At 39.7% G+C, this 72,089-nt stretch overlaps 5 non-coding genes across 5 annotated transcripts; 2 read left to right on the top strand and 3 right to left on the bottom strand.

Annotated features, from left to right (window-relative positions):
* The first annotated feature begins 9,759 nt into the window (after positions 1-9,759).
* LOC148571720 (small nucleolar RNA R71) lies at positions 9,760-9,867 on the top strand. Its single transcript, XR_015908782.1, has one exon. It is a non-coding gene; the product is annotated as a small nucleolar RNA R71 (small nucleolar RNA).
* A 30,883-nt stretch (positions 9,868-40,750) lies between these two features.
* On the bottom strand, positions 40,751-40,858 carry LOC148571719 (small nucleolar RNA R71). Its single transcript, XR_015908654.1, has one exon. It is a non-coding gene; the product is annotated as a small nucleolar RNA R71 (small nucleolar RNA).
* Positions 40,859-47,527: 6,669 nt separating this feature from the next.
* LOC148571718 (small nucleolar RNA R71) lies at positions 47,528-47,631 on the bottom strand. Its single transcript, XR_015908042.1, has one exon. It is a non-coding gene; the product is annotated as a small nucleolar RNA R71 (small nucleolar RNA).
* A 15,531-nt stretch (positions 47,632-63,162) lies between these two features.
* Positions 63,163-63,266, top strand: LOC148571717 (small nucleolar RNA R71). Its single transcript, XR_015909016.1, has one exon. It is a non-coding gene; the product is annotated as a small nucleolar RNA R71 (small nucleolar RNA).
* Positions 63,267-67,590: 4,324 nt separating this feature from the next.
* Positions 67,591-67,694, bottom strand: LOC148571716 (small nucleolar RNA R71). The gene has a single exon (XR_015908700.1). It is a non-coding gene; the product is annotated as a small nucleolar RNA R71 (small nucleolar RNA).
* Between the last annotated feature and the right edge of the window lie 4,395 nt (positions 67,695-72,089).

The raw sequence follows: 72,089 nt of genomic DNA, 5'->3' as shown, positions 1-72,089 counted from the left end.
CTGACGCGTACGCGTGATTTGGCCCTTTCCAAGGCGACGCGTGTGAGTGACTGACGCGTACGCGTGATTTGAAGATTTGCACAGCGATGCGTGCACGTGACCGACGCGTCCGCCTGACTCGCGAAAAAGACCATCGACGCGTACGTGTGACTGACGCGTACGCGTGACATGCGCCACGTGCAGAAAACGCAGAAAAATGTTGGGGGCGATTTCTGGGCTGTTTTGACCCAATTTCCAGCCCAGAAAACACAGATTAGAAGCTGCAAAATGGACAAAACAAGTGGTCCCCACCATCAACTGAAGACTTGTTAATTAATTCAAATTTAAATTCAAATATTATTTTTAGGAAAAGATATTATTTTAGTTTTAGATAATATATTTTAAATTATTAGGATTAGATATAAAAGGGATTCTAACAGGGTGGTTCCAACACAACATTATTCCATTCCAATTTACAATCCTAGTTTTCTACTCTGAACCATGAGCAACTAAACCTCCACTGTGAAGGTTAGGAGCTCTGTCTATTTGTATGGATTGATTTTATTGCTTTTTCTATTTTAATTCATGTATGGATTTATAATTTAAGAATTGTTTTCGCTCTTTATCTTATGAATTTGGGTGGAACGGAAGTATGACCCTCTTTCTATTTGAGTTCTTGTATAACTTGGAAAAGCTCTTCACTTGAACAACAGCTTGAAAACATATTCTCCTAAATTTTAATTATCTGGATTTAACGGGATACGTGACATATAATCCTTTTACTTTTTTGGGTAATTAGAGTTTTTGTGGCATATAAACTGGAATTTGATCATGCAACTTCTAATTGGAATTAATTGACCAAGGAATTGGCAGTTAATGAATTTTAGAGGAGACTAGAAAGGTCTAAGGAATTAGGGTCTAGTCACATATAGTTTGCTATAAATTAAATCCTACATGATTAAAATAGTTAGTAAGAAAAGTTAATCCGGAAAATAGATAACTCTGAAACCTTAACTGTTTTCTCCATATTTTCTTCCCAACTCGTTTACTTGCCTTCCTTCAATATTCTTTATATTGTTTAATGTCTTTTATATTGCCCAAACATTACTTTTTGTTTGCCTAACTAAGTTTATCACTCAATTATTGTTGCTTGATCCATCAATCCTCGTGGGATCGACCCTCACTCACCTGAGGTATTACTTGGTACGACCCGGTGCACTTGCCAGTTAGTTTGTGGATTGTAAATTCCGCACCATTGATCCTTGGGCTATTTCTATCGGAATCATGGCATCAGCTCCAAACACTAACTTGAAAGGTGTTTCATTGGTCGAGCTTTGCTAGGTTGTATTGTACCCCTAGAGTATCTCTGGTATTAGCTCGGCCCAATGTGCTTTGGCTAGAGTTAATTTTTTCTTTAATGCCTACAAAATGACCTTGTTAGCTGCTTCGGCGAGCCCATTGGTTTGAGGGTGCTCGACCGATGAAAAATGATGCTTGATATTTAAGTTTTGTAAATAAGATGCTATTTTCTTGTTAGTAAATTATCTACCGTTATCAGTAACTATGTCCATAGGTAATCCATATCGGCATATGATAAATTTCAAATTAAATTGTGTACCTTGTCTGCTGTCATTCTAGCAAGCGGCTGAGCTTCTATCCTTTTTGTAAAATAGTCAACTGCTACAAGTAGAAATTTTACCTGGCCTTGTGCTTTTGGGAAAGGATCGAGTATGTCGAGCCCCCATCTGTGGAATGGACATCCGACCTCAAATGTGTGCAACATCTCGGCTGGGTTATGTATTACCGGGGCGCATCTTTGATAGTTTTCGCATCGTTTGGCCTTCGCCATGCAATCTTTCTTTAAGGTAAGCCAATAATAGCTTGCTCTAAGTAACTTTGCTGCTAAGCTCCCACCTCCTATGTGCGTGCCGCAAATGCCTTCATGTGCTTCCGACATTGCCAAGGTGACGTCTTCGTCTCCTAAGCACTTCAAGAGAGGTCGGAAAAATCCTCTCCTGTAAAGGTCATCTCCGATCATGGTGAAGAAACTTGCTTTCTTTCTAAAAAGCTTTGGATTCCCTTCTTGCTGACTGGGAACATATACTTTATTGATTGTTCGGTTAAGACCCCTTCTTTATCTTTTAGAACGATCCCGGCTCCCCCGCCGTCCTCGTTGGAAGCCCCATCGACGTATAACTCCCATTTGGGATAAATCTCCACTGCCGAGGTGAATTCTGCAATGAATTAGTCGGCTAAATCATGAGATTTTAGTGAGCCTCAAGCTTGGTAGTCAATATCGTGCTCGGACAGTTCGACAATCCATTTAGTTAATCTTCCTGCAAGATTGAGCTTTAATAGAACTTGTCGTAGCGGATGATTGGTCCGTACTATAATTTTGTAGCTTTGGAAATAGTGCCTGAGTCATCGCGCTATAATTACTAGAGCATAAGCTAAACTTTTTAATAGTTGGGTACCGTGTTTCTGCGTTCTATAAAATTTTGCTAACAAAATAGACTGGTCGTTGCTCCCGACCTGTTTCTGTAACAAGGATAAATGAAATGGAGTTGGCAGAAACTGAAAGATATAGGTAGAGTGGGTTACTATATATTGGTTTTGTTAATATTGGAGGTGATGATAGGATTTGCTTGAACTCGATGAAGGCCACCTCACATTTGTCCGACCACTCAAATTTGTTTGATTTCCGTAGTGTGTTGAAGAAATGGATTGATCTTGCCGCCATTGTTGGCAGGAACCTTGATAAAGCCGCCAGCCTTCCAGTAAGCTGCTGTACTTCTTTGATTGTTGTCGGCAATTTCATCTCAATGATTGCTTTGCACTTATCGGGATTCACTTCGATGCTCCTATAGGTTAGCATGAACCCTAAGAACTTTCCCTATGGTTAATAAGGGAATGTGTTACGTTTCTACTTTGATAAAATATTAGGAATTTGGGTACCTACTCATGTGAGACCAGAAAAATTGAAAATCCATGTGCATTGATATGTTATGTTTACTTTTATATAAAAAAAAAAGAGAGAAAGAGAAGAGAAAGTAAATAAAAAAAACCAAAAATATTTAGTTAAATAAATAAATAAATAAGGGGACAAAATTACCCCAATATTAAGCTAATGAAAGATCAATGCATAGGTGATACAAGTGAAGAAGAGTTGATGCATGAGTATTGGTGCACGGAATTGTGATCACACTTTTCACAACTCCGGTACAACTAACCAGTAAGTGCACTGGGTCGTCCAAGTAATACCTTACGTGAGTAAGGGTTGATCCCATGGAGATTGTCGGCTTGATGCAAGCTATGGTCATCCTGTAAATCTTAGTCAGGCGGATTCAAATGGTTATGAGGTTTGATAATTAAAAGATAAATAAAACATAAAATAAAATAAAGATACTTATGTAGTTCATTGGTGGGAATTTCAGATAAGCGTTTGGAGATGCTTTGTTGCTTCTGAACCTCTGCGTTCCTAATGTCTTCTTCCAATCATGCATGCTCCCTTCCATGGCAAGCTGTATGATCCTCTCAGATGAAAAATACCAGGTACAGTTTTTGCACGGCTAATCAACTGTCGGATTTCTCGTCTCGGATGAAAAATACCAGGTACAGCTACCGCACGGCTAATCATCTGTCGGTTCTCACTAGCGTCGGAATAGGATCTCTCAATCCTTTTGCACACTGTCACTGCGCCCAACATTCACGAGTTTGAAGCTCGTCACAGTCATCCCTTCCCATATCCTACTCGAAAGACCATAGACAAGGTTTAGACTTTCCGGATCTCAGGAATGCTGCCAATTGGTTCTAGCCTAAACCACGAAGATCCTAATCTCACGGACTCGGTCCGTGGATTAGAGACCCAAGAGAATATATTCCAGCTGTCGTCCGTTGACTACGTTGAACATCATGTAGACCGCTTGTGGTTGTCAGGCACGTGGATCTTGGCTAAGCGAGTAACGAAGATAGCGGGTGATTGTCACGGGTCACCCTTTTATTCTGACTTAACTGAATTAAGTACGAGAGTATATCTTGGAGAAGAAATAGGCATGAATTGAAAGAGAAACAATAGTACTTGCATTAATTCATGAAAACAGCAGAGCTCCGCACCTTAATCTATGAGGTGTAGAAACTCCGCCGTAGAAAATACATAAGAGAAAAAGGTCTAGGCATGGCCAAATGGCCAGCCTCTAAAACGTAACATAAAATTCCAAAAGTGATCAAAAGATCTCAAAGTATGCGAATACAATAGTAAAAAGTGCTATTTATACTAAACTAATTACTAGGGATTTCAGAAAATAAGTAACTAAGTGCAGATAGTGCAGAAATTCACTTCTGGGGCCCACTTGGTGTGTGCTTGGGCTGAGCATTGAGATTTACACGTGCATAGGCCATTTGTTGAGTTAAACACCAGCTTGGATGACAGTTTGGGCGTTTAACTCCAGTTTTAGTGGCAGTTCTGGCGTTTTACGCCAGAAAAGGGTCTCTGGTGGGAATTTAGACGTCAGTTTGGGCCATCAAATCTCAGGCAAAGTATGGACTATTAAACATTGCTGGAAAGCCCAAGATGTCTACTTTCCAACGCAATTGAGAGCGTGCCAATTGGGCTTCTATAGCTCTAGAAAAATCACTTTGAGTGCAAGAGGGTCAGAATCCAACAGCATCTGCAGTCCTTTCTCAGCCTCTGAATCAGATTTTTGTTCAGGTCCCTCAATTTCAGCCAGAAAATACCTGAAATTACAGAAAAACACACAAACTCATATTAAAGTCCAGAAATGTGATTTTTACATAAAAATTAATAAAAATTAATGAAAAGTAACTAAAAATGCTAAAAACTATGTAAAAATAATGCCAAAAAGGGTATAAATTATCCGCTCATCACAACACCAAACTTAAATTGTTGCTTGTCCCCAAGCAACTAAAAACAAAATAGGATTAAAAGAAGAGAAAATATAATAAATTTCAAAAATATCAATGAAGATTAGTTCCAATTAGATGAGCGAGGCTAGTAGCTTTTTGCTTCTGAACAGTTTTGGCATCTCACTTTATCCTTTGAAGTTCGGAACGATTGGCATCCATAGGAACTCAGAATTCAGATAGTGTTATTGATTCTCCTAGTTTAGTATGTTCATTCTTGAACACAGCTACTTTATGAGTCTTGGCCGTGACCCTAAGCATTTTGTTTTCCAATATTACCACCAGATACATAAATGCCACAAACACATAACTGGGTGAACCTTTTCAGATTGTGACTCAGCTTTGTTAGAGTCCCCAGTTAGAGGTGCCCAGAGTTCTTAAGCACACTCTTTTTGCTTTGGACCATGACTTTAACCGCTCAGTCTCAAGCTTTTCACTTAACACATTCATGCCACAAGCACATGGTTAAGAATAGCTTGATTTAGCCGCTTAGGCCAGGATTTTATTCCTTTGGGCCCTCCTATCCATTAATGCTCAAAGACTTGGATCCTTTTTTACCCTTGCCTTTTGGTTTAAAGGGTTATTGGCTTTTTCTGCTTGCTTTTTCTTTTTCTTTCTTTTTTCTTTATTTTTCGCCTTTTTTTTCTGCAAGCTTTGCTTTTCACTGCTTTTTATTGCTTCAAGAATCAATTTTTTGATTTTTTAGATTATCAATAATATTTCTCTTTTTTCTTTATTCTTTCAAGAGCCAACAATTTTAACATTCATAACTTCACTATAAAAAATATGCACTGTTCAAGCATTCATTAAGAAAACAAAAAGTATTGCCACCACATCAAAATAATTAAACTATTTTCAAGATAGAATTCGAAATTCATGTACTTCTTTTTCTTTTTCAGAATTTTTTTTTTTCAATTAAGAAAGGTGAAGGATTCATAGAACATTCATAGCTTTAAGACATAGACACTAAACATTAATGATAATGTAATGAAGACACAAACATAGTCAAAACATAAAGCATAAAAATCGAAAACAGAGAAATAAGAACAAGAAAATTAAAGAACGGGTCCACCTTAGTGACGGCCGCTAGCTCTTCCTCTTGAAGATCCTATGGAGTGCTTTAGCTCCTCAATATCTCTTCCTTGCCTTTGTTGCTCCTCTCTCATGGCCTTTTGGTCCTCTCTGATTTCATGGAGGACAATGGAGTGCTCTTGGTGCTCCATCTTTAGTTGCTCCATGTTGGAACTCAAATCTCCTAAAGAGGTGTTGAGTTGCTCCCAATAGTTGTGTGGAGGGAAATGCATCCCTTGTGGCATCTTAGGGATTTCTTGATGAGGAATCTCCTCATGCTCTTGTTGAGGTCCATGAGTGAGATCTCTTGTTTGCTCCATCCTCTTTTAAGTGATGAGTTTGTCCTCTTCAATGAGGATGTCTTTCTCTATGACAATTTCTGCTGAATTGCATAGGTTACAGATGAGATGAGGGAAGGCTAACCTTGCCAAAGTGGAGGGCTTGTCCGCCACCTTGTATAGTTCTAGAGGTATGATCTCATGAACTTCTACTTCCTCTCCCTTCATGATACTATGGATCATGATAGCCCGGTCCACTGTAACTTCAGACCGGTTGCTAGTAGGAATGATAGAGCGTTGGATGAACTCCAACCATCCCTTAGCCATGGGTTTGAGGTCAAGCCTTCTCAGTTGAACCGGCTTGCCTTTGGAGTCTCTCTTCTGTTGAGCTCCTTCCACATAGATGTCCATGAGGACTTGGTCCAACCTTTGATCAAAGTTGACCCTTCTAGTGAAAGGATGAGGATCTCCTTGCATTATTGGCAAGTTGAATGCCAACCTCACAGTTTCCGGACTAAAATCCAAGTATTTCCCCCGAACCATTGTGAGCCAATTCTTTGGGTTCGAGTTCATATTTTGATCATGGTTCTTAGTGATCCATGCATTAGCCTAGAACTCTTGAACCATTAAGATTCTGACTTGTTGGATGGGGTTGGTGAGAGCTTCCCAACCTCTTCTCCGAACCTCACGTCGGATCTCCGGATATTCACTCTTTTTGAGCATGAAGGGGACTTCGGGGATCACCCTTTTCTTGGCCACAACTTCATAGAAGTGATCTTGATGGACTTTCGAGATGAATCCCTCCATCTCCCATGACTCGGAGGTGGAAGCAACTGCCTTCCCTTTCCTCTTTCTAGAGGTTTCTCAAGCCTTAGGTGCCATTAATGGTTATGAAAAAACAAAAAGCAGAGCTTTTTTCCACACCAAACTTAAAAGGTTTGCTCGTCCTCAAGCAAAAGAAGAAAGAAAAGAGTAGAATAAAAAGAAATGGAGGAGATAGAGGGGTGTGTTGAATTCGGCCAAGGGGGTTTTAAGTGTTTATGATGTGTGAAATTGAAGATGGTAAGGAGGGGTATTTATAGGGTAAGAGAGGGAGGAAATTTGTGTAAGAGGGGGTTGGGTTTGGGAGGGAAATGTTTTGAATTTGAATGGTGAGGTAGGTGGGGTTTTATGATGGATTTTTGGGGAATAGTAGATAGATGTGAGTGGTGAAGAGATTATGGGGAAAAGGGTAGGACTTGATAGGTGAATGGTATTTGGGGAAGGGTGTTATGGAGAGGTGTGAAGAGGAGAGAGAGTGAGTTAGGTAGGTGGGGATCCTGTGGGGTCTACAGATCCTGAGGTGTCAAGGAATTCTGCTCCCTGCACCTTTCTGGCATTTAAACGCCCTCTATGTGTCATTTCTGGCATTTAACGCCATCTCTGCTACCTTTCCTGGCGTTAAACGCCAGACTGATGCCCCTTTCTGGTGTTTAACGCCAGCCAGACACCCTTTTCTGGCGTTAAACGCCAGTCTGTCTGCCAATTTTGGCGTTTAACACCAACTAGACACCAGACACCCTTTTCTAGCATTAAACGCCAGTCTGTCTGCCAATTCTGGTGTTTAACACCCAGAATTGTGCCAGACTGGGCGTTAAACGCCCATTTTGCTATCCTTACTGGCTGTCCTCCAGGGTGTGCTATTTTTGATGCTATTTTTTATTCCGCTTTAATTCTGTAGCTGTTTTTATGACTTCACATGATCATGAACCTAAAGAAAACATAAAATAACAATGGAAAATGAAATGAGAAAGTAATTAACATAGCTAAATAAGATTGGGTTGCCTCCCAATAAGCGCTTCTTTAATGTCAATAGCTTGACAGTGAGCTCTTAGAGAGCTTCACAAACACTCAGAGCATGATGGTGGCCTCCCAAAACAAACTTAGAGTTTGAATATGGGGGCTCTGCTTGACTCTGTATTGAGAGAAGCTTTTCATGCTTCCTCTCCATGGTTACAGAAGAAGATCCTTAAGCTTTAAACATAAGATAGTCCTCATTCAATTGAAGGACTAACTCTCTTCTGTCCACATCAATCACAACCCTTGCTGTGGCCAGGAAGGGTCTTCCAAGGATAATGGATTCATCCTCATCCTTTCTAGTGTCTAGGATTATGAAGTTAGCAGGGATGTACAGACCTTCAACCTTCACTAAGACATCCTCTACAAGTCCATAAGCCTGTTTTATTGATTTGTCTGCTATCTCTAGTGAGATTCTTGCAGCTTGTACCTCAAAGATCCCTATTTTCTCCATTATAGAGAGTGGCATGAGGTTTATTCCTGACCCCAGGTCACACAGAGCCTTCTCAAAGGTCATGGTGCCTATGGTACAAGGTATTAAGAACTTTCCGGGATCCGGTTTCTTCTGAGGTAATTTCTGCTGAACCAAGGCATTCAGTTTATTGATGAGTAATGGAGGTTTATCCTCCCAAGTCTCATTACCAAATAACTTAGCATTCAGCTTCATGATTGCTCCTAGATACTGAGCAACTTGCTCTTCAACAATATCTTCATCTTCTTTAGAGGAAGAATACTTATTAGAGTTCATGAATGGCAACAGTAAGTTCAGTGGAATCTCTATGGTCTCTGTATGAGTCTCAGATTTCTTTGGTTCCTCAATAGGGACCTCATTAATGGTTAGTGGATGTCCAGCAAGGTCTCTTTCATTGGAAATCACTGCCTTTTTACTCTCTCCAGGTTCGGCCACTTTGGATATGGTTATGGCCTTGCACTCTCTTTTGGGATTCTCTTCTGTATTGCTTGAGAGAGTACTAGGAGGAGTTTCAGTAACGCTTTTACTCAGCTGATCCACTTCTGCCTCTAAATTTCTGATGGAGGACCTTGTTTTAGTCATGAAACTGAGAGTGGTCTTAGATAGATCAGAGACTATGGTTGCTAAGTCAAAGAGGCTCTGCTTAGAATTCTCTGTCTGTTGCTCAGAAAATGATGGAAAAGGCTTGCTATTGCTAAACCTATTTCTCCCACCATTATTATTACTGAAGCCTTGTTGAGGCTTCTGTTGATCCTTCCATGAGAAATTAGGGTGATTCCTCCATGAAGGATTATAAGTGTTTCCATAGAATTCTCCCATGTAATTCACCTCTTCCATTGCAGGATTCTCAGGGTCATAAGCTTCTCCTTCAGAGGAGGCTTCTTTAGTACTGCCGGATGCAGCTTGCATTCCAGTCAGATTCTGAGAAATCATATTGACTTACTGTGTCAATATTTCATTCTGAGCCAATATTGTATTCAGATTATCAATCTCAAGAACTCCTTTCTTCTGAGTCATCCCATTATTCACAAGATTTCTTTTAGAAGTATATATGAACTGGTTATTTACAACCATTTCAATGAGTTTCTGGGCTTCTGCAGGTATTTTCTTCAGATGAAGAGATCCACCAGCAGAGTGGTCTAATGACATCTTGGACAATTCAGACAGACCATCATAGAATATACATAAGATGCTCCATTCTTAAAGCATGTCAGAAGGACACCTTCTGATCAATTGCTTGTATCTTTCCCAAGCTTCATAGAGGGATTCACCTTCCTTTTGCCTGAAGGTTTGGATTTTCACTCTAAGCTTGCTCAACTTTTGAGGTGGAAAAAAATTGGCCAAGAAGGCATTGACCAACTTTTCCCAAGAGTTCAGGCTCTCTTTAGGTTGTGAGTGCAACCATATCCTAGCTCTGTCTCTTACAGCAAAGGGGAAAAGCATAAGTCTGTAGACCTCGGGATTAACCCCATTGGTCTTAACAGTGTCACAGATTTGCAAGAATTCAGCTAAGAACTGATGAGGATCTTCCAATGGAAGTCCATGAAACTTGCAATTCTGATGTATTAGAGAACCTAATTGAGGCTTAAGCTCAAAGTTGTTTGCTCCAATTGCAGGAATTGAGATGCTTCTTCCATAGAAATTGGAAGTTCGTGCAGTAAAGTCACCAAGCACTTTCCTAGCATCTCCCCCATTATTGTTGGGTTCGGCTGCCATGTCTTTTTCTTTTTCGAAATTTTCTATAAGGTCCACTCCAGAGTGTTTTGCTTTAGCTTCTCTTAGCTTCCTCTTCAGAGTCCTTTCAGGTTCAGGATCAGCTTCAACAAGAATGTCTTTATCCTTGTTCCTGCTCATATGAAAAAGAAGAGAACAGAAAAGAAAAGAAAAGAAATTCTCTATGTCACAATATAGAGATTCCTTTATGTGAGTAGAAGAATGGAAGAATAGAATAATGAGGTAGAGAGGGAATAAGAGAAATTCGAACACAGAGAGAGGGAGAGGGTTCAAATTATGAGTAGAAGAGAAGTGTTAGTAAATAAATAAAATAAATAGAAAGAGATGAGAGAGAGAGAGTATTCGAATATTAATTAAAATAAAAGAAAAATATTTTTGTTTTTATTTTAATTATTAGTTAGTATTCGAAATTTAAGAAAAGAAATAAAATAAAATTTGAATTTAAAACAATTAGTTAATTAAAAAGAATTTTGAAAAAAGTGGTTAGTGATTTTCAAAAATTAGAAGTGGAAAAGTAGTTAGGTGGTTTTGAAAAAGATAAGAAATAGTAAACTTTTTAAAATTAAAACAAACAAGTCAAGTGTTTAATTGAAAAAGATTTGAAAATAAATTTTGAAAAGATAAGAAGTTAGAAAAAGATTTTGAAATTAAGTTTTGAAAAAGATATGATTGAAATTTATTTTGAAAAAGATTTGAAAAAGAAATTTAAAAAGATTTTATTTTGAAAATTAAAGTTGATGACTTGACTAACAAGAAACTTAAAAAGATATGATTCTAGAATTTAAAGATTGAACCTTTCTTAACAGGAAAGTAACAAACTTGAAATTTTTTTAAATCAAAACATTAATTGTTAGTAAAGTTTTCAAAAATTATGAAATAAAAATAAGAAAAAGATTTTGAAAATTTCTTTAAGAAATTCAAAAATATTAAGAAAAATGAAAAAGATTTGATTTTTTTGAAAATGATTTGAAAAGATAAAATATTTTAAATTGAATTTTTGACTTGACTAACAAGAAACAACTAAATTTTATAAATTTTTGACTAAATCAACCCAAAATTTTGAAATTTATGAGTAAAATATGGGAAAGATATTATTTTTGATTTTTGAATTAATGAAGAAAGAGAAAAACAACAAAATGAAACAAAACATAAAAATTTAAGATCAAAACAAATAATGCATGTAAGAACACTTTGAATGTCAAGATGAATACCAAGAACACTTTGAAGATCATGATGAACATCAAAAACATATTTTTGAAAATTTTTAAGGAAAGAAACACATGCAAGATACCAAACTTAGAAATTTTTAATGTTTAGACACTATGAATTCGAAAATGCATATGAAAAACAAGAAAAGACACAAAACAAGAAAAACACAAGATTAAACAAGGAAAATCATCAAGAACAACTTGAAGATCAAAGAAGAACATAGTGCATGAATTTTTGAAAATTTTAAGAAAATTAAAAAAAATGCAGTTGACACCAAACTTAAAATTTGACACAAGACTCAAACAAGAAACATAAATTTTTTTTGGTTTTTATGATTTTATTAATTTTTTTGTATATTTTTCGAAATTATTTTGGAAAAAGAAAATAAAGAAGTTCAAAATTTTTTAATAAGAATTCCAGGATTCGTGCAATGTTAGTCTAAAGCTTCGGTCCAAAAGAATTAGACATGGCCAAATGGCCAGCCAAGCTTTAGCATAACAAATATAGACATGTCTTTTCTACAATGGAAAGTGGAAACCTCGGTCCAAAAGTTTAGACGTTGCTTAACAGCCAGCCAGGCTTCAACATATCTCATGAAGCTCTAGAATTCATTCTTAAAAATTTTCGAATTTTTCGAAAACTAATTTTTTTTTGTTTTTTCGAAAATAAAAATAAAAAGCTTAAACATAAAATAAAATCACCCAATCTAAGCAACAGGATGAACCGTCAGTTGTCCAAACTCGAACAATCCCCGGCAACGGTGCCAAAAACTTGGTGCACGGAATTGTGATCACACTTTTCACAACTCCGGTACAACTAACCAGCAAGTGCACTGGGTCGTCCAAGTAATACCTTACATGAGTAAGGGTCGATCCCACGGAGATTGTCGGCTTGAAGTAAGCTATGGTCATCCTGTAAATCTTAGTCAGGCAGATTCAAATGGTTATGAGGTTTTGATAATTAAAAGATAAATAAAATATAAAATAAAATAAAGATACTTATGTAGTTCATTGGTGGAAATTTCAGATAAGCATTTGGAGATGCTTTGTTACTTCTGAACCTCTGCTTTCCTACTGTCTTCTTCCAATCATGCATGCTCCCTTCCATGGCAAGCTGTATGATTATCTCAGATGAAAAATACCAGGTACGGCTTCTGCACGGCTAATCAACTGTTGGATTTCTCGTCTCGGATGAAAAATACCAGGTACAGCTACCGCACGGCTAATCATCTGTCGGTTCTCACTAGCGTCAGAATAGGATCTCTCTATCCTTTTGAACACTATCACTGTGCCCAACATTCGCGAGTTTGAAGTTCGTCACAGTCATCCCTTCCCAGATCCTACTCGGAATACCACAGACAAGGTTTAGACTTTCCGGATCTCAGGAATGCTGCCAATTGGTTCTAGTCTATACCACGAAGATCCTAATCTCATGGACTCGGTCAGTAGATTAGAGACCCAAGAGAATATACTCCGGCTGTCGTCTAATGACTACGTTGAACATCATGTAGACCGCATGTGGTTGTCAAGCACGTGGATCTTGGCTAAGCGAGTAACGAAGATAGCGGGTTATTGTCACGGGTCACCCCTTCATTCTGACTTAACTGAATTAAGTACGAGAGTATATCTTGGAGAAGAAGTTGGTGTGAATTGAAAGAGAAACAATAGTACTTGCATTAATTCATGAAGAACAGCAGAGTTCCGCACCTTAATTTATGAGGTATAAAACTTCACTGTAGAAAATGCATAAGAGAAAAAGGTTTAGGCATGGCCGAATGGCCAGCCTCTAAAACGTAACATAAAATTCCAAAAGTGATCAAAAGATCTCAAGGTATGCGAATACAATATTAAAATTTAAAAAGTTCTATTTATGCTAAACTAGTTACTAGGGATTACAGAAATTAAGTAACTAAGTGCAGATAGTGCAGAAATCCACTTCCGGAGCCCACTTGGTGTGTGCTTGGGCTGAGCATTGAGCTTTACACGTGCATAGGCCGTTTCTAGAGTTAAACGCCAGCTTGGATGCCAGTTTGGGCGTTTAACTCCAGTTTTGGTGCTAGCTCTGGCGTTTTACGCCAGAAAAGGCTCTCTGGCCGGCGTTTAGACGCCAGTTTGGGCCATCAAATCTCGGGCAAAGTATGGATCATTATAAATTTCTGGAAAGCCCAAGATGTCTACTTTCCAACGCAATTGAGAGCGCACCAATTGGGCTTTTGTAGCTCCATAAAATTCACTTCGAGTGCAAGAGGGTCAGAATCCAATAGCATCTGCAGTCCTTTCTCAGCCTTTGAATAAGATTTTTGCTCAGGTTCCTCAATTTCAGCCAGAAAATACCTGAAATTACAGAAAAACACACAAACTCTTATTAAAGTCCATAAATGTGATTTTTACATAAAAACTAATAAAAATATAATAAAAAATAACTAAAACATGCTAAACACTATGTAAAAACAATGCCAAAAAGGGTATAAATTATCCGCTCATCAAGTATGTAATGCAAAAGTGGAAATTTTGGGTAGCTAGGAATGAGTTTAGAAGTATATAGATTGTGTGTATAGGTGAGAGCTTAGTTTAGACAAAGATTCAATTTATAGCTCACTTAGCCATATATATACCCTCACCTTTACCTTAGCCCCATTACAACCTTGAAAAGACCTCATGATATTTGCATTGGTACATTAAATACTTGTTGATTGGTTAGGTGAAGAAAAAAGTTTAGAAAGCATGACTAGAGAAGACTAGAGTGAATTAACCCATACACCTGAGTGATTAGAGTGCACATACACTATCAGTGAGGGTTCAATGCTTGATTCTATGTTCCCTGCTTTCATGAGCTGTCTTTTTACAAGTCTACTTTCCTTTACTGTATGATTTTAATTAGTGATATCTGATTTATGTTTGTCTTAAAGAACTTGTTTACTTTTAACCAAGTATGCAGAATCATCTTAGCATATAGTTGCATTCATATATAGGTTGCATCTCATGATTCTTACTTTCCCCATTCATTTATTTTATCTCCTTGAGCTTAGCATGAGGACATGCTAATGTTTAAGTGTGTGGAGTTTGATAAACCACTATTTTATGGTTTATCTTGTGCTGATTTGAGTGGCTTTTATCAAGTCTTTATACACTTAATCATATTGTTTGCATGATTTTATAATTCCTTCCTAGTTTTGTTCTATGATTGAAAACTTGCTTCCTAAGCCTTTAATTTGTGTATTTTAATTCCCCTTTATACCATTCGATGCCGTGATCCGTGTGTTAAGTGTTTCAGGCTTTATAGGGCTGGAATGGCTTAGAGGGTGGAGAGGAAGCTTGCAAAAATGGAAGGAACACAAGAAACTAAGGAGATAACCAACGAGCATCGACGCGCACGCATAGCTCACGCGTGCGGGTGATTTGGAAATTTGCACAGTGATGCGTGCGCGTACCTAACGCATACGCGTGAATTGGAGTTTTCACAAAGACGCGTGCGCATGCCTGACGCGTACGCGTGACAAGGAAAATGCCAAACGACGCGCACGCGTGACGGACGCGTACGCGTGACATGCGCGATCTGCAGAAGTTGCAGAAAAATACTGGGGTCAATTTTGGGCCGAGTTTGGACCCAGTTTCCAGCCCAGAAACATAGACTAGAGTCAGAGAATAGCAGAGACTCAAGACACATTCTCATACGCATAGTTTTAGTTTAGTTTTTGAATCTGAGAGAGAAATTACTCTTTCTCTAGGTTTTCTTTTACATTCTTAGATTTGTAATTTTATGCTTTGGCTTTGGATATTGAGAAGAGTCATTACCTCCGTTGAAGTTGCTATTCTAGTTTGCTTTTTTTTCCCCTTACTCTTCCATATCCTTAATTTTTTTTCAGAATTACAATTGGATTTTTTTAGAAGGTATTAATGCAAGGAACCATTTTTACTTTTAATTAATTCTTAGTTATTGTTTATCATGTCTTTCTTTTATTCCCTTTTTAATTCTGTGAAAGTTATATTCATGTTAATGGAGTAGTTTCCTAACTTGATTGGGAGTTGATTAAGAGGAGAACCTTGAGTTGGAATACTCAAGTGTTAATCTTAACTGGGAGTTATTAGTTGACTCTCTAGTCTCTGACTCTAATGCTTTCTTAGGAAAGGGTTAGGACTTGAGTGATAGAGTTGGTTAGTTAGTTACTTGACTTTCCCTTATTAAGTAAGGGATGACCAAGTAGAACAACAACCTTTTATTATTACACTTGGGAAAATTCAACAAGGATAGAACTTCCAATTAATCTTCTCCCAGTCAAGGCTTTTATTTGAATTATATAATCTCTCTCGTTAATTTCCATTGCTTAAATTTACTATTATTTATTTTTCTTTTTCTCAAACTAAAAAATTTCTTGGAAAACCTCTGACCAATAAGCCGCACTCTTTTGTCAACTCGTTGGGAGACGACCTGGGATTTCTACTCCCAGTATTTTGTTCTTAGTTTTGTGACAACTCTTTTCTAAATTGGTGAGCGGATTTTTGCTTGTTAAGAGCTGTACTCGCAACGTATTTCTCATATTAATTTCTTAATCGGCTAATTTTTGCACGCACCAATTTTTGGCGCCGTTGCCGGGGAGTTGCAACAGTGTGCTAATTCATTGGTTGGAATTTATTTATTTGCATTTTATTTTATTTTTTATTAGCATGAGCTGTATATTTCATTTGATCCTGAAATTGAAAGAACTATTTCACATATTAGGCGAGCTCGGTGTAGGCTAGTGATAAACCCCGATTTTGTGGTTTATCTTGTGCTTATTTTAGGGGATTTTATCACCTTTTTCCACATTTATTCTATGAAATAGTATGGTTTTGTAATTCTCCCTTTAATTATGCTTAAGTGTAAAAACATGCTTTTTAGGCCCTTAAATTGGTGATTTTAATTCACTTTAATTCCATTCGATGCCTTGATATGTTTGTTGAGTGATTTCAGGTTCATAAGGCAAGTATTGGATGGAAGAAATGAGAGGAAAAGCATACAAAGTGGAGAATGCATGAGGAAACAAGAATTGGGAATGCATCGATGGGCGCGCAAGCGTACAAGGCGTGTGCACGCAGAAGTGACTTCGCATAAGGCAAGTATTGGTGATTTTAATCGACCCGCACGCGCACATGGCGCGTACGCGTCGATACTCGCAGGTGACCCACTTAAAGGCAAAATGCTGGGGGCGATTTCTGAGCTGCCCAGGCCCAAATCCAACTTGTTTCTAAGAGTATTTCATGAAAAATTGAAGTCCAAGCAAGGAGGGAGCAATTGTTTGTAGTGTAGCATCATGTAGGTTAGTTTCTAGAGAGAGAAGCTCCCTCTTCTCACTAGAATTAGGTTAGTATTAGGTTAATTTCTTGTAGATCTTGTTTCAACTTCATGTTTTCATCTTGTTTCCTTTATGATTTCTTGCTTCTACACTTTTATTCTCTTATTTTGTGATGTTAATTTTACTTTTATGCTTCTTTTATGTTCATGGACTCATGTTGGATTTGGATCTGTTTAATGCAATTTAATGTTTGATGTTCTTTTAATTGTTGATTTGAGTTATGATTTACTTTCCTTGCAATTGATAGTTGTTAGATTTTACTATTTCTTGTACATTTACCATGCTTTCCTTTTGTACCCACCAAGTGTTTGATAAAATACTTGGTTGGACTTTAGAGTAGACTTTGAGCATTTTTTTCTTGGAAAGAGTAATTAGGTAATCTTGAGTCATGAAAACCCAATTTAGATTGGTGATCTAGAGTTGTTAGTTAATATTAATTCCATTGACTCTAATCTCTTGCTAATTTAATTAGTGAGTTGATTGGGACATTTGGATTGAGATTAGCTAGTCTTGTTTGACTTTCTCTCATGGAAGATAACTTACACCTTCTTCCAATGTTGGAGATGACGAAATAAGATAAATTCTTGTTAATCATTGTTATTAGTGACTAGGATAGAAAGTCTATGATCTCAATCCTTGCCATGAATGCCTCTCTCTTTATTACTTGCTTTCTCTTATTTACTTGTCTTCTTTAAATACTTGCTCGATTTACTTTTCTTGTCATTTAATTAATTTCTTGCCCTTTTATAAATCAAAACCCTTGCCCCGTTATAGCCAATAATTGACCACTTCATTGTAATCTTGTGAGACGACCCGGAGTCTAAATACTTCGGTTATTTCTTATTTGGGGTTTGTTATTTGTGACAACCAAATTTTTTATTAGGAGGATTGTTTGTTGCAGTAGAACTATACTTGCAACGAGAATTCATTCATTTGAGGAAATTCTATACCATCAAAGAAAATCTCGCTCAATCAGCTAGCCTCTGAGGGTGGTGAAGTGGTTACTACCAATTCACCAGTCTTATCTGAAGGCGAATCTGAAGCGCCTTCTGAGGAAGAAACAAGCTCCTTTTCTACTGACTCGGTGGATTTACGTACAGGTAACATGGCGGAGCCCAGGAGGATTACTCACTAGGAAGTTGGAGCCCCAGACTTTACACTGCAACCGTATCAAGCGCGTCACGTAAATCTGGCTGCAGATTTTGAACTGAAAACTACGCTAATCAACTTAATGCCCAAGTTTCATGGCTTACCTGCTCAGGATCCTATAAAGCACCTCAGGGATTTTCAGACAGCCTATTCTACTATTAGGCGTCATGGTGCAGATGAAAACTCTATTCTGCTAACCGTCTTCCCATTTTCTCTTGAGGGAAAGGCGAGGGAATGGTACTACACTCAACCTAAAGCAGTTGTTACCAACTGGGATACGCTCAGAAGAGAATTCTTGGAAAAATACTTTCCGGCTAAAGTTACAGACAGACTGAGGAAGGAGATCTCCTGCATTATCCAAGGCGAGTCAGAAACCCTTTATGAGTATTGGGAGCGCTTCAAGAATCTTCTAGACGTGTGCCCCCACCACATGATTGACAGGTTGGTGTTGATTAGCTACTTCACACAAGGTATGAAGCCTCGGGATAAGACTACATTGGATGGTGCAAGTAATGGTTCTCTGAAAAAGTACAAGACCGCAGATGATGTATGGCAACTGATCAGCGACTTAGCTGAGTCCACTCAGAATCACAAGCATAGGAACAGCCACCCCAAGGCTATTGCAGAGGTTTCCTCTGGCAGTGAGACTACTGCTCTCACACAGAGTCTGTGTGAGATGACCAACCTACTGAAGTAGATACATCTAAGTCAAAAACAATCTCAACCTCCCTCACCACAACATAGTCAACAAGTGGTTCCTCAGAGAATGTGCAGGATATGTGCATGTTATAGTCATTTTACTGATGAGTGTCCGCAGTTCCAACAAGAGGACAACACCTTGGCAGCTACTCACAATTTCTATGACTGCCCAAACCAAGGATACTATTAACAAGGTGGCAACTATAACCAAGGTGGGAACCATAACTAGGGTTGGCAAGACAACTCCAACCAGGGGTGGAGGGATAACTCCAGCCAAGGATGGAGGGACAACTATAACAGAGGAGGCAGAGACAACCAGAGAAATCAGAGGTGGAATAATAATAACAATCAGCAGAACTGCTATCAGCAGAACCAGAACCAGTCTTACAGAGTACCACACCTATAGCAGTCCCAAGCACCTCAGAACAATCAATAGCAGACTCCTCAGATTACTTATCCCCCTTCGTCTTCTAATGACGAATTGCTTCAGTCTATTGAGAAAAGACAAAAGGCCATGGAGAACATACTTAGCTCCACCTTAAATGGTCTGACCTCTGCTGTACAAGCTCTTGCCTCATAGATTGGATCTATGAACACTACCAACAACCAGCCTTCAAGCTCCAGTGGAATTCCTTCTCAACCCTTGTCCTACCCCAAGGGTGGCATCAATGCCATCACTTTGAGGTCCGGAATCATACTGTAAGAGAGGAATCAGGAGGAGCCAAGCCCACAAGAACATGCCCCAGTTGAGGATATGGTTGAAGTGGAGGATGTTGAAGAGGAAAATGAAGTACAAGACATGGTTGAAGAAAGAGCAACTCAACTAGGGAATGGCGCACCAGAAGAGGCTAAAGCTACCAGAGACGCCATCCCTATCCCATTTCCACACCTTGTAGGGAAGTCCAGAAAGTAGATGGAACTTGACGCAAAAATGGTAGAAATCTTCAAAAAAGTTGAGGTAACTATTCTCCTTTTTGAGGTTATTCAGCAAGTACCTAAATATGCGAAGTTTCTAAAGGATTTGTTCATGCATAAGGATAAGATTAATTAGTTAGAAACTATTCCTTTAGGTAGTTCTATATCTACTTTAATGGGGGATATACCTGAAAAATGTCGTGATCCAGGGCCATGCATAGTTAACTGTACCATTGGGGGGTAATATTTTCTGACTGCATGTGTGACTTAGGAGCATGCGTGAGTATTATGCCATTGCCTATATATGATGCTTTGAGGCTCCCTCCCTTAAAAAGGTCAGCAGCTCGTTTTGTGTTAGCAAATAAAAGCATTATTATAGTGGTTGGAATTGCTAAGGACGTGCTGGTGAGCATTAAGGGGCTCACATTTCCCATTCACTTCTATATCTTGGAGATGCCCCAAAATGACTCAGGAAGACCGTCATCCATCCTGCTCGGAAGACCATTCCTGAAGACCTCAAAGTTCAAGTTGGATGCATTCTCAGGAACTTATTCTTTTGAGATAGATGGCCGAGCAGTAAGCTTCAACCTGAATGAAGCTATGAAGCACCCTCTGGAAGACCATTCCATCTTCCAGCGCGACATCATTGATGAGACCGTAGCAGCAGTCCACCAAGAAGAAGTAGAAAAGATGCACATGGAGCAAGGTCCAAGTGTGGGGAAACCCTTTGAGCACAATGAGGACACTTTGCAATCATCACATGCTCCAGAAGATCTAGAACCCAGTTAGGAGCAGAAATTGGAATTGAAGCCCCTTCCACCCCACCTCAAGTATGCTTACCTTGAAGATAATCAGAAGCTCCCAATTATCATTGCAAAAGACCTCACATCCCAATAAGAGGAGCAGTTGCTTACTGTGCTGAGAAGGCACAAGAAAGCAATTGGGTGGAGCTTAGCGGATATAGTAGGCATAAGCCCTCAAGTTTGTGAGCACAGGATACTTTTAGAAGAGGGAGCAAGGCCTGTCTGTCAACCCCAAAGAAGACTGAATCCCACCATCTTGGAGGTTGTCAAGAAGGAAGTGACCAGACTGCTGGAAGCTGATATCATTTACCCCATCTCAGATAGTGAATGGGTCAGCCCAGTACAAGTGGTTCCCAAGAAGTCTGGAGTCACTACCGTGAAGAATGAGTATGGAGAGCTCAGAGCAACTAGAGTACACAATTCTTGGAGGGTGTGCATTGATTACAGGCACCTCAACCAGGCCACTCGTAAGGATCACTACCCCCTGCTATTCATTGATCAAATGCTGGATCGCCTGTCAGGTAAATTGCATTACTGCTTTTTAGATGGTTACACAGGCTATTTTCATATTCATATAGCTCCTGAAGATCAGGAAAAGACTACTTTTACATGTTCCTTTGGGACATCTGCTTATAAAAGAATGCCTTTTGGCTTATGCAATGCACCAGCTACTTTCCAAAGGTGCATGATGAGTCTTTTCTCTGATCCTATTGAGAGCTGTATGGAAGTTTTTATGGATAATTTTAGCGTATACGGTGATTCCTTTAGCCTTTGATTGGATAGTTTATCTAAAGTATTAGACAGGTGTGTTAGTTCAAACCTTGTTTTAAATTTTGAAAAGTGTCATTTTATGGTCAAACAAGGTATTATTCTAGGACGTGTTGTCTCTAATACTGGTATTTTTGTAGATCCAGCAAAGGTAAATGTCATTTCTAGTTTACCTTACCCCTCCTCCGTGAGGAAAGTCCGTTCGTTCCTTGGCCATGCAGGTTTCTACCGGAGATTCATCAAGGACTTCAGTAAGGTAGCATTACCTTTATCTAGACTGCTGCAGAAGGATGTGGAGTTCGAGCTGAGTGAGGATTGTATGGAAGCGTTTGATAAGCTGAAGATCGCCTTGACTCAAGCTCCAATTGTGAGAAGACCAGACTGGAGCCAGCCCTTTGAGATTATGTGTGATGCCTCCAATCATGCTGTAGGAGCGGCGCTGGCCCAGCGCGCATGTAAGGATCATTTTGTAATTGCATATGCTTTAAAGACCCTAAACGCTGCTCAATCTAATTACACTACCACTGAAAAAGAGCTTCTGGCTATTGTTTTTGCTCTGGATAAATTCCGAGCCTATTTACTTGGTACTAAGGTGGTAGTGTACTCAGACCATGCAACTCTAAAATATTTATTAGCTAAAAAAGAGTCCAAACCAAGGCTAATACGTTGGATACTGCTGCTGCAAGAATTTGATTTAGAAATTAAGGATAGGAGTGGTTCTCAGAATTTAGTGGCATACCACTTGAGTCTCCTTGAGCACATTAAGGATGACTCCACTCCTATCAATGATGCTTTTCCATTTGATAGCTTGAATGCAGTATCTGAAGTAGTTCCTTGGTATGCACCTGTAGCTAATTATCTAGTTAGCCATACTTTCCCTCCTAATTTTACTAAGCATCAAAGAGACAAGCTGAAAAGCGAGTCCAAATTTTATATATGGGATGACCCATATTTATGGAGGTATGGTACTGACCAGATAATTAGAAGGTGTGTGCCCCAATCAGAATTCCAGTCCATTTTAGAGGCATGCCACTCCTCTGAGAGTAGTGGACATTTTGGCCCTCAAAGAACAGCTAGAAAAATTTTAGACTATGGATTCTGGTGGCCTACTCTTTTTAAAGATGCTACTGCCTTCTGTAAATCTTGTTCTCCATGCCAGAGGTTTGGTAATATATCCAAGAGGGATGAGATGCCCCAACAAATTATGTTGTTCTGTGAGATTTTTGATGTTTGGGGCATTGACTTCATGGGTCCGTTTCCAAACTCTAGCGATTTCTTATATATATTGTTAGCTGTAGATTATATTTCTAAATGGGTGGAAGCAATTCCTACCCGTACTGATGATGCTAACACTATTGTCTCTTTTGTTAGAAACCATATTATCTGTCGCTTTGGATCACCACGAGCAATCGTGAGCGATCAAGCCACCCATTTCTGTAACAGGAGATTGACCGCTCTACTGAAGAGGCATGGTGTTATTCACAAGGTAGCTACTACTTACCATCCACAGACTAATGGACAAGTAGAGGTGTCTAAGAGAAAGATAAAGCATATCCTGGAGAAGATAGTCAAGCCTCATAGGAAGGACTGGAGCATCAGGCTATAAGATGCACTTTGGGCATATCGAACAGCATACAAGACACCCATTGGGATGAGTCCCTTCCGCTTAGTGTACAGAAAGGCTTGCCACCTCCTAGTGGAGATGGAACATAAGGCTTTCTGGGCTGTGAGGGAGTGCAACATGGGATTTGGGAAAGCTGGCGTTGAAAGGAAGCTGCAACTAGCAGAACTGGAGACCCTTCGACTCGAAGCTTATGACAACTCCAGATTATACAAAGAAAAGATAAAGGTTGTGCATGACAAGCACATCAAGAGAAGAGAGTTCAGACCTAGAGATCTGGTCCTCCTTTACAACTCCAGGTTGAGACTCATGCCAGGCAAGCTGAGATCCAGATGGGAAGGTCCCTACAGAGTAGAGAAGGCAGATCCCTACGGAATCTTTCACCTGAGTCACCTTTCAAGCTCCAAATTTATCAAGGTCAATGGACAACACTTAAAGCTATATCATGGTGAGAAGATGAAGAAAAAAAAGGAGCTGGAGATATTGGAAGATCCACCAACAAGAGTAGATTGAGCTTGTGGACTGTCCAACTTAAGGACGTTAAAGCAAAGTGCTAGGTGGGAGACAACCCACCATGGTATGATCGTTCTTTTCTCTCTTCTTAGTTTCATTTAGTAACTCTTCTCATGCTTTCTGCATATAGTCTGCATTTGCATCTGCATATTGCATAAGCATAAAAAAAAGAGAGAAAAAGAAGAGAAAGTGGCAGAAAGTTGCGTGGAAGCAATGCAGAAAGTGTGCCAATCACACAAGCATCACCACGCGCACGTGTCCCTCACGCGTGCACGTCATTTGAATATTTGGCACCTCATGCATACGTGTCAATGACGCCCACGCGTGACCTATGAAAATCGACGTAAAAAGGTGTCAGGCCAAAAATTGTGATGGCCTGGTGCGGGAACTGTGCCCAAGGCACTAAGTCACTCACGCGTACGCGTCCCAGATGCGTGCGCGTCATTTTCAAATTCTGAACACCCACGCATACGCGTCAATGACGCGCATGAGTCGTATGCCATTTTGGCACACACCTCGAAACGAACAGAGAGTAGTGCGTGCGCAAGGCTGCCTTCGCGCGAGTAGCACAAACACGGTCACGCGTACCCGTGACTGACGCCTACGCGTCGCCTCCCCATTTGCGTGACCCACGCATACGCGTGGAGTACGTGTGCGCGTCACTCGCGCAACACCACCAGATCCCTGTGCCGCCACTTTTCTTATCTTTTCTTTTCCAATCCTAATTACTTTCTTCTTTCTTCTTTCTTCCTCTTCTTTCTTCTTTATTTTCCATTCTTTTTCTCCTTCTTCTTTCTTTACTCTTTTCTTCTTTTTCCCCCTTCCATCATATTTTCTTCACCTCACATTCTCCATTACCTCTCTTTATCACCTTCTTCTCAAGGTTCTTTCTTTCTATTTTCTTTCTTCTCTTCTTATTATCTATTTATTTTTTGCATTATGTTACTTGGTGTTAGAAATCTAATTGGGTGATTGTTTTCTTCCATAATTGCTTGTGGATTATTAAGGAGTTGTTTGACAATTATCACTAATTATTTTTGGGTTGCTTGCATGTTCAAATTTAATACTTTTAATAACATATTTACCATACATACTAAGTGTTTGTGAAAAAGCCCGTATGGCATTGTGCATTTTTAATTATTCTATCCTTCTACTCTAATTCCTATTTTTCACAAAACCCTTTCAATATCTTATTAATTGAATATAATTGTCAATACAAACGTGATTGTTAGTTTGTTACGAGTGATAATACATTTTAGCTATTGATTCTTGTTCTATGCTACTCATGCTTTTGCCGGCATGCTAATGAACATCTTGCATCTACTTGCCATAATATGCACTTGCTATATTTCCAATGATGAACTGATCACATGTAGTCGCGACCATGTGTTAACGACATCCTTCTTTACCTTGGCATTGATTATCACTTGTACTGTCCCCCTCCTTGCTTTAACCCTTGGCTTTACATGTTACTTTCCTTTTCCCTTTTCAGGATCGCCACCAAGAAGGGTAAAGAGAAAGCTGTCCCCAAACCACCGGCAAGGAGAGGAACAAAAAGAGCGCTAGCTGCGGAGCCATCTCCAACATCAGTAAAGCCCTCAGCAAAGCGAGTCAAGAGGATCACCAGGGTCAATAAAACTGAGAAAGCTTTTCCAGCAAGGGACACTGCGCGGTTCACTAACCACTACTGTGAGCAGATGTTCCCCATCCTGGCTGAGCGAAATTACAACAACGAGAATGGTGCACGAAATCACAATCACACTTTCGCAATTCCGCACAACTAACCAGAAAGTGCACTGGATCGTCCAAGTAATACCTTACGTGAGTAAGGGTCGATCCCACGGAGATTGTCGGCTTGAAGCAAGCTATGGTTATCTTGTAACTCTCAGTCAGGATATCAATAATTCTCGGATTTAATTGTAAAAAGTAGAAAAACATGAAATAAATACTTGTTATGCAGTAATGGAGAATAAGTTGAGGTTTTGGAGACGCTCTGTCCCCTGAATCTCTGCTTTCCTACTATCTTCTTCTTCACACACGCAAGGCTCCTTCCATGGCAAGCTTTATGTTGGGCATCACCGTTGTCAATGGCTACTTCCCGTCCTCTCAGTGAAAATGTTCCAAATGCGCTGTCACCGCACGGCTAATCATCTGTCGGTTCTCGATCATGTTGGAATAGGATCCATTGATCCTTTTGCGTCTGTCACACGCCCAACACTCGTGAGTTTGAAGCTCGTCACAGTCATCCCTTCCCAGATCCTACTCGGAATACCACAGACAAGGTTTAGACTTTCCGGACCTCAGGAATGGCCGCCAATAATTCTAGCCTATACCACGAAGGTTCTAATCTTAGATTAGAAACCCAAGAGATACACATTCAAGCTTGATTGCATGTAGAATGGAAGTGGTTGTCAAGAACACGTTCATAGGTGAGAATGATGATGAGTGTCACGGATCATCACATTCATCAGGTTGAAGTGCGAATGAATATCTTAGAATAGAAGCAAGCGTGATAGAATGGAAAATAGTAGTAATGGCATTAATTCATTGAAACACAGCAGAGCTCCTCACCCCCAACCATGGGGTTTAGAGACTCATGCCGTAGAGAATACAATATGGAACGTGTAAAGTGTCATGAGGTTTCCAAATACAATAACAAAAGGTCCTATTTATAGAAAACTAGTAGCCTATAGGGTTTACAGAAATGAGTAAATGATGCAGAATCCACTTCCGGGCCCACTTGGTGTGTGCTTGGGCTGAGCATTGAAGCTTTCATATGTAGAGACTTTTCTTGGAGTTAAACGCCAACTTTTGTGCCAGTTTGGGCGTTTAACTCCAGCTTTTATGCCAGTTCTGGCGTTTTGACGCCATAATTTTTATGCTGACTTGGAACGCCAGTTTGGGCCATCAAATCTCGGGTAAAGTATTGACTATGATATATTGCTGGAAAGCCCAGGATGTCTAATTTCCAACGCAATTGAGAGCGCACCAATTGGGCTTCTGTAACTCCAGAAAATCCACTTTGAGTGTAGGGAGGTCAGAATCCAACAGCATCTGCAGTCCTTTTTCAGCCTCTGAATCATATTTTTGCTCAGGTCCCTTGATTTTAGCCAGAAAATACCTGAAATCATAGAAAACACACAAACTCATAGTAAAGTCTAGAAAAGTGAATTTTAAATAAAAACTAATAAAAATATAATAAAAACTAACTAAAATATACTAAAAACATACTAAAAACAATGCCAAAAAGCGTATAAATTATATGCTCATCAGAGAACCTACTCATTCTCCCTACCCACATTGTTGAGTTTGTTAAGCCCTGCATTGAGCGCAGACAATGAGGATTCTTATGGAGATAGCCACGGCAGGTTAACCTTTCATGGGTAGTTGAATTCTACTCCAATTTTCACATGCCAACCCTGCAGTCTGTCTATGTCCGTCAGAAGCACGTCCCTATTTCCAAAGAGGCCATTCAGTGCGCTTTAGATCTCCCCCCTGCCCCAGAAGGATTAGACACATACCAAGAAGCCTCTTTCAAACGCCAAATATACCAATTTGACTGGGACGCCGTCCTCAGAGTTATAGCACAACCTGGCAGCAGATGGATATATGGATACCATCGATCCCGACCTAAGGGCATATTGGCTTCAGCACTTACCTTGGAGGCTCGAGTGTGGGCACAGATTATGTCCCACTACGTCTTTCCGAGCACTCACGAGTCCTCCTTCATTATAGACATGGCTATTCTCCTCTGGTGTACCCTTACCGACCAGCCTCTCAACTTACGAAGACACCTCCGGCACGCCATGGGACACGTACAGATTGCGGACAACCTACCCTTTCCCGCCTTGGTTTCATATCTAGTCTCGACAGCCGGAGTATCCTACAGAGATGGGGACACCAAGACCATACTTCTGCGGGACGATCAGTATGTCCCCAACGGGAAGTACATCAAACCCCAAGCAGCCACTACTAGCCGGATTGCAGACCCGGCCAGAGATATTCCTTCTCCTTCCACATCAGAAGCACCTTCAACAAATCAGCTTCTCCTTCAGATACTTCAGAGATTGGACCGGCTTGACCAGCAAGCATAGAGAATGGAGCGCCATAACAAGCGCTAATTTACATACCTCAAAGAGTTGATTGTTGGCAACCACCCACCTGAAGCCGAACCAGACACTCCGGACTCCACTTTACCTACCAACACTGGAAGCCATGACAATCCCAACTGTGGAAATGCTGTTACCAGCCCCCCTTTGTTCCTAACTGATGGCACCGAGGACGGTGCCAAGCTTTAAGTGTGGGGAGGTCGGTCAGTACCTGACTTCTGGAGGTAAGCTCTCTCTCTTAACACCAACATTTTAGTTTTTGTTTTGTTAAATAGAGTAGATTGCATGATAATAATTATTTGCATGTATGTTTGCTTGGTTAAAGTAATAAATTTCCTTTTAAGACTATATTTTTTAATATTTCACTAATTTAAATTAAAAGATGTGCTAAACTTGTTTGAAGACTGTAATTTGGAACATGAATTATAGCTAAAAGAACACACAACCTGTGAGACTTGAGCTTAATTACATGGTTCCACTATTTAACCATAAAATTTTATTCTTGTGTGTTTTCTTCTCTATAATTGTAATCTATATTTTGTTCCACTCTATATGTCCAATGTTTAATGTATTTATATGCATGCATATGATTGAGTCCATCATTTGTTATTAACTCACTTATCCCAAATAGCCTACCCTTTCAATCACCTTTGTTAGCCACTTTGAGCCTTTTTATCCCCCTTGTTCTATATTTTACCACATCACTAGCCTTAAGCAGAAAAACAAATTAATTACCCCAAATTGAATCTTTGGTTAGCTTAAGATAAAGATTATGTATCAACTAAGTGTAGGGAAACTGTGGGAACATGGGTTAATAAGGGAATGTGTTACGTTTCTACTTTGATAAAATATTAGGAATTTGGGTACCTACTCATGTGAGACCAGAAAAATTGAAAATCCATGTGCATTGATATGTTATGTTTACTTTTATATATAAAAAAAAGAGAGAAAGAGAAGAGAAAGTAAATAAAAAAAAAGTATTCAATTAAATAAATAAATAAATAAGGGGACAAAATTACCCCAATGTTAAGCTAATGAAAGATCAATGCATAGGTGATACAAGTGAAGAAGAGTTGATGCATGAGTATGTAATGCAAAAGTGGGAATTTCGGGTAGCTAGGCATGATTTTAGAAGTATATAGAGTGTGTGTATATGTGAGAGCTTAGGTTAGTCAAATATTCAATTTATAGCTCACTTAGTGATATATATACCCTCACCTTTACCTTAGCCCCATTACAACCTTTAAAAGACCTCATGATGTTTGCATTGGTACATTAAATACTTGTTGATTAGTTAGGTGAAGAACAAAGTTTAGAAAGCATGACTAGAGAAGACTAGAGTGAATTACCCCATACACCTGAGTGATTAGAGTGCACATACACTATCAATGAGGATTCAATGCTTGATTCTATGTTCCCTGCTTTCATGAGCTATCTTTTTACAAGTCTACTTTCCTTTACTGTATGATTTTAATTAGTGATATCTGATTTATGTTTGTCTTGAAGAACTTGTTTACTTTTAACCAAGTATGCAGAATCATCTTAGCATATAGTTGCATTCATATATAGGTTGCATCTCATGAGTCTTACTTTCTCCATTCATTTATTTTATCTCCTTGAGCTTAGCATGAGGACATGCTAATGTTTAATTGTGGGGATTTTATAAACCACTATTTTATGGTTTATCTTGTGCTGATTTAAGTGGTTTTTATCAAGTCTTTACACGCTTAATCATACTGTTTGCATGATTTTACAATTCCTTCCTAGTTTTATTCTATGATTGAAAACTTGCTTCCTAAGCCTTTAGTTTGTGTATTTTAATTCCCCTTTATACCATTCGATACCGTTATCCGTGTGTTAAGTGTTTCAGGCTTTATAGGACAGGAATGGCTTAGAGGATGGAGAGGAAGCTTGCAAAAATGGAAGGAACACAAGAAATTAAGAAGATAACCAGCGAGCATCGATGCGCACACATAGCTCACGCGTGTGCGTACCTAACCCATACGTGTGAATTGGAGTTTTCACAAAGATGCGTGCGCATGCCTGACGCGTACGCGTGATAAGGAAAATGCCAAACGACGCGCACGCGTGACTGACGCGTACGCGTGACATGCGCGATCTGCAGAAGTTGCAGAAAAACGCTGGTCAAGGCTTTTATTTGAATTATATAATCTCTCTCGTTAATTTCCATTGCTTAAATTTACTATTATTTATTTTTCTGTTTCTCAAACTCAAAAATTTCTTGGAAAACCTCTGACTAATAAGCTGCACTCTTTTGTCAACTCGTTGCGAGACGACCTGGGATTTCTACTCCTAGTATTTTGTTCTTAATTTTGTGACAACTCTTTTCTAAATTGGTGAGTGGATTTTGCTGGTTAAGAGCTATACTCGCAACGTATTTCTCATGTTAATTTCTTAATCGGCTAATTTTTGCACGCACCTATTTTTGGCACCATTACCGGGGAGTTGCAATAGTTTGCTAATTCATTGGTTGGAATTTATTTATTTGCATTTTATTTTATTTTATTTTATTACCATGAGCTGTATATTTCATTTGATCCTGAAATTGAAAGAACTATTTCACATATTAGACGAGCTCGGCGTAGGCTAGCCTCTGAGGGTGGTGAAGTGGTTACTACCAATTCACCAGTCTTATCTGAAGGCGAATCTGAAGCACCTTCTGAGGAAGAAATAAGCTCCTTTTCTACTGACTCGGTGGATTTACGTACAGGTAACATGGCGGAGCCCAGGAGGATTACTCTCCAGGAAGTTGGAGCCCCAGACTTTACACTGCAACCGTATCAAGCGCGTCACCCAAATCTGGCTACAGATTTTAAATTGAAGACTGCGCTAATCAACTTAATGCCCAAGTTTCATGGCTTACCTGCTCAGGAGCCTATAAAGCACCTCAGGGATTTTCAGACAGCCTGTTCTACTGTTAGGTGTCATGGTGTAGATGAAAACTCTATTATGCTAACCGCCTTCCCATTTTCTCTTGAGGGAAAGTCGAGGGAATGTTAATACACTCAACCTGAAGCGGTTGTTATAAACTGGGATACGCTCAGGAGAGAATTCTTGGAAAAATACTTTCCGGCTGAAGTTACAGACAGACTGAGGAAGGAGATCTCCTGCATTATCCAAGGCGAGTCAGAAACCCTTTATGAGTATTGGGAGTTCTTCAAGAATTTTCTAGACGCGTGCCCCCACCACATGATTGACAGGTTGGCGTTGATCAGCTACTTCACATAAGGTATGAAGCCTCGGGATAAGACTACATTGGATGGTGCAAGTAATGGTTCTCTGAAAAAGTACAAGACCGCAGATGAAGCATGGCAACTAATCAGTGACTTAGCTGAGTCCACTCAGAATCACAGGCACAGGAACAGTTTCCCCAAGGCTGTTGTAGAGGTTTCCTCTGGCAGTGAGACTACTGCTCTCACACAGAATTTGTGTGAGATGACCAACCTACTGAAGTAGATATATCTAAGTCAACAACAATCTCAACCTCCCTCACCACAACATAGTCAACAACTGGTTCCTCAGAGAGTGTGTGGGATATGTGCATGTTATAGTCATTATACTGATGAGTGTCTATAGCTCCAACAAGAGGACAACACCTTGGCAGCTACTCACAATTTCTATGACCGCTCAAACCAAGGATACTATCAACAAGGCGGCAACTATAACCACGGTGGGAACCATAACCAGGGTTGGCAAGACAACTCCAACCAGGGGTGGAGGGATAACTCCAACCAAGGTTGGAGGGACAACTAGAACAGAGGAGGCAAAGACAACCAGGGGAATCAGAGGTGGAATAATAATAACAATCAGTAGAACCACTATCAGCAGAACCAGAACCAGCTTTACAGAGCACCACACCTAAGGCAGTCCCAAGCACCTCAGAACAATCAACAGCAGACCCCTCAGATTACTTATCCCCCTTCGTCTTCTAATGACGAATTGCTTCAGTCTATTGAGCAAAGACAAAAGGCCATGGAGAACACACTTAGCTCCACCTTAAATGGCCTGACCTCTACTATACAAGCTCTTGCCTCACAGATTGGATCTATGAACACTACCAACAACCAGCGTTCAAGCTTCAGTAGAATTTCTTCTCAACCCTTGCCCAACCCCAAGGATGGCATCAATGTCATCACTTTGAGGTCCGGAACCACACTACAAGTGAGGAATCAGGAGGAGCCGAGCCCACAAGAACACGCCCCAGTTGAGGATATGGTTGAAGTGGAGGATGTTGAAGAGGAAAATGAAGTACAAGACATGGTTGAAGAAAGAGCAACTAAACCAGGGAATGGCGCACCAGAAGAGGCTAAAGCTACCAGAGACGCCATCCCTATCCCATTTCCGCACCTTGCAAGGAAGTCCAGAAAGCAGATGGAACTTGACCCAAAAATGGTAGAAATCTTCAAAAAGGTTGAGGTAATTGTTCCCCTTTTTGAGGTTATTCAGTAAGTACCTAAATATGCGAAGTTTCTAAAGGATTTATGCATGCATAAGGATAAGATTAATGAGTTAGAAACTATTCCTTTAGATAGTTCTATATCTGCTTTGATGGGGGATATACCTGAAAAATGTAGTGATCTAGGGCCATGCATGGTTAACTGTACCATTGGGGGGTATAATATTTTTTGACTGCATGTGTGACTTAGGAGCATGCATGAGTATTATGCCATTGTCTATATATGATGCTTTAAGGCTCCCTCCTTTAAAAAGGTTGGCAGCTCGTTTTGTGTTAGCAGATAAAAGCATTATTACAGTGGTTGAAATTGCTGAAGACGTGCTGGTGAGCATTAAGGGGCTCACATTTCCCATTGACTTCTATATCTTGTAGATGCCCCAAAGTTACTCAGGAAGACCGTCATCCATCCTGCTCGGAAGACCATTCCTGAAGACCTCAAAGTTCAAGTTGGATGCATTCTCAGGAACTTATTCTTTTGAGATAGACGGCTGAGTAGTAAGCTTCAACCTGAATGAAGCTATCAAGCACCCTCTGGAAGACCATTCCATCTTCCAGTGCGACATCATTGATGAGACCGTAGTTGCAGTCCACCAAGAAGAAGTAGAAAAGATGCACATGGAGCAAGGTCCAAGTGTGGGGAAACCCTTTGAGCATAATAAGGACACTTTGCCATCATCACTTGCTCCAGAAGATCTAGCGCCTAGTTAGGAGCAGAAATTAGAATTGAAGCCCCTTCCACCCCACCTCAGGTATGCTTACCTTGAGGATAATCAGAAGCTCCCAGTTATCATTGAAAAATACCTCACATCCCAACAAGAGGAGCAGTTGCTTACTGTGCTGAGAAGGCACAAGAAAGCAATTGGGTGGAGCTTGGCGGACATAGTAGGCATAAGCCCTCAAGTTTGTGAGCACATGATACTTTTAGAAGAGGGAGCAAGGCCTGTCTGTCAACCCCAAAGAAGACTGAATCCCACCATCTTGGAGGTTGTCATGAAGGAAGTGACCAGACTGCTGGAAGCTGATATCATCTACCCCATCTCAGATAATGAATGGGTCAGCCCAGTACAAGTGGTGCCCAAGAAGTCTGGAGTCACTACCGTGAAGAATGAGTATGGAGAGCTCATAGCAACTAGAGTGCAGAATTCTTGGAGGGTGTGCATTGATTACAGGTGCCTCAACTAGGCCACTCGTAAGGATCACTACCCCCTACTATTCATTGATCAAATGCTGGATCGCTTTTCAGGTAAATCGCATTACTTCTTTTTAGATGGTTACACAGGCTATTTTTCAGATTCATATAGCTCCTAAAGATCAGGAAAATACTACTTTTACATGTCCCTTTGGGACATATGATTATAAAAGAATGCCTTTTGGCTTATGCAATGCACCAACTACTTTCCAAAGGTGCATGATGAGTCTTTTCTCTAATCTTATTGAGAGCTATATGGAAGTTTTTATGGATGATTTTAGCATATACGGTGATTCCTTTAGCCTTTGCTTGGATAGTTTATCTAAAGTATTAGACAGGTGTGTTAGTTCAAACCTTATTTTAAATTTTGAAAAGTGTCATTTTATGGTCAAACAAGGTATTGTTCTAGGACATGTTGTCTCTAATACTGGTATTTCTGTAGATCCAGCAAAGGTAGATGTCATTTCTAGTTTACCTTACCCCTCTTCTGTGAAGGAAGTCCGTTCGTTCCTTGGCCATGCAGGTTTCTACCAGAGATTCATCAAGGACTTCAGTAAGGTAGCATTACCTTTATCCAGACTGCTGCAGAAGGATGTAGATATGAAGGCCCAGTTATGAAGGCCGTCTTGTCCTCATCTGATGGGTGCATGAGTATTTGGTTGTAGCCCGAGTACGCGTCCATGAAGCTTAGCATCTAGTAACCGGATGTGTTGTCAACGAGCTTATTGATAAACCGCTATTTTACAGTTTATTTTGTATTGAATTGAGTGGATTTTATCCATTATTCTCACACTTATGCATATAAATCGCATGTTTTACATTTTCCATCCTGATTTTGTGCTATGATTGAAAACATGCTTCTTTGGCCTTAAATTTGCTAATTTTAATCCTCTTTTATTACCATTCGATGTCATGATATGTGTGTTAAGTGATTTCAGGTTTTCCAGGGCAGGAATGGCTTAGAGGATGGAAAAGAAGCATGCAAAAGTGGAAGGAACACAAGAAATTGAGGTTTTGAGAATCTGATAGCGACGCGCACGCGTGGCTGAAGCCTACGCGTGGCAATAAAAAGTCCATCGACGCGTACGCGTGGTTGACGTGTACGCGTGACAGAGCGTCACATGCTGCATTAAACAGAAAACACTGTGGGCGATTTCTGGGCTACTTTGGACCCAGTTTCAGTCCCAAAAATACTGATTAGAGGCTGCAGAGTGGAGCTAGAAAGAGGAGTCAATCATTCACACTTTCATTCCCATTAGTTAGGTTTAGATGTTGTTTTCTAGAGAGAGAGGTTCTCTCGTCTCTCCAGATTTTAAGGTTTTTAGTTTTATTCTTCTCAAATTCAGCTTTCTACCTTGCTTTAATTTAGTTTTCTTCTACTTTTATTTGATCTAGTACCTTAGTTATCTTCTCTTGTTGATTTCTTTCACTTTGTTGCCTTCATGTTATGCACTCTTGCTACTCTTGATCTTTATTAATGCAATTCATATTTTTATGTTATTAATGCTTTCTTTAATTTGTGTTATTAATTTCTTGCAATTGTTGGTCTTAGATTTTACATTCTCTTATTACTTTTCTATGCTTTTATTTTGTGCCTACTAAGTGTTTGATAAAATGCTTGGTTGGATTTTAAATTGGAATTCTATGTTCTTAACTTGGATTGATCAATTAGAGACTTTTGAGTTATCAAAATTCTTTTGTTGATTGGTGATTGAGATTTGCTGGTTGGCTTAGACTTCACTAAATCTAGTCTTTGATTAGGACTTGTGAACTTAAGTTGATTTTACTCACTTGACTTTCCTTCATTGTTAGAGGTTGAGTAAGTGAAAGTAAAAGGCAATTACCATCACAATTGATGATGATAATGAGGATAGAAATTCCAATTCTCAATTCTTGCTAGGACTTTCCTTGGTTGTTAGTTTATTTCCTTGTCATTTACATTCCTTGTTCAACATTTAAAAACCCCAAAAATACTTTTCCATAACCAATAGTAACATACTTCCCTGCAATTCCTTCAGAGACGACCTGAGGTTTAAATACTTCGGTTAATTTTATTGGGTTTGCTTAAGTGACAAACAATTTAAACATTGACCGAGGATAATTTGTTGGTTTAGAACTATACTTGCAACGCGATATTTTTGTGAAAAATCTTTACCGACATTTTTCCTCCGTCAAGCTTTTGGCGTCGTTGCCGGGGAATTGCAAATGTGTGCCTTATTATTGGTTATTGTGAATATTGTGAATATGTTTGCCTTTTGTTTCTTTGTTAGTTGTTTATAGTTTTAGGAGTTTATTTTCAATATTTCTTATTAGTTTTTGTTTTTATTTTTTCTTGTTACTATGAATTCTCACCCCTTTGGCTATGAGTGTGGGTACAATTATGTTGTAGGAAGTAGAGATTACAATGAAGGCTTGCATCAAAAATGGGACAATCAAAGATAGAAGGAGCCACAAGGATTTGATCAACCCTCTTGGCAATAACCTCCTCCAATGTACTATGTGCAACAACCATGCCATGATGCATACTAAGACAATGGTTATGGTGGACCTCTTCGTGACAATCAACAACCACCACCATATACCTATGAACCCCCTTCTCAATATAGCCCTCAACCACTATACTCACAGGCTTCATCCTACCAAACACTTCTATATAACCCTAACCCATATCCACCATACCAACCACCATATGAGCCATATGAACCACACATAGAACCACACCATTCCAACCTCAATACCTCTAAGAACCACCCCTTCCATACTATTACTAAGATACACCACCTCCAATGTGTGCGAGCTTTCAACCACAATATGATCCTAATTATCTTAGCCAAGCGGAACAAGAGCCACAGGATCATTTTAAGGAAGCAATGGGTCGACTTCAAGCAACCATCCATCAAATGGAGCGAGAGGAAAGCCGAAAAGCACACGAAACTCTCATGGCTAACGAATCTCAACTTGAGAACAAGGGATTGAAGTGTGTTGTGCAACAAGTGGAAAAGATAGAGAGTGTTGAACCGCCACATCCTTATCATGATGAACCACCCTCTTATCGTGAACCTTTTCTCCCAAGCAATGCACCCTCATATCCACTCCAGTCTCCAATAGATGACACCCTTGGTGTTCTTCTTCAAGAGCAAAGAGAGATGCAGCGGACAATACTAGAGTTCATAGCTACCTTGACTGAGGTAGTAGATAATTTAGCCTCACTGCATTTCAACACTCAAAGTACTCCCATGACTACATGTGGAGAATTGATGCCAGGGTATTTTGGCCAGTTTCACTGACCTTTTTCTTTACTATTTTAGGATAGTTTCATGTATTTTCTTAGTAAATAAGCAAGTTTTGGATGAATACACAGTTACATCTTGATTCAAGCAAATATTGTGAACTTTACATGATTTCATAAGAATATTGCATGAGTTGAATGATAATATGGATGATGCATGATCTCATGACTTGAAACAAAGCTTTTATGCACCTTATTTGTTTGATTTCAGGACAAAGGAAACAAAGAAGAACCACGTTAGCAGCCACGTTAGCTTCACTAACGTGACCACTAACGTGGAATGGGAGCGAGCTTGCAACGTTAGTGGTAATGTTACCACCAATAACGCCTTCGAATACCATTATAACCCACGTTCGTTGTCACGTTAGTTACACTAACGTGGGAACTAACGTGGAAGAAAAGGAGGAGCTCCAACGTTAGTGGTGAAAGTGAACACCACTAACGTTCCAAAATGCCACACTAAGCCACGTTAAGAGCCACACTAATCCAATTAATGTGGACTCTAACATGGAGAAAAGAGGAAGTCGCAAGCATTAGTGACACTCACCTTTGTCACTAACGCTAGACCAAGCCTAAATTGCCTACGTTAGTGGTCACGTTAAGACCACTAACGTGAAGGGTAACGTGAAGCAATGAATGATAGGCCAACATTAGTGACACTCACCTTTGTCACAAATGATTGGAGATGGCAAATACACCCACGTTAGTGGTCACATTAATGCCATTAACGTGAAGCACTAACGTGGAAGGAAGGGGCGTTCTGAAGCATTAGTGACAAAGGTAAGTGTCACTAATGCTCTCGAGCCTTGGCATGCCCACGTTAAGGGCCACGTTAGTTACACTAACGTGGACCATTAACGTGGAAGAGAGGGACAAAGAGCAACGTTATTGATAAAGGTGAGTGCCAATAATGTTTGCGAAGGGCTAAGAGGCTACGTTAGTGGTTACGTTAGTACCACTAATGTTGAAGTTATCGTGGATCAACTAGTTTGGAACGTTAGTGACAAAGTTATCGTCACTGACGCTCTCGAACCCAGGTTTACACTTAACGTTAACGCCACTAACGTCCTAACTAACTTCCCATCATGCCTAACTCACACTTTCTTTGCAAGCAAAGCTAAGCCCACTAAAGACTGTAACTACTTGATGAGCGGATAATTTATACGCTTTTTGGCATTGTTTTTACATAGTTTTTATTAGTTTTAAATAAAATTCACATTTTGGGACTTTACTATGAGTTTGTGTGTTTTTCTGTGATTTCAGGTATTTTCTGGCTGAAATTGAGGGACTTGAGCAAAAATCAGATTCAGAGGTTGAAGAAGGACTGCAGATGCTGTTGGATTCTGACCTCCCTGCACTCAAAGTAGATTTTCTGGAGCTACAAAACTTCAAATGGCGTGCTCTCAATTGCATTGGAAAGTAGACATCCAGTGCTTTCCAGCAATATATAATAGTTCATACTTTGTTCGAGTTTAGATAATGCAAACTGGCTTTCAACGCCAGTTCCATGTTGCATTCTCGAGTTAAACGCCAGAAATAGGTTGCAAAGTGGAGTTAAATGCCAGAAACAGGTTATAAACTAGCGTTCAACTCGAAGAAAGACCTCTCCACGTGAAAGCTTCAATGCTCAGCCCAGGCACACACCAAGTGGGTCCCAGAAGTGGATTTCTGCATCATTTACTTATCTCTGTAAACCCTAGTAACTAGTTTAGTATAAATAGGACTTTTTACTATTGTATTCACATCTTTAGTTTATCCTGGGACGTTTAGTTCTTAGATCATGGGGGCTGGCCTCTCGGCCATGCCTGGACCTTGCTCTTATGTATTTTCAACGGTAGAGTTTCTACACACCATAGATTAAGGTGTGGAGCTCTGCTGTTCCTTATGAATTAATACAAAGTACTATTGTTTATCTATTCACTTCAAGCTTATTCATATTCTAAGATATTCATTCGCACCCAAGAATATGATGAATGTGATGATTATGTGACGCTCATCACCATCCTCACCTATGAACGCATGCCTGACAACCACTTCTGTTCTACATGAAGACGAGACAGAATGAGTATCTCTTAGATATCTAATACAGGGGACCGAGTACGAGATATTAGAGTCTTCGTGGTATAAGTTAGAACCCATGGATGGCCATTTCGGAGATCCAAAAAGTCTAAACCTTGTCTGTGGTATTCCGAGTAGGATTTGGGAAGGGATGGCTGTGACGAGCTTCAAACTCACAAGTATTGGGCGTAGTGACAGGCGCAAAAGGATAGTAAATCCTATTCCAGTATGATCGAGAACCGACAGATGATTAGCCATGTAGTGACAGCGCATTGGACCATTTTCACAGTGAGGATGGGATGTAGCCATTGACAACGGTGATGCCCTACATACAGCTTGCCATGGAAGGGAGTAGGAATGATTGGATGAAGACAGCAGGAAAGCAGAGGTTCAGGAGGAACAAAAGCATCTCTATAAGCTTATCTGAAATTCTCACCAATGAATTACATAAGTATCTCTATCCTAGTTTATATTTTAATTATGTTTTTATTGTCAATTCACCATAACCATTTAAATCCGCCTGACTGAGATTTACAAGGTGACCATAGCTTGCTTCAAGCCGACAATCTCCGTGGGATCGACCCTTACTCACGTAAGGTTTATTACTTGGACGACCCAGTGCCCTTGCTGGTTAGTTGTGCGAAGTTGTGACAAAGTGTGATTCACGTTTGAGAGACCAAGTCTTTGGCACCATTGTTGATGATCGTAATTTCGTGCACCAAGTTTTTGGCGCCGTTGTCGGGGATTGTTCGAGTTTGGATTCATCTTGTTGCTCAGATTAGGTAATTTTATTTTAATTTTAAGCCTTTTGTTTTTGTTCTTTTTATTTTCGAAAAAAATATTGAAGAAAACAAATTTATATATTTTTCAAAAAAAATAAAAAAATATCTTTCCCTTTTTCTTCTCATAAAATTCGAAAATTTGAGTTGACTTTTTCAAAAAATTTTTAAAATCTAGTTGTTTCTTATGAGTCAAATCAAATTTTCAATTTAAAAAATCTATCTTTTTCAAAAATCAAATCTTTTTTCATTTTTCTTTTATGATTTTCGAAAATTTCAAATTGATTTTCAAAATCTTTTTTTTATTTTTATTTCATATTTTCGAAATTAATGCTAACAATTAATGTGATTGATTCAAAATTTTTAAATTTGTTACTTGCTTAGTAAGAAAGGTTCAATCTTTAAACTCTAGAATCATATCTTTTTAGTTTCTTGTTAGTCAAGTAATCAACTTTGATTTCAAAAATCAAATCTTTTTAAATTTCTTTTTCAAATCTTTTTCAAATTAAATGTCAATCACATCTTTTTCAAAATCAATTTCAAAATCTTTTCTAACTTCTGTTCTTTTTAAAAATTAATTTTCAAATCTTTTTCAATTAACCACTTAACTTTTTGTTTGATTCTTATCTTTTTCAAAACTACCTAACTCTCTCTCTCTCTAATTTTCGAAAATTCCTTCCCTCTTTTTCAAAATTTCTTTTTAATTAACTATTTATTTTAAATTTTAATTTGATTTAATTTTATTTTTCTTTTTAAATTTTTGAATTTTTATTTTAAATTCAATTTAAAAATAAAAATAATTTTATTTTAATTTATTTAATTTTCGAATTCTCTCATCTCTCATCCCCTTCTATTTATTTATTCATCTACTAACACCCCTCTTTCACCCAAGAATTCGAACTCATTCCTCTCCCTTGTGTTTGGATTTCTTATCTTTTCCTTCCTCCATTATTCTCTTATAAGGAATCTCTATACTGTGACATAGAGGATTCCATATTTTCTGTTTTCTTCTTTTTCATATGAGCAGGAACAAGGATAAGAACATTCTTGTTGAAGCTGATCCTGAACCTGAAAGGACTCTGAAGAGGAAGCTAAGGGAAGCTAAAGCACAACTCTCTGGAGAAAATCTAATAGAAATTTTCGAAAAAGAAGGAGACATGGCCGAAAATAATAACAATGCAAGGAAGATGCTTGGTGACTTTACTGCACTAAATTCCAATTTACATGGAAGAAGCATCTCAATCCCTGCCATTGGAGCAAACAATTTTGAGCTTAAACCTCAATTAGTTTCTCTGATGCAATAGAATTGCAAGTTTCATGGACTTCCATCAGAAGATCCTTTTCAGTTCCTAACTGAATTCTTGCAAATCTGTGATACTGTTAAGACCAATGGAGTTGATCCCAAGGTCTACAGGCTTATGCTTTTCCCGTTTGCTGTAAGAGACAGAGCTAGAATATGGTTGGACTCTCAACCTAAGGATAGCCTGAACTCTTGGGATAAGCTGGTCACGGCTTTCTTAGCCAAGTTCTTTCCTCCTCAAAAGCTTAGTAAGCTTAGAGTGGATGTTCAAACCTTCAAACAGAAAGAAGGTGAATCCCTCTATGAAGCTTGGGAGAGATACAAGGAACTGACCAAAAAGTGTCCTTCTGACATGCTTTCAGAATGGACCATCCTGGATATATTCTATGATGGTCTGTCTCAATTATCTAAAATGTCATTGGATCATTCTGTAGGTGGATCCATTCACCTAAAGAAAACGCCTGCAGAAGCTCAAGAACTCATTGACATGGTTGCAAATAACTAGTTCATGTACACTTCTGAAAGGAATCCTATGAGTAATGGGAGGCCTATGAGGAAGGGAGTTCCTGAAATTGATACCCTGAATGCCATATTGGCTTAGAATAAAATATTGACTCAGCAAGTCAATATGATCTCTCAGAGTCTGAATGGATTGAAGGAATCATCCAACAGTACTAAAGAGGCATCTTCTGAAGAAGAAGCTTATGATCCTGAGAACCCTGCAATAGTAGAGGTGAATTATATGGGTGAACCCTATATAAACACCTATAATCCCTCATGGAGAAATCATCCAAATTTCTCATGGAAGGATCAACAAAAGCCTCAACAAGGCTTTAATAATGGTGGAAGAAACAGGTTTAGCAATAGCAAACCTTTTCCATCATCCACTCAGCAACAGACAGAGAATTCTGAGCAGAACCCATCTAGTTTAGCAAATATAGTCTCTGATCTATCTAAGGCCACTGTGAGTTTCATGAATGAAATAAGGTCCTCCATTAGAAATTTGGAGGCACAAGTGGGCCAGCTGAGTAAAAGGGTCACTGAAACTCCTCCTAGTACTCTCCCAAGCAATACAGAAGAAAACCCAAAGAGAGAGTGCAAGCCTATTGATTTGACCATCATGGTTGAACCTACAAGGGAGGAGGAGGACGTGAATCCTAGTAAGGAAGACCTCCTGGGACGTTCAGTGACCAATAAGGAGTTTTCCTTTGCGGAACCAAAAGAATCTGAGGCTCATCTAATGACCATAGAGATTCCATTGAACCTCCTTCTGCCCTTCATGAGCTCTGATGAGTATTCTTTCTCTGAAGAGAATGAAGACGTTACTGAAGAGCAAGTTGCTAAGTACCTTGGTGCAATCATAAAGCTGAATGCCAAATTATTTGGCAATGAGACTTGGGAAGATGAACTTCCCTTGCTTACCAATGAACTGAATGCATTGGATAGGCAAAAGTTACCTCAAAAGAAACAGGATCCTAGCAAATTCTTAATTCCCTGTACCATAGGTACCATAACCTTTGAAAAGGCTCTGTGTGACCTGGGGTCAGGAATAAACTTAATGCCACTCTCTATAATAGAGAAACTTGGGATCTTTGAGGTGCAAGCTGCCAGAATCTCATTAGAGATGGCAGACAACTCAAGAAAACAGGCTTATGGACAAGTAGAGGACGTGCTAGTAAAGGTTGAAGGCCTTTACATCCCTACTAATTTCATAATCCTAGACACTGGGAAGGATGAAGATGAATCCATCATCCTTGGAAGACCCTTCCTAGCCACAGCAAGAGCTGTGATTGATGTGGACAGAGGAGAGTTAATCCTTCAACTGAATAAGGACAACCTTGTGTTTAAGACTCAAGGATCTCCTTCTGTAACCATGGAGAGGAAGCATAAAAAGCTTCTCTCATTGCAGAGTCAACCAAAGCCCCCACAGTCAAACTCTAAGTTTGGTGTTGGGAGGCCACAACCAAACTCTAGGTTTGGTGTTGAACCCCCACATTCAAACTCTAAGTTTGGTGTTGGGAGGTTCCAACCTTGCTCTGATTATCTGTGAGGCTCCATGAGAACTCACTGTCAAGCTATTGACATTAAAGAAGCGCTTGTTGGGAGGCAACCCAATGTTATTTAATTATGTCTATTTTATTTTTATTGTTATTTTCGTGTTTTATTAGGTTGATGATCATGTAGAGTCACAAAAACTACTGAAAAATCAAAAACAGAATGAAAAACAGCATTAAAAATAGCACACCCTGGAGGAGGAGCATTCTGGCGTTTAAACGCCAGAAACAAGCATCTGTCTAGCGTTTAATGCCAGAAACAAGCACCAAGCTGGCGTTTAACACCAGAAACAAGCATCTACCTGGCGTTAAACGCCAGAACAAGCTATATTTGGGCGTTTAACGCCAGAAACAGGCAGCAGTCTGGCGTTAAACGCCAGGATTGCACAGCAAGGGCGTTTTACACGCCTAATTGGAGCAGGAATGTTAAGTCCTTGGCTCTATTGGATCTGTAGACCCCACAGGATCCCCACAGGATCTGTGGACCCCACAGGATTCCCACCACCTTCTTCTCTCCTTTTCACACCTTCTTCATATCCCTCTTCCCCAAATACCCTTCACCAATCACCTCAATCACTCTTCCCCATCACCTCTTCACCATTCACATCCATCCACTCTCCCCCATAAACCCCACCTACCTATAAAATTCAAAATATTTTCCCTCCCAAACCCAACCCTAATGGCCGAACCCTAATCCCTCCCCCACTCCTATATAAACCCCTCATTCCTTCTTCATTTTCACACAACACAACCCTCTCTTCTCCCCCTTGGCTGAATACACCTTCTCCCTTCATCTCCTCCTTCTTTTTCTTCCTCTCCTTCTTTCTTTCTTCTTTTGCTCGGGGATGAGCAAACATTTTAAATTTGGTATGGTAAAAAGCATTGCTTTTTGTTTTTCCATAACCATCAATGGCACCTAAGGCCAGAGAATCCTCAAGAAAGAGGAAAGGGAAGGCAATTGCTTCCACCTCTGAGTCATGGAAGATGGAGAGATTCATCTCAAAGGTCCATCAAGACCACTTCTATGAAGTTGTGGCCAAGAAGAAATTGATCCCTGAGGTTCCTTTCAAGCTCAAAAAGAATGAGTATCCAGAGATCCGACTTGAGATCCAAAGAAGAGGTTGGGAAGTTCTTACCAACCTCATTCAACAAGTCGGGATCTTAATGGTTCAAGAGTTCTATGCAAATGCATGGATCACTAGGAACCATGATCAAAGTGTGAACCCGAATCCAAAGCATTGGCTTGCCATGGTTCGGGGGAAATACTTAGATTTTAGTCCGAAAAATGTAAGGCTGGCGTTCAACTTGCCAATGATGGAAGAAAACGCACGAGCCTACACTGGAAGGGTCAACTTTGATCAAAGGTTGGACCAAGTCCTCATGGACGTATGTGTAGAAGGAGCTCAATGGAAGGTTGACTCAAGAGGCAAGCCGGTTCAATTAAGAAGATTGGACCTTAAAGCCTATAGCTAGAGGATGGTTGGAGTTTATTCAACGCTCAATCATTTTTACTAGCAACCGGTCTAAAGTTACTGTAGACCGGGCCATCATGATCCATAGTATCATGATTGGGGAGGAAGTGGAAGTTCATGAGATTATACCTCAAGAACTCTACAAGGTGGCTGATGATGCCAAGGCATCTTAGGCTAGTTTCACTAGTATTTTCCTGTTAGTTTTAGTGGTTTTATGCATTTTCTTGAGCTTAAAGTAACCAAGAATGGTTAAAAGAATAACAAAGCAATGAACCATCCAAACAATATAATTTTGATGCAAATTCCATGAGTTTTAGTTATATTACTTGAATGCTATGAATGGAAGATTTCTCATGAAATTTTGCAAGACTTTGATGCAATTGTTTGGATGATTTCAGGGAAGAAGAGGCTAGGCAAGGAAGCAACAAAATCAATAAAGGAAGCTTGAATATCACATGTGGAGTTTAAGTTCCAGTTTAAGCCTAAACTGGAGCTTAAACGCCAGAATCATGAAGGATAAGAAATGCTGAAACTGAAGTTTAACCTCCAGTTTAACCTTAAACTGGAGGTTAAACGCCAGAATGAAAGTCTCACCAAAGAAGCATTCCACGTTTAACCTCCAGTTTAACCTTAAACTGGAGGTTAAACGCCAGAAGTGAGAAGGACACCAAGGGGGGCAGTTACACGTTTAACCTCCAGTTTAACCTTAAACTGGAGGTTAAACGCCAGAAAGGGGAAAAGCACCAGGGAGCCATTTCCACGTTTAAGCTCCAGTTTGACCTTAAACTGGAGCTTAAACGTGTTCGACCAAGTTTCTCCTCCAGGGTTGCTTTCTCCATTTCCACGTTTAAGCTCCAGTTTAACCTTAAACTGGAGCTTAAACGTGTTCGACACCTCCAGGGCTACCTTTCTCAGCTTCCACGTTTAAGCTCCAGTTTAACCTTAAACTGGAGCTTAAACGTGTTCGACCTCCAGGGCTACCTTTCTCAGCTTCCACGTTTAAGCTCCAGTTTAACCTTAAACTGGAGCTTAAACGTGTTCGACCTCCAGGATGCCTTCTTCCATTTCCACGTTTAAGCTCCAGTTTAACCTTAAACTGGAGCTTAAACGTGTTCGACCTCCAGGGCTGCCCTTCCTATCTCCACGTTTAAGCTTCAGTTTAACCTTAAACTGAAGCTTAAACGTGTTCGACTACTTGACTCTCCAGGGCTGCCTTCTTCCATTTCCACGTTTAAGCTCCAGTTTAACCTTAAACTGAAGCTTAAATGTGCTTCTACAAAAGGCTTCACTGGAAGTGTCTGGCGTTTAAGCTGCAGTTTAAGCTTAAACTGCAACTTAAACGCCACTCTTGGAAAAGGTTTCTGGGCCAAAAATATTGCGGTTTAAAGTTAGTCTTTGAGCACAAACATTAACTTAAACTTACTCTGGCATGAAACCCAATTGAATATCATGGTTTATGGGATTGGGCCTGAAGGATTGATGAGTCTGAAATTTCAATTTGTTGAGTCATGTATTATTATTTGATTATCACTAAGTTGGCTCAATGAATGTTACAGAATTTGGATCAGCAGCTTCATCAAGATTATGGATCATAAACCCAAAGCAAAAGGAAAGCAGGGAGAGGCCTCAAAGCCCAAGAAACATAACAGAAGCTCAATATAGAAAGTGTATAAATAGGATAGAATTGAAGTTAGAGGGGACTTTTTACCTTTTCATTTAGCTAGTTTTCATTTCTTTGTAATTGAATTCAGAGCTATGACTCACTAAACCCCCTTTCATTGGGTTAGGGAGCTCTATTGTAATTCAATGAATCAATAATAGTTTATCTTCTTCTTCAATCTTTTCTCTTGAATTTTGTTAGAAAGCTTCTCGATCTAATTCCATTGGGTAGTTGTCTTGGGAAAGAAACTACCCATAATTGGAATCCTTCGGAACCTTGGGAAAGGAATGGAGGATTCATGCTAGAGAAGCTTTCTCACAGTGAATTGGATTGGGGTTTGGATGGATATTGTGACATGTAATCCTACCAAATTGTGGTTCATGAAACTGTGTGGTATAATCAGTGATCGAGCATCATCTCTTCTTATGAACATTTAAACCAAGGGATTGGGAATTTGTTTGTTTTTAGAGAGAATTGGTGAGCCAAGGGATTGGGATCCAATCATATAAGATTGCCAAGCAAAATTTAATGAACGCATTGGTTGAGGAAGAGATAAACATGTTTTGATTCGGAGATCTCAATATCTCCTATAACCCAATGAATTCCCCATTTCTGATTTCCACTTTCTCTTTACATTCTGCAACTCAATTCATGCAATCACCCCCATTCCCTTTTAATTTCAGCAATTTAGCTTCTGCTCTTTAATTCATGCAATTTAAGATTCCGCCATTTAAATTTCTTGTCATTTACATTTCCCGCCAATTTTACATTCCGCAATTCTCATCTAAATCTTGATTCCGCTCAACTAGAACACACCTCTAATCCGAATTGCTCGCTCAACCAATCCTTGTGGGATTCGACCTCACTCTATTGTGAGTTTTTACTTGACGATAACCGGTGCACTTGCCGGAAGGAATTTTGCCGATCGTGCAATTTCCTAAATTGTAGCATAACTAGTTGCGCATCAAGTTTATGGCGCCGTTGCCGGGGATTGGTTTTCGATTGACAATTCTCAAATTGGAAGTTAACTAGATTGAGCAATATTTTTTTGTTTGTTTTGATTAATTCAGTACAAGTTACTTGTTGAATTTTAATTTCTGCACTCTGTTACATGCTTTCTTTCTTTATGCCTTTAAATTCAAGCAACTAACTCACTGACTCACTAACTGTTTGAATTAATTCCTCAATTGCTCTAACCATACTCTTCCATTAACCAAGAGTATTTCACTTGTTTGTTGCCTGTGCTGTGTTCTTGTATGACAGGTAGGAGAGGAGAGACATCGACTCCTCTATATACCGAACCAGAGAGGACCCTTCATAGACTTAGAAGGGAAGCAAGAGGGAAGAGAGTACTGGGAGAAGAAGAATCTGAAGGAGAATCTGAGGACAATTTTGAGGAAGCTCTAGATCTCAACATGGATAGAGAAGTTCACAACCATGAGAGAGCCGATGGAAACAATGCCATTCCTGAGAGGAGGGTTCTTAGTTCATACATAAACCCAACCTCTGGGAATTGTGGTAGCAGCATTCAGAAACCACCCATTCAGGCCAACAATTTTGAGCTCAAACCACAGCTAATATCACTTGTGGAGAATCATTGTTCATTTGGTGGAAGTGCTAATGAAGACCCAAACCAACATCTCACAAAATTCCTGAGAATTTGTGACACTGTGAAGTCCAATGGAGTCCAGGAAGATGCCTATAAACTGCTTTTGTTCCCATTTTCACTTAGGGACAAAGCAGCTAAGTGGCTGGAATCATTCCCAAGGGGGAGTCTAACAACATGGGATGAGGTGGAAAGCAAGTTTCTGGCACGTTTCTACCCCCCACAAAAGGTCAATAGGCTTCGATCTGAGGTTCAAACTTTTAGACAACAAGATGGTGAAACTCTCTACGAGGCATGGGAGAGGTTCAAGGATTTGACAAGGAAATGCCCACCAGACATGTTCCATGACTGGGTGCAATTGCATATTTTCTATGATGGACTCTCTTATGAATGAAGGAAGGCTGTAGACCACTCATCAGGAGGTTCATTGAACAGGAAAAAGACTGTGGAAGAAGCCATTGAAGTGATTGAGACAGTGGCTGAGAATGAGTACTACTATGCATCAGAGAGGCACAACACTAAGGGAGTCATGGAGCTGAACCATGTTGATACAATTCTAGCCCAAAACAAGGTGTTTGCCAAGCAACTAGCAGAGCTTACCAGGCAATTAGAAACAAAGCAAGTGGCTGCAATACACACACAAGATCAAGAGGAAGTAAGCATTGAAGGAGGTGATTGGGAAGAGGCCAACTATGTGGGAAACCAACAAAGGCAATCATATGATCCACATTCCAACACTTACAACCCAGGATGGAAAAATCACCCAAACTTTAGGTGGGGGAACCAACAAACCCAACCACAAAACCACAAACCTTACAACCACAACCAACATAACAATTCCACATACCAAAACTCCAACCAAAGATCATACCAAGCCACACAAAACACTTACTCTCAACCACCATATCATGGCCAAAATAATCAACCTACCCAACCTAATCCGAACCAACAATTTCAAGATCAATTAAACCGGATAGAAGGAATGATGGCAACCATGAGTCAAGACATAATTGAATTGAAAAGCTTCAGGGATGATGTGAGAACTACCTTAAGAAACCATGGTGAAAAACTCAAGAGGATGGAGTCTCAAGTAGGAGAGCTATCTCAACAGGCCCCCAAATCAACTGCAGTGTTCCCTAGTGACACAGAAAAGAATCCTAAAGGGGAACAAAAGAGAGTGAGATGGGAAGAATGCAAGGCCATCACCATATTGAAGGAAGTCTCAGAAGAAGAAGGAATCAGGCCCTCAGAGCAGGAGCCAGAAACCTTGAAGGAAGGTGTGGAAGAAGCTAAGCAGGAAAGTGAAACTAAGCAAGCCAAGGAACTGCAAAAAGGCACGATGGAAACATACCAACCAAAAGCACCATTTCCTCAGAGGTTAGGAGGAGGTGAAAAAGGGAAAACCTATTCAAGGTTTTTAGAGACATTTAAGTCTCTCCATATCAATATTCCCTTTCTTGAGATTCTCCATCAAATGCCTACACACATCAAGTATTTAAAGGAATTGTTGAGCAAGAAAAGAGTTTTGAAGGGAGGACAAACGGTAACAATGAACAAAGAATGCAGTGCTCTGATCAAGAAAGACACAGTCTCTAAGAAAACAGACCCAGGAAGTTTTCATATTCCTTGCATCATAGGAGAAACAAAAATTGACAGAGGATTCTGTGATCTAGGAGCTAGCATAAATGTGATGCCTCTAACTCTTATGAAGAGGCTACAACTGAATGAGGTGAGATCCACTGATGTAATCATACAACTGGCTGACAAAACTCAGAAGCAAGCTGAAGGGGTAGTTGAGAATGTGCTGGTGAAAGTGGGAGATTATTACTTCCCCACAGACTTTGTCATTTTGGACATGGAGGAAAGCTACCTACACCCTATCATTCTGGGAAGACCATTTCTAGCCACTACTAGAGCGCTCATAGATGTAGAACAAGTAGAGCTAATTCTAAGAATACATGATGAACAGCTCATTTTCAAAGTTTTCAAACCTGCATCTGAGCCTGAACCAGAACCTGAAAAGCCTAAGGATGATAGTAGCCATCTGTGTTTGGAGGAAAGTAATCCAGCAGCTGAAACTCTAAAACAGTCCTTGGAAGGCAAACAAGAGTTGAAAGAGTTAAAGCCACAAGAATCAATGGAAACAGATCAGAAGGATCTTCCTAGCATAAGGGTCAATGAAGAAATCCTCAAGAGAAAGGGAAGAATTGTAAAGAAATTGCCAAGAGGGTGGAGAAACAAGAAAATTCCCACTGAAGGTTTCTCTCCGGGAGATGAAGTGATATCAAGTCATTATCTGCCAATCCCACCTGGCCTCAAAACCATTCCTTCCCAGCTCCCTCAAGTGTTCACAATCAGGAAGGTTCTTTCTATGGAACATTTAGAAGTCATGAAGGAATCAAATGGGGACGTTTTCAAAGTAAGAGGAGAAGACGTCAAGCACTACAATCCACCCTAACAAGGGACAACCGTCAAGCTAGTGACGTTAAAGAAGCGCTTCATGGGAGGCAACCCATGTTTTTAATATCCTTACTCTTTATTGTTTTGTTTTGCATCTAATAAAGCATGGTTTCTTATGCATGAACTTGAATCCTCAGGACAACTGGTGAAAGAGTGCACTAAACATTGCATATAAAATACAATTTGTCTCTAAGTTTGGTGTGCCTGAAGGCACCCCCAAATTTTATTCAAAATGCATTCAATTTTTCATGCAAAGAGCACAACCAAACATTAAGTTTGGTGTTCCTCTTTGAACACGGTTCATAAAAAGCAAGAAGTTCCTCTGGGTTTCGAAATTCATGACAAGTAAACCATTCGCATGTTTTAATACTTTGGTTTTAATTACTTAGGGTAGTAACTTTGTTTAGAATCAAAGAGCCAAAGTGACTATGATTTATTAGAATTATGCACATTCATTAAGGACAACCAATATGGATTTCATGTCATCAGGAGACTTTACCAAACACTAAGTTTGGTGTCCAATAATAAGTGTGCATACATACAAAAGTCACGGCTATAAGCTCATGGAGTCAATCATTGATTTACATGTGCAAGTACTATTCATCATTCACATGGACCGAAAAATGATAGCAAACTTGTTTGTTTGTGCAGGTACAAAAGAAAAGACAAAAATGGAGGAAAAAGACAAAGGGAGGTACGGTGCTTGGTCAAAAAGAAAGTTCACAAGTCTTTGAAGCTAACACATGGGAAAAGGAAGTTCTGCAAGAAAAGATTGCTACATGTATAACCTAATGCACCCAGAATACTTCCAAGAAAATGAAAAGCAATTCGTCCTTCTCCCTAATTCATATATTTACCATCAAGCCACCCTTCACAAACCACCCTAGCCGTCCATTTTTCACTTAAGGACCCTATAAAGAACCACTTGGGGAACGAGTTCAACACCACCAAATCTCCTTCATGCACATTTTCTTCATCATAGCATAAACTATCTCTTGCCGAAAACAACCTCCCCACATTTCCAACAACACTTCTTGCTTCACCTTGTCAACTTTAGCTTGTCACTTACCCCAAAACTAAAGAACCAATGGCAGCTTCATCTAGCCACAAAAGAAGAAAAGACAAGCAACCAATGGAGGAGAACAGGGAATTCGATGCAAGGAGATACAAATCAGTTTTCCATGAGATTCAAGCCGAATGGATGAGACCTAAAAGGGTACTAGCTGAGGTTCCCTTTGACCTTGAAAAGGATGAGTTCCCAGGTGTTTGGGAGAAGATCAAAAAGAGGAAGTGGGAGCTCCTGACTAAGCCAATCACTAAAATCAACATCAACTTGGTGAAGGAGTTCTATGCAAATGCAGTGAGGGAAGACTCAACCAAGAAACCCACATACAAAAGCTATGTGAGAGGGGTGGAAGTTGACTTCAGCCCCAAGGCAATCATGAAAACTCTTGGCCTGAAAAACATACATTTCAGCCAAGCAAGTTATGAGGAAAGGATGATAGAAGAACCTGACTACACGACTATTGCTGAAGATCTTTGTGCCATCAGAGCTGAATGGGTGAGAAAAACAAGAGGGGCTCCAAGAGTCTTGAGAAGGGGAGACCTAACACCTGAAGCTAAAGGGTGGTATGCAATAGTTAGGAGATCCATCCTACCCACTGCAAACTCTTCAGAAATAGTCCCTAAAAGAGCCATCTTGCTTCATTGCATTATGGTGGGAGGGGAGATCAAAGTTCATAAACTCATTGCTGAACAGATACAAGAGTTTAGTGAGAAAAGTGACCCTGAATCCTGGCTCCACTTCCCTAGCACCATCATTAGACTATGCATCGATGCCCAAGTACCACTTGAAGATGAAAGACCTAATTGGCTATATCCGGGATTGGCCATAACTGCGTACAAAATGACTCTTGGCCCAACTCCTCCAAGACATACAAAAAGAAGAAATGAAGAAGGGCAACAAGCGGAAGAAGAGCAAGAAGCTGAACAAGAAGGACAGGAAGGAGAAGATAGAGAAGAAGAGCAAGAAGAGCAAGCAATTCCAGAAAGAAGACAACGAACTCCTAGAGACCCCATGGATATGAGCAGAATGCAGGAAATCATGGAAGGAATGTCTCAACAATACATGAGGTCTCAGGAGAGACAAGAGGACTTTCACCTAAAAATGATGGATATGCAAAGGAACTTTGAATCAAGATTCTTGGATCTGCAAAGGGAACAGAATTTACACTTACAGGAATCCTTCGGCCACATATGCCAACACCAAGATGCCAATGTCTTGGCAATCAAGGAAGCCACCACTTTACAGAATGCAAGATACTCAGTCCAAGCTGATTACAACATCAGTTCGCAAATCAAGCTTAACTACATAGGAGAACACTTACACAAGATGGACCCAGCATTCCCAGCTTTTGATGAGTATTTCAAAGGGAGGAAAGAAGGAGAAATAAACAAGGCAATGATCCTTGAAAAAGGAGTGGAAGAAACAATGAAAAAGGCTGGATTCTGGAAAAAGCTCATAAGAAAAGACAAAGGAAGTTCAAGTGGTCAAAAAGGGGTAGGAAGCAAGAAGAAGCAGGATCCCAAGAATCAAGAAGAACCAAGCAATAAATGAGAGGTGGTCTCTCTCCTTAATAATCAAATGATAATTGATGAATTGTCTTTATGAGCTTTCTTTTATTATGAGTCATTTAAGTTTTAATGTGAAGTCTCTAGTATGTGTGTCTGTTTATTGCTTTGAATAAAGAGAATGCCTAGATGTTTGGATATAACTTCACCTTCTTAAACAAGTGCTTGCCATGCTTGTTCTGTTTCCTAAAATAAAAGAAAAGTTTGAACAAAAGTAACTTGGCTCAATTAGTGACAAATCAAGTAGAATTAAGTGGTGGTATGCATGCTTGATTGTTTAGTCAGATCACTGGAAATAGAGTGTAGAATTATCATTTTTTATGTAGAAATTGAAAACTATCTATGGATCTTGATGAATAAATGTCTTTGGCCATGAAAAAGAAAGAAAAAGAAGAAGAAAAAGCCACTGAAAAAGGGCAACCAAAAAGAAAAAAAAAATTGAGAAAATAAGCTAGGCACCAATGGTTTGAACTTCTGAGACAAATGCCTGTGGTGTTTATGTATTAAGGATATGCTTGGATGAATAGGTTCTGAGGAGTGTTTCAACACTCGGTAACTTGGGTTAACTAACCCGGGATTATCAACCAAAAGTCCATTATCAAGAGCAACCTAAATACAAAACATTTAGTCACACAAAGAGGTGCTGGGCACCAATGTCTCAAGAAGAAATGTGAACTAAAATGCCTGAAGTGGATATGTGTAGTGCACTGATAAGAAAAAGAAAATGCCAAAGGCTTGTGCAACACATGACACTAAGCAAACAAGGAGCAAAGAAGCTCTAAGAAAAAGAAAAGAAAAACAAAGAAGAGAAGTGCCAAGGACATAAGAATAATAAGAGGCCATAGCAGTGTTTGATGGATGCAAGGAAAAGTGATAATCTTACCTGATAAGAATGAAAAAGTGATACTGCAACTTTCTGCATAAAACCCTTCTGATGAACTTCAAATGCTTGCTAATATAGCCAATGTAATTGCTTTCTGTTTCATACTTTCTTCTCAAATAACTCAGGACTTGCTTAGGGACAAGCAAGTATTAAGTTTGGTGTTGTGATGCCAAGGCATCTTAGGCTAGTTTCACTAGTATTTTCCTGTTAGTTTTAGTGGTTTTATGCATTTTCTTGAGCTTAAAGTAACCAAGAATGGTTAAAAGAATAACAAAGCAATAAACCATCCAAACAATATGATTTTGATGCAAATTCCATGAGTTTTAGTTATATTACTTGAATGCTATGAATGGAAGATTTCTCATGAAATTTTGCAAGACTTTGATGCAATTGTTTGGATGATTTCAGGGAAGAAGAGGCTAGGCAAGGAAGCAACAAAATCAATAAAGGAAGCTTGAATATCACATGTGGAGTTTAAGTTCCAGTTTAAGCCTAAACTGGAGCTTAAACGCCAGAATCATGAAGGATAAGAAATGCTGAAACTGAAGTTTAACCTCCAGTTTAACCTTAAACTGGAGGTTAAACGCCAGAATGAAAGTCTCACCAAAGAAGCATTCCACGTTTAACCTCCAGTTTAACCTTAAACTGGAGGTTAAACGCCAGAAGTGAGAAGGACACCAAGGGGGGCAGTTACACGTTTAACCTCCAGTTTAACCTTAAACTGGAGGTTAAACGCCAGAAAGGGGAAAAGCACCAGGGAGCCATTTCTACGTTTAAGCTCCAGTTTGACCTTAAACTGGAGCTTAAACGTGTTCGACCAAGTTTCTCCTCCAGGGTTGCTTTCTCCATTTCCACGTTTAAGCTCCAGTTTAACCTTAAACTGGAGCTTAAACGTGTTCGACACCTCCAGGGCTACCTTTCTCAGCTTCCACGTTTAAGCTCCAGTTTAACCTTAAACTGGAGCTTAAACGTGTTCGACCTCCAGGGCTACCTTTCTCAGCTTCCACGTTTAAGCTCCAGTTTAACCTTAAACTGGAGCTTAAACGTGTTCGACCTCCAGGATGCCTTCTTCCATTTCCACGTTTAAGCTCTAGTTTAACCTTAAACTGGAGCTTAAACGTGTTCGACCTCCAGGGCTGCCCTTCCTATCTCCACGTTTAAGCTTCAGTTTAACCTTAAACTGAAGCTTAAACGTGTTCGACTACTTGACTCTCCAGGGCTGCCTTCTTCCATTTCCACGTTTAAGCTCCAGTTTAACCTTAAACTGAAGCTTAAACGTGCTTCTACAAAAGGCTTCACTGGAAGTGTCTGGCGTTTAAGCTGCAGTTTAAGCTTAAACTGCAACTTAAACGCCACTCTTGGAAAAGGTTTCTGGGCCAAAAATATTGCGGTTTAAAGTTAGTCTTTGAGCACAAACATTAACTTAAACTTACTCTGGCATGAAATCCAATTGAATATCATGGTTTATGGGATTGGGCCTGAAGGATTGATGAGTCTGAAATTTCAATTTGTTGAGTCATGTATTATTATTTGATTATCACTAAGTTGGCTCAATGAATGTTACAGAATTTGGATCAGCAGCTTCATCAAGATTATGGATCATAAACCCAAAGCAAAAGGAAAGCAGGGAGAGGCCTCAAAGTCCAAGAAACATAACAGAAGCTCAATATAGAAAGTGTATAAATAGGATAGAATTGAAGTTAGAGGGGACTTTTTACCTTTTCATTTAGCTAGTTTTCATTTCTTTGTAATTGAATTCAGAGCTATGACTCACTAAACCCCCTTTCATTGGGTTAGGGAGCTCTATTGTAATTCAATGAATCAATAATAGTTTATCTTCTTCTTCAATCTTTTCTCTTGAATTTTGTTAGAAAGCTTCTCGATCTAATTCCATTGGGTAGTTGTCTTGGGAAAGAAACTACCCATAATTGGAATCCTTCGGAACCTTGGGAAAGGAATGGAGGATTCATGCTAGAGAAGCTTTCTCACAGTGAATTGGATTGGGGTTTGGATGGCTATTGTGACATGTAATCCTACCAAATTGTGGTTCATGAAACTGTGTGGTATAATCAGTGATCGAGCATCATCTCTTCTTATGAACATTTAAACCAAGGGATTGGGAATTTGTTTGTTTTTAGAGAGAATTGGTGAGCCAAGGGATTGGGATCCAATCATATAAGATTGCCAAGCAAAATTTAATGAACGCATTGGTTGAGGAAGAGATAAACATGTTTTGATTCGGAGATCTCAATATCTCCTATAACCCAATGAATTCCCCATTTCTGATTTCCACTTTCTCTTTACATTCTGCAACTCAATTCATGCAATCACCCCCATTCCCTTTTAATTTCAGCAATTTAGCTTCTGCTCTTTAATTCATGCAATTTAAGATTCCGCCATTTAAATTTCTTGTCATTTACATTTCCCGCCAATTTTACATTCCGCAATTCTCATCTAAATCTTGATTCCGCTCAACTAGAACACACCTCTAATCCGAATTGCTCGCTCAACCAATCCTTGTGGGATTCGACCTCACTCTATTGTGAGTTTTTACTTGACGATAACCGGTGCACTTGCCGGAAGGAATTTTGCCGATCGTGCAATTTCCTAAATCGTAGCATAACTAGTTTATGCGCATCAGCTGACAAATCCTCTACTTTGGCAAGGTTAGCCTTTCCTCACCTCATCTGCCACCTCTGTAATTCGGCTGGAATTGACATAGAGGGAGACATCCTCATTGAAGAGGACAAGCCCATCACTAAGAAAAGGATAGAGCAAACAAGAGATCATGGACCTCAACAAGAGCATGAGGAAATTCCTCACCATGAAATCCCTGAGATGCCTCAGGGGATACACCTTCCTCCACAAAACTATTGGGAGCAAATCAACACCTCCGTAGGAGAATTAAGTTCCAACATGGGACAACTAAGGGTGGAGCATCAAGAGCACTCCATCATCCTTCATGAAATAAGAGAAGATCAAAGAGCTATGAGGGAGGAGCAACAAAGGCAAGGAAGAGACATAGAGGAGCTCAAAAGCACCATTGGTTCTTCAAGAAGAGGAAGACGCTACCCTCACTAAGGTGGACTCATTCCTTAATCTCCTTGTCTATTTATTTTACTGTTTTTTTTTTATTTTTGAGCATTATGTTTTATTTATGTTTGTGTCTTTACTATATGATCACTAGTGTCTAAGTGTCTATGCCTTAAAGTTATGAATGTCCTATGAATCCATCACCTCTCTTAAATGAAAAATGTTTTAATTACAAAAGAACAAGAAGTACATGGTTTTGAATTCATCCTTGAAATTAGTTTAATTATTCTGATGTGGTGGCAATACTTTTTATTTTCTGAATGAATGCTTGAACAGTGCATATGTCTTTTGAAATTGTTGTTTATGAATGTTAAATATGTTGGCTCTTGAAAGAATGATGAAAAAGGAGACATGTTATCTGATAATCTGAAAAATCATAAAAATGATTCTTGAAGCAAGAAAAAGCAGTGAAGAACAAAGCTTGCAGAAAAGAGAAAAATGCGAGAAAAAAAATGCAAAAAAAGAAAAAAAAGAGAAAAGGAAAAAGCAAGCAGAAAAAGTCAAAAGCTCTTAAAACCAAAAGGAAAGAGCAAAAAGCCAATAACCCTTAAAACCAAAAGGCAAGGGTAATAAAAAGGATCCAAGACTTTGAGCATCAGTGGATAGGAGGGCCTAAAGGAATAAAATCCTGGCCTAAGCGGCTAAACCAAGCTGTCCCTAACCATGTGCTTGTGGCGTGTAGGTGTCAAGTGAAAACTTGAGACTGAGCGGTTAAAGTCAAGGTCCAAAGAAAAAAAAGAGTGTGCTTAAGAACCCTGGACACCTCTAATCGGGGACTTTAGCAAAGCTGATTCACAATCTGAAAAGGTTCACCCAGTTATGTGTCTGTGGCATTTATGTATCTGGTGGTAATACTGGAAAACAAAGTGCTTAGGGCCACGGCCAAGACTCATAAAGTAACTGTGTTCAAGAATCAACATACTGAACTAGGAGAATCAATAACACTATCTGAATTCTAAGTTCCTATAGATGCCAATCATTCTGAACTTCAAGGGATAAAGTGAGATGCCAAAACTATTCAAGAGGCAAAAAGCTACTAGTCCCGCTCATCTGATTGGAGCTAAGTTTCATTGATATTTTGGAATTTATAGTATATTCTCTTCTTTTTATCCTATTTGATTTTTAGTTGCTTGGGGACAAGCAACAATTTAAGTTTGGTGTTGTGATGAGCGGATAATTTATACGCTTTTTGGCATTGTTTTTACATAGTTTTTAATATGATTTAGTTAGTTTTTAGTATATTTTTATTCGTTTTTAAATAAAATTAACATTTCTAGACTTTACTATGAGTTTGTGTGTTTTTCTGTGATTTCAGTATTTTCTGGCTGAAATTGAGGGACTTGAGCAAAAATCAGATTCAGAGGTTGAAGAAGGACTACAGATGCTGTTGGATTCTGACCTCCCTGCACTCAAAGTGGATTTTTTGGAGCTAAAGAACTTCAAATTGTGCGCTCTCAATTGCATTGAAAAGTAGACATCCAGGGCTTTCCAGAAATATATAATAGTTCATACTTTGTTCGAGTTTAGATGACGCAAACTGGCTTTCAACGCCAGTTCCATGTTGCATTCTGGAGTTAAACGCCAGAAATAGGTTGCAAAGTGGAGTTAAACGCCAGAAACAGGTTATAAACTAGCGTTCAACTCGAAGAAAGACCTCTCCACGTGAAAGCTTCAATGCTCAGCCCAAGCACACACCAAGTAGGCCCCAGAAGTGGATTTCTGCATCATTTACTTATCTCTGTAAACCCTAGTAACTAGTTTAGTATAAATAGGACTTTTTACTATTGTATTCACATCTTTAGTTTATCTTGGGACGTTTAGTTCTTAGATCATGGGGGCTGGCCTCTCGGCCATGCCTGGACCTTGCTCTTATGTATTTTCAACGGTAGAGTTTCTACACACCATAGATTAAGGTGTGGAGCTCTGTTGTTCCTCATGAATTAATGCAAAGTACTATTGTTTATCTATTCAATTCAAGCTTATTCCTATTCTAAGATATTCATTCGCACCCAAGAACATGATGAATGTGATGATTATGTAATGCCCATCACCATTCGCACCTATGAACGCGTGTCTGACAACCACTTCCATTCTACATGAAGACGAGACAGAATGAGTATCTCTTAGATATCTAATACAGGGGACCGAGTCCAAGATATTAGAGTCTTCGTGGTATAAGTTAGAACCCATGGATGGCCATTCCCGAGATCCGGAAAGTCTAAACCTTGTCTATGGTATTCCGAGTAGGATCTGGGAAGGGATGGCTATGACGAGCTTCAAACTCGCGAGTGCTGGGCGTAGTGACAGACGCAAAAGAATAGTAAATCCTATTCCACTATGATCGAGAACCGACAGATGATTAGCCATGCAGTGACAGCGCATTGGACCATTTTCACAGAGAGGATGGGATGTAGCCATTGACAATGATGATGCCCTACATACAGCTTGCCATGGAAGGGAGTAGGAATGATTGGATGAAGACAGCAGGAAAGCAGAGGTTCAGGAGGAACAAAAGCATCTCTATACGCTTATCTGAAATTCTCACCAATGAATTACATAAGCATCTCTATCCTAGTTTATATTTTAATTATGTTTTTATTGTCAATTCACCATAACCATTTAAATCCGCCTGACTGAGATTTACAAGGTGACCATAGCTTGCTTTAAGCCGACAATCTTCGTGGGATCGACCCTTACGTAAGGTTTATTACTTGGACGACTTAGTGCACTTGCTGGTTAGTTGTGCGAAGTTGTGACAAAGTGTGATTCACGTTTGAGAGCACCAAGTCTTTGGCGCCATTGTTGATGATCGCAATTTCGTTCATGACTACTTCAACTAAAGATCAAGGGCCCATATGCAAGACTTGAAGAGCTAACTAGAAGATATGAAGAGTAGTATATATAGGGATAGTTTTGAATTGAAATGTAGATCGGGAACTTTAGAACTACACTCTGTATATTTTACTTTCTCTACAACTTCTAGTTTTAGAATGTACTCTTCTCTATCATCTTCCATTTCTAGAGCTATGAACAACTAAACCCCTTTTCATTGGGTTAGGGAGCTCTGTTGTAATTTGATGGATCAATAATAGTTTTCGTTATTCTTCTTCTTTCTTTTCTCTTGATTTTACTAGAAAGCTTTCGATCTTAATCCAATTGGTTAGTTGTCTTGGAAAAGAAACTCTCCATAATTTGATCTCCTCTGAGCCTTGGAAAAGGGATGGGAGATCACGCTAGAATTGCTTTCTCATGTTAGACCAAATTGGGGTTTGGATGGATATAGTGACATATAATCCTACCAATACTTTGATTTGGAAATACATGTGGTATAATCAGTGACCAGACTTCATCTCTTCCCATGAGCAATTAAATCAAGGAATTGGGCAATTGTTCAAGCTTAGAGAGATTGGGTTGCCAAAGAATTGGGATCCAATCACTTAAGATTGCCAAGGAGATCAATGAATGCATTGATTGAGGAAGAGATGAGAATGAATTTGATCCGGAGAATGCAACATCTCCTAAGCCCAATGAATCCCCCATTTTTGATCTTACCAATTCTCTTTATTTTCTGCCATTTACTTTTCTGCTCATCTCTCCAAACCCCTATTTAAGATTCTGCAATTTACTTTATGTCATTTACATTCTGCCATTTATTTCCAGCACTTACATTTTGTGTTATTTACTCTCCCGCCATTTATCTTCCTACGATTACCCTTCTTCATTTCTTCTTCTTGTATGTCTTGGAGGAGTTGGGCCCAGAGTCATTCTGTGTGCAGTTATGGCCAGTCCAGGATATAGCCAATTAGGTCTTTCATCCTCAAGTGGTACTTGGGCATCGATGCATAGTCTAATGATAGTGCTAGGGAAGTGAAGGGTGGCTTGATGGTAAATATATGAATTATGGATAAGGACGATTTGCTTTTCATTTTCTTGGAAGTATTCTGGGTGCATTAGGTTGTACATGTAGCTTTCTTTTCTTGCAGAACTTCCATTTCCCATGTGTTAGTTTCAAAGATTTGTGAATTTTCTTTTTGACTAAGCACGTACCTCCCCTTGTCTTTTTCCTCCATTTTTGTCTTTTCTTTTGTACCTGCACAAACAAACAAATTTGCTATCATTTTTTCGGTCCATGTGAATTATGAATAGTATTTGCACATGTAAATCAATGCTTGTCTTTATGAGCTTATAGCCGTGACTTCTACATGTATGCACACTTATTATTTGGACACCAAACTTAGTGTTTGGTTAAGTCTCTTGATGACATGAAATCCATATTGGTTGTCCTTAATGAGTGTGCATAATTCTAATAAATCCTAGTCACCTTGGCTTTTTGATTCTAAACAAAGTTACTACCCTAAGTAATTGAAACCAAAGTATTAAAACATGTGAATGGTATACTTGTCATGAATTTTGAAATCCAGAGGAACTTCTTGTTTTTCATAAACTGTGTTCAAAAACAACACCAAACTTAATGTTTGGTTGTGCACCTTGAATGAAAGATGGAATTCAATTTGAGTAAGATTGGGGAGTGCCATCAGGCACACCAAACTTAGAGACCAATTGTAATTTACATGCACGGTTTAGTGCACTTAATCAATAGTTGTCCTGAGGATTCAAGTTCATGCATAAGAAACCATGCTTTATTAGATGTAAGGCAAAGCACTAAAGATTAAGGATACTAAAAACATGGGTTGCCTCCCATGAAGCGCTTCTTTAACGTCACTAGCTTGACGGTTGTCCCTTGTTAGGGTGGATTGTAGTGCTTGACGTCATCTCCTCTCACTATGAAAACGTCCCCACTTGATTCATTCATGACCTCTAAATGTTCCATAGAAAGAACTTTCCTGATTGTGAACACTTGAGGGAGCTGGGAAGGAATGGTTTTGAGGCCAGGTGGGATTGGCAGATAATGACTTGATATCACGTTATCTCCCGAAGAAAAACCTTCAGTGGGAATTTTCTTGTTTCTCCATCCTCTTGGCAATCTCCCTATCACTCTTCCCTTTCTCTTGAGGATTTCTTCATTGACCTTTATGTCAGGAGGATCCTTCTGATCTGTTTCCACTGATTCTTGTGGCTCTAACTCTTGCAACTCTTGTTTGCCTTCCAATGACTGTTTTAGAGTCTCAGCTGCTGGATTACTTTCCTCCAAACACGGATGGCTACTATCATCTTTAGGCTTTTCAGGTTCTGGTTCAGGCTCAGATGCAGGTTTGAAGACTTTGAAAATGAGCTGTTCCTCATGTATTCTCAGAATTAGCTCTCCTTGTTCTACATCTATGAGCGCTCTAGTAGTGGCGAGAAATGGTCTGCCCAGAATGATAGGGTGTAAGTAGCTTTCCTCCATGTCCACAATGACAAAGTCTGTGGGGAAATAATAATCCCCCACTTTCACCAGCACATTTTCAACCACCCCTTCAGCTTGCTTCTGAGTTTTGTCAGCCAGTTGTATGATTACATCAGTGGATCTCACCTCATTCAGTTGTAGCCTCTTCATAAGAGTTAGAGGCATCACATTTATGCTAGCTCCTAGATCACAGAATCCTCTGTCGATTTTTGTTTTCCCTATAATGCAAGGGATATGAAAACTTCCTGGGTCCGTTTTCTTAGAGAGTGTGTCCTTCTTGATGAGAGCACTACATTCTTTGTTCATTGTTACCGTTTGTCCTCCCTTCAAACCTCTTTCCTTGCTTAACAATTCCTTTAAATACTTGATGTGTGTGGGCATTTGATGAAGAATCTCAAGAAAGGGAATATTGACATGCAGAGAGTTAAATGTCTCTAGAAACCTTGAATAGGTTTTCCTTTTTTCACCTCCTCCTAACCTCTCAGGAAATGGTGCTTTTGGTTGGTATACTTCCATCATGCCTGTTTGCAGATCCTTGGCTTGCTCAGTTCCACCTTCTTGCTTAACTTCTTCCACACCTTCCTTCAAGATTTCTGGTTCCTGCTCTGAGGGCCTGATTCCTTCTTCTCCTGAGACTTCCTTCATTATGGTGATGACTTTGCATTCTTCCCATCTTACTCTCTTTTGTTCCCCTTTAGGATTCTTTTCTGTGTCACTAGGGAACACTGCAGTTGATTTGGGTGCCTGTTGAGATAGCTCTCCTACTTGAGATTCCATCCTTTTGAGTTTTTCACCATGGTTTCTTAAGGTAGTTCTCACATCATCCCTGAAGCTCTTCAGTTCAATGATGTCTTGACTCATGGTTGCCATAATTCCTTCTATCCGGTTTAATTGATCTTGAAATTGTTGGTTCGGATTAGGTTGGGTATGTTGATTATTTTGGCCATGATATGATGATTGGGGGTAAGTGTTTTGTGTGGCTTGGTATGATCTTTGGTTGGAGTTTTGTTGGTTTCCCCACCCAAAGTTTGGGTGGTTTCTCCAGCCTGGGTTGTAAGTGTTGGAATGTGGATCATATGATTGCCTTTGTTGGTTTCCCACATAGTTAACCTCATCCCAATCACCTCCTTCAATGCCTCCTTCCTCTTGATCTTGTGTGTGTATTGCAGCCACTTGCTTTGTTTCTAATTGCCTGGTAAGCTCTGCTAGTTGCTTGGCAAACACCTTGTTTTGGGCTAGAATTGTATCAACCTGGTTCAGCTCCATGACTCCCTTAGTGTTGTGCCTTTCTGATGCATAGTAGTACTCATTCTCAGCCACTGTCTCGATCACTTCAATGGCTTCTTCCACAGTCTTTTTCTTGTTCAATGAACCTCCTGATGAATGGTCTACAGCCTTCCTTGATTCATAAGAGAGCCCATCATAGAAGATGTGCAATTGCACCCAATCATGGAACATGTTTGGTGGGCATTTCCTTGTCAAGTCCTTGAATCTCTCCCATGCCTCGTAGAGAGTTTCACCATCTTGTTGTCTAAAAGTCTGAACCTCAGATCGAAGCCTATTGACCTTTTGTGGAGGGTAGAAACGTGCCAGGAACTTGCTTTCCACCTCATCCCATGTTGTCAGACTCCCCCTTGGGAATGATTCCAGCCACTTAGCTGCTTTGTCCCTAAGTGAAAATGGGAACAAAAGCAGTTTATAGGCATCTTCCTGGACTCCATTGGACTTCACAGTGTCACAAATTTTCAGGAATTTTGTGAGATGTTGGTTTGGGTCTTCATTAGCACCTCCTCCAAAAGAACAATGATTCTCCACAAGTGATATTAGCTGTGGCTTGAGCTCAAAATTGTTGGCCTGAATGGGTGGTTTCTGGATGCTACTACCACAATTCCCAGAGGTTGGGTTTATGTATGAACTAAGAACCCTCCTCTCAGGAATGGCATTGTTTCCATCAGCTCTCTCATGGTTGTGAACTTCTCTATCCATGTTGAGATCTAGAGCTTCCTCAAAATTGTCCTCAGATTCTCCTTCAGATTCCTCTTCTCCCACTACTCTCTTCCCTCTTGCTTCCCTTCTAAGTCTATGAAGGGTCCTCTCTGGTTCGGTATATGGAGGAGTTGATGTCTCTCCTCTCCTACCTGTCATACAAGAACACAGCTCAAACACAAACAAGTGAAATACTCTTGGTTAATGGAAGAGTATGGTTAGATCAATTGAGGAATTAATTCAAACAATTAGTGAGTCAGTGAGTTAGTTGCATGAATTTAAAGGCATAAAGAAGGAAATCATGTAACCAAGTGCAGAAATTAAAATTCAACAAGTATCTATAACAGAATTAAAAAAGCAAGAGAAAATTGCTCAATCTAGTTAGCTTCCAATTTGAGAATTGTCAATCGAAAACCAATCCCCGGCAACGGCGCCATAAACTTGATGCACATAAACGTGTTATGCTACGATTTAGGAAATTGCACGATCGGCAAAATTCCTTCCGGCAAGTGCACCGGTTATCGTCGTCAAGTAAAAACTCACAATAGAGTGAGGTCGAATCCCACAAGGATTGGTTGAGTGAGCAATTCGGATTAGAAGTGTGTTCTAGTTGAGCGGAATCAAGATTTGAGATGAGAATTGCGGAATGTAAAATTGGCGGGAAAAGTAAATGACAAGGAAATTAAATGGCTGAATCTTAAATTGCATGAATTAAAGAGCAGAATGTAAATTGCTGAAATAAAAAGGGAATGGGGATGATTGCAAGAATTAAATTGCAGAATGTAAAGAGAAAGTGGAAATCAGAAATGGGGAATTCATTGGGTTTAGGAGATATTGAAATCTCCGAATCAAAACATGTATATCTCTTCCTCAACCAATGCATTCATTGAATTTTGCTTGGCAATCTTATATGATTGGATCCCAATTCCTTGGTTCACCAATGCTCTCTAAAAACAAACAAATTCCCAATCCCTTGGTTTAAATGTTCATAAGAAGAGATGATGCTTGATCACTGATTATACCACACAATTTCATGAACCACAATTTGGTAGGATTACATGTCACAATATCCATCCAAACCCCAATCCAATCCACTGTGAGAAAGCTTCTCTAGCATGAATCCTCCATTCCTTTCCCAAGGCTCCGAAGGATTCCAAGTATGAGTAGTTTCTTTCCCAAGACAACTACTCAATGGAATTAGATCGAGAAGCTTTCTAACAAAATTGAAGAGAAAAGATTGAAGAAGAAGATAAACTATTATTGATTCATTGAATTACAATAGAGCTCCCTAACCCAATGAAAGGGGGTTTAGTGAATCATAGCTCTGAATTCAATTACAAAGAAAAGGAAAACTAGCTAAAAGTGAAGTAAAAAGTCCTCTCTAACTTAACTTCTATCCTATTTATACACTTTCTATATTGAGCTTCAGTTGTGCTTCTTGGGCTTTGAGGCCTTTCCTTGCTTTCCTTTTGCCTTGGGTTTATGATCCATAATCTTGATGAGGTTGTTGATCCAAATCCTGTAACATTTATTGAGCCAACTTAGTGATAATCAAATAATGACACATGACTCAATAAATTGAGATTTCAAACTCATCAATCCTTCAGGCCCAATCCCATAAACCATGATATTCAATTGGGTTTCATACCAAAGTAAGTTTAAGTTAATATTTGTGCTCAAAGACTAACTTAAATCACAATATTTTTGGCCCAGAAACCTTTTTCAAGAGTGGCGTTTAAGTTGTAGTTTAAGCTTAAACTGCAGCTTAAACGCCAGACACTTCCAGTGAGGCCTTTTGTAGAAGCACGTTTAAGCTTCAGTTTAGGTTAAACTGAAGCTTAAACGTGGAAATGGAAGAAGGTAGCCCTGGAGAGTCATTTAGTCGAACACGTTTAAGCTTCAGTTTAAGGTTAAACTGAAGCTTAAACGTGGAGATAGGAAGGGCAGCCCTGGAGGTCGAACACGTTTAACCTCCAGTTTGAGGTCAAACTGGAGGTTAAACGTGGAAAAGGGTGGAGGCATACTGGAGGTCGAACACGTTTAACCTCCAGTTTGAGGTCAAACTGGAGGTTAAACGTGGAAGCTTAGAATGGTGGCCCTGGAGGTGTCGAACACGTTTAACCTCCAGTTTGGGGTCAAACTGGAGGTTAAACGTGGAGATGGAGAGAGCAACCCTGGAGTAGAAAAGCTATCGAACACGTTTAAGCTCCAGTTTGAGTCAAACTGGAGCTTAAACGTGGAATGGCTCCCTGGTACTCTTCCTGGTTCTGGCGTTTAACCTCCAGTTTGAGGTCAAACTGGAGGTTAAACGTGGAACTCCTCCCTGGGTGGCATACTCATTCTGGCGTTTAACCTCCAGTTTGAGGTCAAACTGGAGGTTAAACGTGGAATGCTCCTTAAGTGAGGCTTTTCATTCTGGCGTTTAACCTCCAGTTTGAGGTCAAACTGGAGGTTAAACTTCAATCCCAGCATTTCTTATCCTTCATGATTTTGGCGTTTAAGCTCCAGTTTAGGCTTAAACTGGAACTTAAACTCCACATGTGATATTCAAGCTTCCTTTATTGATTTTGTTGCTTCCTTGCTTAGCCTCTTCTTCCCTGAAATCATCCAAACAATTGCATCAAAGTCTTGCAAAATTTCATGAGAAATCTTTCATTCATAGCATTTAAGTAATATAACTAAAACTCATGGAATTTGCATCAAATTCATATTGTTTGGATGGTTCATTACTTTGTTCTTCATTTAACCATTTTTGGTTACTTTAAGCTCAAGAAAATGCATAAAACAACTAAAACTAACAGAAAAATGCTAGTGAAACTAGCCTATGATGCCTTGGCATCAATTACTCAACTCAATTTCTGCTTAGCTCAACTAGAACATTCCTCTAATTAAAGTTGCTTGACCAATCAATCCCTGTGGGATTCGACCTCACTCTATTGTGAGTTTTTACTTGACGACAATTCGGTATACTTGCCGAAGGAAAATTTGTTGAGAGACAAGTTTCCGTGCAACAAGTTTATGGCGCCGTTGCCGGGGATTGATTTTGTATCGACAATGATTAAGTTGGAGGATAAGTAGATTGAGCATTTTTATTTTGTTTTGTTTAATTCCATTTGAGTGATTTACTTTCAGTTTTAGCTATTTTCTTTCCTTTACCCCTTACCCGTTTGTTGTGTTTTCTTCATTATTTACAATTCAGTTCACTAACCCACTAACTGTTTGATATATTGCATCACTCACACTAACAGCTATTCTAACAAGAGTAATTTCTCCATTCATTTCCTTTTCTACTTTTTGCTTTGTTGATTGTATGACAGGTAGAAGAAGCAGAGTCTCAACATCCTTTGATTCTGAACTTGAGAGGACCCTCCTTAGATTAAAGAGGGAAGCAAGAGGGAAGAGAGTCATTGGTGCTGGGGAAGAGGAAGAATATTTTGAACCAGACATGGAGGAGAATATGGAGAACCACCATAAAGAAGAAGCTCACAACCATGCCAGGGAAGGCCCAGTAAATCATGCTGGGCAAGAGAGAAGAGTTCTAGGCTCTTACATCAATCCAAACCTAGGAAATTGTGGGAGTAGCATCCAAAAGCCAACCATACATGCCAATTACTTTGAACTAAAGCCCCAGCTCATCACTCTCGCTCAGAACAACTGTGCATTCGGAGGAAGCGCCCAAGAAGACCCCAATCAACATCTAACCACCTTCCTAAGGATATGTGATACTGTGAAGTCGAATGGTGTTCATCCTGACACTTATAGACTGCTTCTGTTCCCCTTCTCACTCAAGGATAAAGCATCTAAATGGCTGGAATCCTTCCTGAAGGAGAGTTTAACAACCTGGGAAGATGTGGTGAACAAATTCTTGGTAAGATTCTGCCCTCCTCAAAGAATCAACAGGTTGAGAGCTGAAGTACAAACCTTCAGGCAACAAGATGGTGAAACTCTCTATGAAGCATGGGAGAGGTTTAAGGACTTAACAAGAAGGTGCCCGCCAGACATGTTCAATGAATGGGTGCAACTACACATCTTCTATGAGGGTCTTTCTTATGAATTAAAGAAGGCAGTAGACCACTCATCCGGGGGATCTCTGAACAAGAAGAAGACCATTGAAGAAGCCATAGATGTCATCGAGACTGTAGCTGAGAATGACTACTTCTATGCTTCTGAAAGAGGCAACACTCGAGGAGTAATGGAGCTGGACAATATGGACGTGCTGCTGGCTCAAAACAAGATGATCACCAAGCAGCTAGCTGACCTTACCAAGAAGATGAAAAGAAACCAAGTTGCAGCAGTCACCACCTCATCAACAGCTCAAGAAGGAGTGAATGCAGAGGAAGAGGGTGATCAAGAATAAGCCAACTATATTGGGAACTCACGTAGGTAAACCCATCATCTATACTCCAAAACTTACAATCCTGGCTGGAAAAACCACCCAAACTTTGGGTGGAGAAATCAACAAGATCACGGCCAAGATCACAGCTGTCACAACCCCAACCACAATGCAACTCACCAACACTCAACACAGAGATCATATCAGCACCCACCCAATAATACCTCTCAACATCCATATCAAAACCAAAATGGCCCTTCTCACCCTTCCAACCTCAACCCACCATCACCATCTGAAGATAGACTCTCCAGAATTGAGACTCTACTTGAAAGAATATGCAAGGAGATCCAAGACAGTAAAATGTTCCGGGAAGAAGTGTGATCCAATATACAGAATCAAGATGCTGCCATCAAGAAACTCGAAACATAAATTTGCTACCTATTCAAGCAAGTTCCTAGCCACAACATTTGCAGCAACACTAATTCAACCCCAAGGGAGGAGTGTCAGGCTATCACCCTCTGAAGTGGGAAGGAATTGAAGGAGACCTCCAAGAAATCACAAGAGAAGAACTCAGATGAAAAGAAAAAGGAACAAGATAAAGTTCAAGTTCCCACTCCCAATTCACATCAAGAAGGAGAAGTGCTGAAGCCATACGTTCCAAAAGTCACATACCCTCAGCAATTGAAGAAAAAAGGGGATGATAGCCAATTCTCAAGATTTTTAGAAATCTTCAAGAAATTACAGATTAACATACCCTTTGCTAAAGTAATAGAGCAAATGCCGCTCTATGCCAAGTTCTTGAAGGAGTTGATGACCAAGAAGAGAAGCTGGAAGAAGAACGAGATTGTGGTACTAACCGAAGAATGTAGTGCCATCATTCCGCACAAATTACCCCAGAAATTGAAGGATCCTAGGAGCTTTCAGATTCCTTGTATTATAGGGAAAATCACAGTGGAAAAGGCGTTATGTGATTTAGGAGCCAGCATAAATCTGATGTCCTTAGCAATGATGAGAAAAATGAGGATTGAAGAGGCCAAACCAACAAAAATGGCCCTGCAACTGGCAGACCGATCATTCAAGTTTCCTCACAGAATAGTAGAAGACTTGTTGGTGAAGGTAGGAGACTTTATCTTCCCAGCAGACTTTGTAGTGTTGGATATGGAGGAAGGAGCCAAGATCTCTATCATCCTAGGGAGACCATTCTTAGTCACTGCTGGAGCTATCATCGATGTCCAAAAAGGTGAACTTACCCTTAGACTACATGATGAGAAAATGATATTCAATGTGTTCAAGGCCATGAGTTACCCACAAGACTCATTGGGAGAATGTAATTCACTGGAAGATGTAGTACAAGAGACTTTTGAAGAGGAAGAATTTAAGGGGTTAACAAAAGAAGAGGAATCAACATTAAGCGAAGAGGCTGCAACAGCTGAGGTTCATGTTCAGGGCACACTAGAGGAGAAGAATGAAAGAAAAGAGGCACCCAAACTTGAACTAAAGGCACTGCCGCCCACTCTTAAATATGCATATTTATGAGAGAATGAAAGTTATCCAGTGATCATAAACTCAGCCCTCAGCCAAGAACAAAAGGAGGAACTACTCCAAGTATCGAAAAAGCATAAGGATGCCATTAGATGAACCCTCGCTGACTTGAAGGGAATCAGTTCGGCCATATGCATGCATAAGATAATGTTGGAAGATGATGCCAAACCCTCCATTCAACCCTAGAGGAGGCTGAATCCAGTCATGAAAGAAGTGGTACAGAAGGAAGTCATGAAGCTGTGGCAGGGAGGGGTAATCTACCCAATTTCGGATAGCCCATGGGTCAGCCCCATCCAAGTGGTCCCCAAGAAAGGAGGAATCACTGTAGTACCCAATGAAAGGAACGAACTCATCCCTACAAGAATGGTCACAGGATGGAGGATGTGCATTGACTACAGAAAACTCAATGAAGCTACAAGAAAAGACCACTTCCCACTCCCCTTCATAGATCAGATGCTGGAAAGACTTGCAGGACACGCATATTATTGTTTTCTAGATAGTTATTCAGGATATAATCAAATAGTATTTGATCCAAGAGACCAGGAGAAAACGTCATTTACTTGCCCATATGGAGTGTTTGCATACAGGCGCATGCCATTTGGGCTATGTAATGCCCCTGCAACGTTTCAACGCTGCATGCTTTCTATATTCTCATATATGATAGAGAAATTCATTGAAGTCTTTATGGATGACTTTTCAGTACTCGGGGATTCCTTTCCTAATTACCTAAATCACCTTGCTTTGGTATTAAAAAGATGTCAAGAGACCAATCTGGTCTTGAATTGGGAAAAATGTCACTTTATGGTGACAGAAGGAATAGTCCTTGGCCATAAAGTTTCTAACCAAGGCATTGAGGTAGATAGAGCTAAGGTGGAACTCATTGAAAAATTACCCCCACCAAGTGATGTCAAGGCAATTAGGAGCTTTTTAGTGCATGCTGGCTTTTACAGAAGATTTATTAAAGATTTTTCAAAGATAGCCAAGCCCTTAAGCAATCTCCCTGTATGTGATACACCATTTATCTTTGATGAGAAGTGCATGCTAGCATTCAAAAACTTGAAAAATAGGCTGTCCTCAGCCCCTATCATTACCCCTCCTGGTTGGAACTTACCATTCGAACTGATATGTGATGCATCTGATTTCACAGTTAGGGCAGTGTTAGGACAGAGGAAAGATAATTTGGTTCATGTCATATACTATGCCAGCAAGGTCATCAATGACACTCAAAGAAATTATACCAGTACTAAAAAGGAATTGCTGGCAATAGTTTTTACATTTGACAAGTTTAGATCATACCTCATTGGTTCCAAAGTGATTGTTTTTACAGATCACACAGCACTTAAATATTTGTTTACCAAGCAGGAATCAAAACCAAGACTGATAAGATGGATCTTGTTGTTGCAGGAATTCAATATTGAGATTAGAGACAAGAAAGGAGTGGAGAACAGGGTAGCAGATCACCTATCCAGAATCCTTCATGATAGAGGTGGAGCACATGAAGCAAGTGTAAATGAGTTCTTTCCAGATGAGCAGTAAATGACGGTTCACAAAGCACCCTGGTTTGCAGACATTGCCAATTTCAAGGCAACTGGGGATTTGCCTCCAGAGATCAACAAACATCAAAAAAGAAAACTCATAAATGATGCTAAATATTTCATCTGGGATGAGCCATACCTCTTCAAGAAGTGTTCAGATGGAATCCTTAGAAGATGCATTTCAGAAGAAGAGGGACGAGAGGTCTTATGGAATTGCCATGGCTCGTGCTGTGGAGGCCACTTTGGAGGGGAAAGAATTGCAGCCAAGGTACTACAAAGTGGATTCTTTTGGCCCACCCTTTTCAAGGATGCCAAAGAAGTAGTGAAGAACTGCAATGAATGCCAAAGAGCTGGAAACTTACCCAAAAGAAATGAGATGCCTGGTGCACAAAATTGTGATCTCAGGCAACGGTGCCAAAAACTCTGTACCCACATCTTAATAAATTGTTTTTCATTCACAACTTCGATACAACTAACCAGCAAGTGCACTGGGTTGTCCAAGTAATAAACCTTACGTGAGTAAGGGTCGATCCCACGGAGATTGTCGGCTTGAAGCAAGCTATGGTCACCTTGTAAATCTCAGTCAGGCGGATATCAAATAGTTATAGTATTTTCGAAATTTATGATAAATAAGTAGAAAATAAAGATAGAAACACTTATGTAATTCATTGGTGAGAATTTCAGATAAGTGTATAGAGATGCTTTCGTTCCTCTTAATCTCTGCTTTCCCGCTGTCTTCATCCAATCAGTCTTAATCCTTTCCATGGCTGGCTTTATGTAAGGACATCACCATTGTCAATGGCTACTTTTCATCCTCTCTGTGAAAATGGTCCGATGCGCTGTCACTGCATGGCTAATCATCTGGAGGCATCACCATGGTCAATGGCTGCATCCCATCCTCTTGTGAAAATGGTCCAAATGCTCTGTCACGGCACGGCTAATCATCTGAGGTTCTCGATCATACTAGAATAGGATTCACCCTCCTTT

This window comes from Arachis ipaensis, chromosome B3, assembly GCF_059453495.1.
Source record: "Arachis ipaensis isolate K30076 ecotype BB chromosome B3, ASM5945349v1, whole genome shotgun sequence".
Classification (NCBI taxonomy): domain Eukaryota; kingdom Viridiplantae; phylum Streptophyta; class Magnoliopsida; order Fabales; family Fabaceae; genus Arachis; species Arachis ipaensis.
This window is presented reverse-complemented; position numbering and strand designations above follow the sequence as displayed.